Here is a 72,089-nt window from a genome sequence, read left to right on the forward strand (position 1 = left end):
ATGAGAGCAAGCCAGCAGACCTGCAAAGCATTCTGGTACAGTCTGTGAGCAGGGTGCCTGTCCCTGTACACAAGGTGTCCTCTCAGCAGCCTCTGAATGCTGCACGCCCTGCAAAGTAGGTCAGTGCTTCCTTAGTGGTCTGCAAGTGGGTGGGGGAGGTGCCATAATGGGCGTGAGGGCATGTTGAGTGTCGATACCAATATCGGGTGGATGAGGGGCGCATGTGCCTGGGGACGGTAGGCTGTGCCCTGATGTTTGGTGCTGAGCAAAATGGAGGCTCCTTGCCATCAACAGAGAGCTGGGTATCTGCCGTGACTCCCCACACCAAGAAATTTCAGCATCTGGCGTGTTTGGTGCATTTGGCAAGGTAGCAAGCTGAATATTCATGAGGCAAGTTGTGGTGTTAACTGTGTAGTATAACATCCCTTAATGAGCTACTCCTCTGCCAATCAAAAAACCTGCCACCTCTTGTCAAATGCATCAAAGATGAAATGGGTGGCTCCCAACATCAAGATAGGTTTCAGCAGACTTCTCACTCAAGTTTGCCACATATCTCACTCATGCCCAAGTCACTCAGGGCAACTGAGTGAGCCTGCCTTTTGTATTTAAATAGAAAATGACTGAGGATAATTCAATAAAAAACCAAAAAAAAAGACACAAAGATGTTGGAAAGATTTTGGCACTTCCTTTTGCTACTTATATCCAACTTCCTTTCGCAAGCCTTTTCAGTACATCCTGCCATTTCACCTTAATTATTAACTGCTAACCTTTCTACTACTCCCAATCCTTTGTCAGCATTGACTTCCATAAACACATGCGAAGCATTCAAGTATTCTACGTTTGCCCTGTGCCTTAATAATGAAACTTTCCTGTTCATTTGTACAAGGTCAACTCAGCTCTTTGTGTTACAACCAGAATATGACATTACAATTTGGTGGCAACAATAAAACAAAACTTTTATCAGATAACAGGAGCAGTGATGCCCACTCGCATGCAAGCCTAAAAGGTGACTGATAGCAGAGATAATGGGAACTGCAGATGCTGGAGAATCCAAGACAACAAAATGTGAGGCTGGATGAACACAGCAGGCCAAGCAGCATCTCAGGAGCACAAAAGCTGACGTTTCGGGCCTTGACCCTTCATCAGAGAGCAAATGATGAAGATGATCAGATGATCAGCAGATGATCAGACCCTCTGATGAAGGGTCAAGGCCCGAAACATCAGCTTTTGTGCTCCTGAGATGCTGCTTGGCCTGCTGTGTTCATCCAGCCTCACATTTTGTTGTCCAGGTGACTGATAGCAGTTAGCGTCCAACGGTGAAGTACCAAGATAAGTCAGTGCACCCCCAAAAGCAGGAAAAAGAGACCGCTGTTCTCGATCCCTCAACACAAAGATCTGCCATGTTGAAAGAGACAGCCAAGACTAGCAGCAGAGAAAAACCTGCAATGACAAACCAGCCACTGGACTAAGCATTGCGGGGAAGTGACTGTAGGCTGCATGAGCCATGCATTCTGTTTTGAACCATTTAACCCACTCCTTGACCTTGCAAGGGCTCCAACTAGTCAACCATCAGTGGTTCTGCCAGAGAAGATATAAAGCACAAACAGCATCATGGAAGCAAGAGGGGGAACTGCACGAGAAAAGTGCCAGCTGCCTTTTTACACACCGCTCAAAATAGCACAGAGAAACATTGCATTTTGGAACAGGCTCTGCCCAAATCCCAAAAAACTATGGTCACAGTCAGAGTGCTCCTCATTACTCACAGAAACGTGTGTTAAGAATAAGTAAGATTCATGTTTGAAAAGGCCAGCATTCCCAACAAAATTGGGCTCTTGGAGAAGTTATCAACCAGGAGTGTGGAGGGTGGCAGATGTCCACCTTCAATCTTAACTGCTTTAAGTTAGACAAGGGCCTCGGTTGCTGCATTGTGAGAGTACATGGCTGGGTGAACATTGATGACCAGTGTTGCCTTCAAAGTTGGGCGTGTACACAGCCACGCTGATGTTCCATGCACAGCGACCAACATTAGCCACACCCATCTCATCATTGCCTTCTGACTCCAGAAGTTGCTGTAGCATACAGGCCTCGGAGGCCAGTAAGAAAATTAGAGGGAACACTGTTGACAACCATCACACATTCAACACTTCACCTCTGGATGATTGAACCTTATGGTAAATGTTTTAATGTAAGGCAATATTACAACACCAGACTTACAAATTGGTGCAATACTGTATGATTTCTAAGATTAACCATACTTGATCCTCAACAGAAGCCTGTCCAGCCCTTGGCCTCATGTAAGACAACACATTTTTTTTTACTTTTGGACGGTGGACTGAAAATTGTACACTACTTTTTAAAAGAGCAGAATGTACAAGGAGTTGTGATCAACTTGGAGAAATGGGCGAAGCTAGCTGATGCATGTGGAACAATTCTACTTTTTTGAGAACATTGAGCCAGATGACCTTTCACCATTTATTGTGGGGTCAAAAATGTTCAGCAAAGTAACAACTCTCTTGATTCCTCAGGCTGCAGCCTAACACATGCAGCCTGTGAGATAAATGCACGCAGACCAACAAGCAAACACCTAAAGTTATCTGAATCAATAACTCTCTGACCGCTGTCACAATAAAGCAGCTCCAATTCTCTATCAGAAGAGCTGGAAAACTACATTCAGAAATGTTGAAAGCAATAAGTCTAAAACCCAAATGGAAAAGAAAGACAAGAAAATGTGAGGCTGGATGAACACAGCAGGCCAAGCAGCATCTCAGGAGCACAAAAGCTGACGTTTCGGGCCTAGACCCTTCATCAGAGAGGGGGATGGGGAGAGGGAACTGGAATAAATAGGGAGAGAGGGGGAGGCGGACCGAAGATGGAGAGTAAAGAAGATAGGTGGAGAGAGTGTAGGTGGGGAGGTAGGGAGGGGATAGGTCAGTCCAGGGAAGACGGACAGGTCAAGGAGGTGGGATGAGGTTAGTAGGTAGCTGGGGGTGCGGCTTGGGGTGGGAGGAAGGGATGGGTGAGAGGAAGAACCGGTTAGGGAGGCAGAGACAGGTTGGGCTGGTTTTGGGATGCAGTGGGTGGGGGGGAAGAGCTGGGCTGGTTGTGTGGTGCAGTGGGGGGAGGGGACGAACTGGGCTGGTTTAGGGATGCAGTAGGAGAAGGGGAGATTTTGAAACTGGTGAAGTCCACATTGATACCATATGGCTGCAGGGTTCCCAGGCGGAATATGAGTTGCTGTTCCTGCAACCTTCGGGTGACATCATTGTGGCAGTGCAGGAGGCCCATGATGGACATGTCATCTAGAGAATGGGAGGGGGAGTGGAAATGGTTTGCGACTGGGAGGTGCAGTTGTTTGTTGCGGACTGAGCGGAGGTGTTCTGCAAAGCGGTCCCCAAGCCTCCACTTGGTTTCCCCAATGTAGAGGAAGCCGCACCGGGTACAGTGGATGCAGTATACCACATTGGCAGATGTGCAGGTGAACCTCTGCTTAATGTGGAATGTCATCTTGGGGCCTGGGATGGGGGTGAGGGAGGAGGTGTGGGGACAAGTGTAGCATTTCCTGCGGTTGCAGGGGAAGGTGCCGGGTGTGGTGGGGTAGGAGGGCAGTGTGGAGCGAACAAGGGAGTCACGGAGAGAGTGGTCTCTCCGGAAAGCTGACAGGGGAGGGGATGGAAAAATGTCTTGGGTGGTGGGGTCGGACTGTAAATGGCGGAAGTGTCGGAGGATAATGCGTTGTATCCGGAGGTTGGTAGGGTGGTGTGTGAGAACGAGGGGGATCCTCTTGGGGCGGTTGTGGCGGGGGCGGGGTGTGAGGGATGTGTTGCGGGAAATACGGGAGATGCGGTCAAGGGCGTTCTCGATCACTGTGGGGGGAAAGTTGCGGTCCTTGAAGAACTTGGACATCTGGGATGTGCGGGAGTGGAATGTCTTATCGTGGGAGCAGATGCGGCAGAGGCGGAGGAATTGGGAATAGGGGATGGAATTTTTGCAGGAGGGTGGGTGGGAGGAGGTGTATTCCAGGTAGCTGTGGGAGTCGGTGGGCTTGAAATGGACATCAGTTACAAGCTGGTTGCCTGAGATGGAGACTGAGAGGTCCAGGAAGGTGAGGGATGTGCTGGAGATGGCCCAGGTGAACTGAAGGTTGGGATGGAAGGTGTTGGTGAAGTGGATGAACTGTTCGAGCTCCTCTGGGGAGCAAGAGGCGGTGCCGATACAGTCATCAATGTACCGGAGGAAGAGGTGGGGTTTGGGGCCTGTGTAGGTGCGGAAGAGGGACTGTTCCACGTAACCTACAAAGAGGCAGGCATAGCTGGAGCCCATGCGGGTGCCCATGGCCACCCCCTTAGTCTGTAGGAAGTGGGAGGAATCGAAAGAGACGTTGTTGACTGTGAGGACGAGTTCTAGGCGGATGAGAGTGTCGGTGGAGGGGGACTGGTCGGGCCTGCGGGACAGGAAGAAGCGGAGGGCCTTGAGGCCATCTCCATGCGGAATGCAGGTGTACTGGGACTGGATGTCCATGGTGAATATGAGGTGTTGGGGGCCAGGGAATTGGAAGCCCTGGAGGAGGTGGAGGGCGTGGGTGGTGTCACGGACGTAGGTGGGGAGTTCCTGGACCAAAGGGGAGAAAATGGAGTCCAGATAGGTGGAGATGAGTTCGGTGGGGCAGGAGCAGGCTGAGACGATGGGTCGACCAGGGCAGGCAGGTTTGTGGATTTTGGGAAGAAGATAGAAACGGGCCGTGAGGGGTTGGGGAACAATGAGGTTTGAGGCTGTGGGTGGGAGGTCCCCTGTGGTGATGAGGTCGTGAATGGTGTTGGAGATGATGGTTTGGTGCTCGGGTGTGGGGTCATGATCGAGGAGGCGGTAGGAGGTGGTGTCGGAGAGTTGGCGTCTGGCCTCGGCGATGTAGAGGTCAGTGCGCCATACTACCACTGCGCCACCCTTGTCTGCGGGTTTGATGGTGAGGTTGGGGTTGGAGCGGAGGGCTGCCCGTTCTGCGGGGGAGAGGTTGGAGTGGAAGAGAGGGGTGGAGAGGTTGAGGCGGTTAATGTCTTGACGGCAGTTGGAGATGAAGAGGTCGAGGGAGGGTAGGAGGCCTGGGGGTGGTGTCCAGGAGGAGGACTTGTGTTGGAAGCGGGTGAAGGGGTCAGTGGAAGGAGGGTTGGGTTCCCGGTTAAAGAAGTAGGCATGGAGGCGAAGACGGCGGAAAAACTGCTCTATGTCCAACCGTGACTGGTATTCGTTGATGTGTGGTTGTCGGGGGACAAAGGTGAGCCCCTTGCTAAGGACTGACCGTTCTTTACTCTCCATCTTCGGTCCGCCTCCCCCTCTCTCCCTATTTATTCCAGTTCCCTCTCCCCATCCCCCTCTCTGATGAAGGGTCTAGGCCCGAAACGTCAGCTTTTGTGCTCCTGAGATGCTGCTTGGCCTGCTGTGTTCATCCAGCCCCACATTTTATTATCTTGGAATTCTCCAGCATCTGCAGTTCCCATTATCTCTGGAAAAGAAAGACAGTGGGTCATAATAATCAGCGAGTGAGCTCAAGGTTAGTCATCACTGCGAAAATAATCATGATCATAATCATAACTGAAGAACTAACCCATTCACTTTTTTTGTGCTTTGAACTGGTAATACAAGAGAATGATCCCTGGCTTTTTCTTCTCCACACAGCAGTTGTGTTTTGCCTGTTTCTGTTTATGTGCCCATTTTTGTGTCTGAACAGTTTTACAGTCATAAATTAGAAGTTTATTTTCCATATTATCTGCCATTGGTCAAGAAAATCAGTTTGGTCACAGTAGATGGTTATTTTCCATTTAATGACCAAAGCTTGGTGTGTATTTCTTCTAAATTAAATCAGACAGTCAAGAAAACTGTGAATTGTGGAAATTGTGGTGACTCCAAGGAGCAATGGGGCTTGATATCAGCACATGCTCCCAAATAAGCTGTGACTTTCATCCTTAAATTATGTGAAGTTGTCAGCTAGAAGACTCTCCAACTGAATTTAGACATCAGCTTCCCTGCCTCTTTACACGCCCATTGAAGTTCATTACTGCATATGGCACCTTACTCAAGGCAAATGTCGTTCAGGCCCAGAATGTTTATACATTGGCTTAAGAACAAGATCGAAGAGAAGACTGAGGTCTTGCTCAGCAGAATATTGTTTCGAACCTCGTGCAGCTGAGTATATTGCCAGACCCCAACCCAAAATCATCCATTGGATTTTTTTATTAATTAGTTCATGGATGGGAGCATTGCAGGTTAAGCCTGCCTAAAAAAAATAAAAATTTTAATTAGTTCATGGATGTGAGCTTTGCAGGTTAAGCCTTGGTGACTGTCTGGGTGGAGTTTGCACTTTCTCTCCATGTCTGCATGGGTTTCCTGCCAGTGTTCCTGTCTCCTCCCACAGTCCAAAGACAGAGTCATAGAGTCATGCAGAAACAGGCCCTTTGATCCAACTCGTTTAACAAGCCAGGCATCCCAATCTGACCTAGTCCCATTTGCCAGCATTTGGCCCATAACCGTTTCAACCCTTCCTATTCGTATATCCATCCAGGTGCCTTTTAAATGTTATTATTGTACCCACCTTCACCACTTCCTCTGGCAGCTTGTTCCATACTTCACCACGGTCTATGTGAAAAAGCTACCCCTCTGGTCCTTTTCAAATCTTACCCCTCTCACCTTAAGTCTCTGCCCTCTAGTTTTGGACTCCTCCACACGAGGAAAAAGATCTTAGCATTTCACCTTATCCATGATTTTGTAAACCTCTATAACATCACCTCTCAGTCTCCAATTCTCCAGGGAGAAACAATCCCAGCCTAATCAGCCTCTCCCTATAGATCAAACCACCTTCCGACCCAACCACATACTTGTAAATCTACTCTGTACCCTCTCAAGGTGACCAGAATTTTACACAGTATTCTAAAAGTGGCCTTACCAATGTCTTGTTCAATCACAACACGATGTCCCAACTCCTATACTCAATGTTCTGACCAATGAGGGAAAGCATGCCAAACACCTCCTTCATCACCCTGTTTACCTATGACTTCACTTTCAAAGAACTATGTACCTGCACGCCTAGATCTTATCTTTAGGATAGCAATGAATGTTGCTATTTACAGATTGCTATTGTTTCCTGTGCTGAGAACACAAGTTTTTCTTTCCCACAATCTTTTAATTTCTGTAAAACACATACTGCAAATCTTGTTAGAGCTTTCGTCAGCCATTTGGGCAGCCCTAATAGTTCCCCTTATTGGCCCATGGCCAGATAATTGCCATCGGGCACGACTTATTTGTATTTGTTTCTACCTTTCTGCTCAAGGTTTTGAATCAGAAATGGTCTATATTTGTTGTGCTGTCTTTAATTTCCTGTCAATCCTCTCAGGCTGCAGGAGTGCAGGTGCTGCATTCAAATATAAAAATTCTTTAAAAAGTCTTTAGGTTTAACATCTTGTTGCTTGATGATTTCTTGCACTTCTTTAGTAGGCTTGATCCAGTCTTCCTACATTATGATGGTGCGGTCAGATTATTCTTGTTGCTTCTCCTTTAGTATATGTAGAAAATGTGCATGCGACAGTCGAACTTCTCTTCCAGACTCTAATAATTGCTGTAAGCAATACTGAAACATTGTAATAGCAAAGTGGAAAGATGGATGGTAACAACTGAGATCAGTATTCCCTGGATCAAGGATGTTCCCAGGGATCCCAGCCACCTTGTTGCACAACTCCATACGTGTGAGAGTGGGGGTTATCAAGCTTGATTACTTCATTATGAATGAGATCACTTCAATCAGTAATTTCCTTGGAGTTGTCTGGAATGTATGTGCAACACCCCTTGCCAATGAGGGCTCATGGACATCCTTTCCCGGATGTAACCAGTCAATTGCCATTCTGTTCTGTAGTGCAGTGGTTCATATGCTGACCATTTTAGCATTAATCTTATCGAGGGCCTGAGATGTGTCATTTGCTACCTATTCTAAAATAGTTGCCATATTAAGAGATTCTCTAGCTAGCTTAGCTACACTGTCCCAGGGAAACACAATGGCAAAGAACCTTTCTGTTTCTGTAATGGTACGTTTGTGCTGTCTCTGTGATCCCTCCAGGAGGGGTGATGTCTGACAAACAAGTGGCACCATGTAACCAAGGTAATGTGACCCTGTCCAAGATGGCGGTCACCATGCATATGCTTTGTGTCCACACACCAAAGTAAATGCCATTGTATGGGATATGTACTCACGAAACCAGTCACAATTAAAAGTTCCTGCTGATGTGAGGTTTGTGAAATTAAGTTTAGGTGTGGGCAACGTGACATTAAAATTTTGAATGCAACTACTATGACCGGCAGACCAACTCCTTGGCTAGGGCCAAACAAGAAAAGTAGAAGAAATCAGTCTTGAAATGTCGGTAATGGTAACAAATGGTGTCATATGGGAGGTACTAAATTGGGGTTAGTACCAACATTCAACATCAGAAAAGCTGTACCCTGTTGATTCCCACTTATCTCGGGTACCATTAATGTCCACCCTTTGTAAACGAGTCTCTGACAATTTGTTAGCCATGCAAATTCCAGCCATTAGGGGCTTGTTTTGGTGAGCGATCATTCTGCCACTTCATAAAGGGAATAGGTCTCAGGAATACTGCCCTTTGAATGTAAGGGAATGTGTGAACAAACGCAGCAACTGGAAGTGCTAGTACGTTTGGCATAAGGATATGTCATGTATATAAATGGTTAGCACTAGTTTCGAGAGGAGCCCACAGATGGTTAGCATTTTCATGCTCACGCTTATATCAGTGTTACAATTACCACCTCCCAATCTTGTCACAATCTGTTTTTTGAGGTCTTCCAAGTTTGTTGATTATTTGTGAAATTCTGATATAATGTTACTAGACAGCATCCGGGATCTGTAAGAGAGAGAGAGAGGGAGAGGGAGAGCATACCAGACTTGCTAGTGGCTGATAGTTCTCATATACTTTTAACTCAACAGGTTGTCTCCATTCATCAATTCCATTTTCATTAACAAGCATGCTCCTGTTACCTGTTAATATTACCTCATGAGGCCCATCCCAGGGATAATGCTTCCTTGCCTGCGATTATTTTCAACAGGGCCTTTGATCCTGGGGCTGGCATTCCCGTTTGCCTGGTGCATCTCTCAGACTCACGGCCCTTGTCAAGTTGCTGCTCTCATGCTAGCCCATAAAGTACGAGTGAATGCTTACAGAGGGATTTCATGTAATCCCAGACTTGTTCCTTGCTATTAGTGAGTTCTGCTCCCCCAGTGATCAGATCCTAGGAGAGTTTCATTCCCTGTCCTGTCATGAGTCCAAAGGGTGTTAGTCCAGTGGCCCTCAGGGGTGTTGCTCTCTGGGCCATTAAAATGGCCAGTAAGGATAGGGTCCATTTAACTCCTTCTCTTACCAGTGTGTTAGTCAAGCCATTTTTCAGAGTTCTATTCATTCTCTCTACCATATTTGAACTTTGTGGGTGGGAGGGGATATGATACTTCTGTGTTATTCCCAAGAGTTTGCATGCCTCTCTCAAATATCTACCTGTAAGATGAATGGGTCCCTTGGTCTGAATCAAATTGTGGGGCAACTCCCCATCTGGGTATTATTTCTGTGGCAAATATCCTTTCTAATTTGGTTGATGTACAGTCTCTTGTGGGGAAAGCCTCTGCCCATCTGGTGAACTGGGTCAACCATGACCTGGCACAATTTATTAATTCTGACTTTGTAGAAGTGGTCCTATAAAGTCCATTTGAATGTGTTCCTATGCTCCCCATGGATGGAGCTGTGGCTCATTTCGATTTTAATTCCCTGCCCTGGCATGCAGTAGATGTCCGACAAAATTTAGCTGTCTCTTCCCATTCCCTTCCGCAACCAGCAATTGGATATCAGTTATAACATTGTATTCCTCCCTACATGTGCTAGCCCATGGTAAACATTGCATAGAATCTGTTGACAGAATGTGAGAGCTACCACTTTACCTTCCTTCCTCTAAACATCATCTGTTCCTAACACTGACCCATTTTTAATCCATTCTGTATTTTCATCTATACTGGCTGCTGCTTGTGAACTTTGAACTTAAAATGCTCTGTTTGTCATCTTTGGTTTCTTGCTTTTTTCACAGAGAAAGACCTCATTGTTCTGTCAGGGGTTCTCGATTCCTCCACTTTGCTTATGTGCCTCAAACCTGCGTTTGGCCAAATCTTCTACTGATTTCCCTTTTTTTCTGAGTGACCCAGGACACTTTTGTCCAATTTGGAGTAGGTTTGTCCAGTGCTCAGGCACAAGGTCACCATGAACTGTTTCCATTTCTGGGTTAGTGTTTGTCCTGCTATTGCTGCGATCCAAGTGCGGTCTTTAAAGGGTGTAGCTACACTTTCCCACGCTGCCCTGGGGATTTTAGCTTTTGTTAGAACTTGTAGGTCATCAAGAGTCAGTCTGCGTCCCTCGGCGAGCTTTTCCAGTTTTTCCCAAAATTCTACATTGCCTGAGTTTCTCATGGGCTTTGGGAGGGCATATAATAGTGCCTGGCTCTCCCCTGGGGTCAGGGTGGCTTCTACCCTTAACTCCATCATTCTCCCTTGGAGATTTGTGTAGTATTTACAGGGGTTGGCCAGTGCCCTGTCCATGCCCGTCATCATCATGGTGTTCATGCATTGCTTGTTCAGTGTCGCAATCATTCGATGCATCGTCACAATTGCCCTCATCTCTTGCACACTGCCAAGAGTCTTCAGGCATTTCTGACTTGGGTGGAGCGAATGGCTGAGATGGGAACTTGACTCCTTTCAGAGTGTGTTTATCTTGTTCACTCCTCGCAGTTACTACAGCCATCTTAATTTTATTTTCTCTGTCTGAGCAGATTTCTGTTTAAACAGAGCTGCTGAGATAATTAACCTTTTCCGTGCCTTGTCCTTTCTCTGGCCTAACCACCAAGCCTTCTTTTCTAACTTCTTTTTTTCACTTTTCCAAACATGTTGGGTCCTTAATCAATGTTTAACTTTCAAACACTATCTGCAGGATTGATCTATCTGGTCCTGAGTGAGTGTCCACTTTTATTTGGCATTCCCTCAGATTCCCTCCTGTTGATATTTATTTATGTTTGAGTCAGCTCTGTTGCCTCTCTTATTCCTATTTATTAGCACAGGAGAAGGAGATAAGTCATGGCTTTTTAACTTGATTTATTTTATTTCAATTAATTTTAATCAGCTATGATCAATTCCAAGAAGTAAATCTTTACCATCCCTGAAGATACAAGTTCTACGTCAACACGTTGTAGCAGGTTTTTTCCTCTGTACATGCCAGTGACTGGTTCCTTAAAGTGACATCGCATTAACCCTACATGTTCCAAACTAACATAAACACACATGCTGCAATTTCAAATCATCACACGTTCCCAAAATACAAACTAGACTCAAATCAATCTCCAGATCCCAGGCTCCAGAGAACAAAAACACACAATAGGTTAACATTGTACTCAGAAGCTGATCTCTGTCTTTTTTTATCACAGCTGCTTTCTGTCTATCTCTCGAGGCCCTTCCACCTCGATATTTTTATACACTGTCCTTTCAGCCCTGAGGTTTCTTACCCCGGTATGTTTTATGCTCCCGAGGCAATCACATTACCTCTCCTGAGCTTATCTTTTGAACACAGACCTTTGTTTTCTTTGCATGCCACCCTAATTACCACACCGTTAAACTCTGCTTTTCACCGTACTTGCTCCAGTTAAAAAGCTCTTTTGTGCTCTGACTTACAGAAGTGCTTATACACTGAGTGTCATGCTACCCAAGGGATGGTGAATCAAAACACACACCCAGTCCGCAGTCCGTAATATGTAGGTGTCAGGCAGACCACCCTGCTCACAATACCAAACAGTCGGAGCGACCTTCAAGAGGTAAGAAATTCTCAGGAGACAAGCAGATGTGTGGTAATTTATTCAAGCATCCACCAGGATAATGCAGAGAAAGGCCAAAGACCACTCCCTCACTATCCTTCAGACTCTCTGAAGCCTTGTCAATGAGCCCATCTCACTTCCCAGCCTCTGAAACTACTCTTCCTGACTCCACGCATCTCATCTACCATCTCCTGAGACTACAAATGGAAAGGTATTATTTTGTGAGATATGTTGCAATGGGGAGGGCTTCAGAAGACATTAAATGAAGTTCTACAGCAGGTGGGACTTGTTCAAGATTGTGAGGTTACACCTCCACAGAGCTGGGGTCAATGTAACTTGTGGGCAATTTAATTAGCCCTTGGGGACTGGAAGATGAATTAATGCAGCAGAATGTAGAACGCTAAGATGTAGTGTTAAAAATGAGGATCCGGGTGCACATTGTACTGGGAGAGAAAGTTAGACAGAAGACAGAAATAGGTGAGATCATAGTAACTACGATGACACCTAATTATAAGTACATCTATGTCAATGCACATAGTTTGTTTATAAGATTAATGAGCCGTAGAACTGTGGAAACATGATGTGGTGTGGAAACATGATGTGGTGTCCCCAACTGAGAACTGGCTCAAAAAGGAATGAATTGATCCTCAATTTTCCTGGGTACAATATCCTATCTGTAACTTTGATCAAGATATGATTGATCTTCGTCTCAACCCAGTTTAGCATCCAGTTCCAGAATCCTTTGATTCACTTAGTGTGCAGAAGTCAATCAATTTTATCCCGAATATCACATAAAGACTGCATACATAAAGTATCTTTCGCAGCTATCGGACAGCTCTAAGTGTTTTGCAGCCAATGAATGATTTTGCAGAGTACTGACCATATTAATATAGGAAATATTGAAACTGGTTTACAAACACTGAAATACCTCAAACTCTGTAAGACTCATTAGTCTGCTTTTGTGATGTTGACTTACAAATAAGAAATGCCAGGAGTCTGTAGAGAGCTCCCCTCATCAGCTTTGAAATAATGCCATTGGATCTGACATGACCAGCTGAGGGGCCAGATAGTGTTACAACCAGACCCCAGGTAAGATACCCCATGTAATTCTGTTCAGCTCAGGATACCACAAATTGTCAGGGTTCTACGTGAGGAGAGATGGGCAGAAGGAAATGACTTATGTCATTTCAGTGCTGCCATGATAATGGGACATTGAAGTGTCCTACAGTTGACTTCCCTCTCTGTCCCTTCCTCAGTCAGCTCCCTGATGGAAAGTATGATTCTTTGACATGGGCCTGAAATTTAACTACAGCATTGCCCAAACTAATCCTCACATTGACAGTGAAGCAACTCACAGTAAGGTCAAAGCCTGACACTCCACTCCACTGTTGCCTTTTTAAATCTGCTGAGACTCTGTCAGCATGACTTCACAAAGTCAGAAAGGAGTGTTTACTCAGCTCAACTGGCATCTTGATAATTTAAATTTTAATAGCTTGTAGTCAAAACATGAGAGGACCCCTTGTATGGCCTTTTGTTTAGTGCAACTGAAATTGAATTGGGCCCAAACTAATCCAACACCTTCTGGAAGGTTATTATGCTCTCTCCCTCTGTCCCCATAGTTATTCTGTAAAATCCAGACCATTATTGTAGGCAGAGAACAGACAATTTTGCAATTAGCTGCTCACTACATGTAAGAAGCCCATTGGGCAGCATCAAGAGGCATCAGTAGTGTTACTTTGGAGACATTCAGGATGGGATCTTATGAAAAAACTGGCAGATAGCACAATAATCAGAGCACTGATGACAGAACTTTGCACCTTCCCAAACCCAATGGAAGTGACTAATCAAACTGACAACACACATTCCTCCTTTAGCGAAACACGCAGCCTCCTCACAGTGAGGTCCCACAAATTAGACAAACGAGTAAAATAATCTGGTTTTGGTTGTGCTGCTTGAGGAAGCAGCTGTTGAGCAGGAGTGCTTGCTGCTTCTATGTTGATTAACAAGATGACATCTTCTTTGTTCACCTACGTGACCAGTTTTATTTTGACAATTTGCTCCATTTACCATTACAATTTTATCCCTGCTTAAATAAAGTGAGCAAATCTGTGTCAAAATGTTCCTTGTTATACACAAACCTATCTATACTGCTTTGCTGACCCTTCTTATCCTGTTCAAACTTTCTTTCCTTGTATCCTTTGTCTACACTGTCATCAGTCCCTTTTTCCAAGCCATTAATTAGGTTCATAGATCATAGAATCATAGAATCCCTACAGTTTGGAAACAGGCTCTTTGGCCCAACAAGCCTACACCCTCAGGGCATCCCACCCAGCCCCATCCCCCATAACCCATCAAATCTGTGCATCCCTGAACACTACGGGCAACTTAGCATGTCCTATCCACCTAACCTGCACATCTTTGGACTGTGGGAGGAAACAGGGGCACACGGAGGAAACCCACGCAGACAGAGGGAGAATGTGCAAATGTGCAGTCACCCAAGGGTGGAAGCAAACCTGGCTCCCTGTGAGGCAGCAGCGCTAACATTCCAACATTCCAACCGGAACTCCATCAACAAACACATTGATTTGGAGCCAATATACCATCCCCTGAGAAAAAGATCAGGAAATGACATCACCAACCCAAGGAAACCTAACCAGATAAATAGAAAGCGGGACATAACACCAGTGCTTCGTTGGAGGCTCACTGATAATGTTACCTAGAATGGTGACGAAACGTCTGAAAACTAACCTTCCAGCTCAGTGTGCAAACCCACATCCAGAGCAGTGCTAACCCCTGAGCCACCATGCCACCCTGAATTGTAAATTATTGACACCCCAGCACTGATAACTGTGACACTCTGGTAATTACTGGTTGCTAATCCAGAAAACACATGTTTATGCTGGCGTTGGTTGCTGCTAGATAGCCAGTTCTCTATCCATATCAGTGCATCACCATTAACACATTATTTCCTGTTTTGTTCAATTATCTGTGATGTGGCTTCTTATCACATGCCCATACACATAATTATAGCAGAACTGGCATGAAATAGTTGACTCAAAATGCCTAAGCAAGGCTTGTTCAGGTGAAACAATGTGTTCTACTGACTATGTTGAAATGGCCAACACATCTGTGACATTTCAGTTAGATGACAAGACCATGCACCCCGACTGATAGGTAGCTGGTTGACAAGATTAGGCAGAATGACAGGACAGGGATAGCTGACTAATTAGATAGCTGGTTAAATGATCAAACTCAGCAAATTATCAAATTAAAGTAAGAGCACATGATGCGCCCTGGGGAGTGACCACACTAGAAAGGAGGGTGGAGATAAACCGCTGATGATTTCTAGCCAAGTTGTTTAGTTCTGTGTATAAAAAGCTGTAATTCTTGCTCATGAATCATGGGAGCTCAGTATTCCTGCATGACTCCCTGGAACTTTTCTCCTTGCATTTACCGGTAACTGTCTGTAATAAACCGCTTGACTCGCTTAAACAAACTCCTCCACCTCCAAGTAGTTACTGCCTCTGAGAAGGTCACTCTTACACATGGCTTTTTGGAAATCGAAGTACATGTCATTGTCTGGTTCCTCTGTAACATCTTGCTTGTTATACACTCAAAGAGCTGGAATAAATTTGTCAAACATCGTTTCCATTCAACAAAACCACACCGACCCTGCCAGAACTGTCCTGTAATTTTTTAAATGTCCTGTTCTTGTCTCTTTAACAACAGAGTCTGGGAGAGGTTAGTCTAGCTGGCTGAGAAAATCTTGCTTTTAGACTCCTTCCTTTCTCGAAACACAGATATTAATATTTCCAGCTTTCCACACATTGGGATCTTCATTAATGCCTTTTTTGAGAGTTCTTGGAGTATGACTAAATGAATATATAACTTATAACTCAGAAAACTGCAATAGTTAATGAAGGAATAACTTTCCATTTCAGAGATACGGCAGTGGTCGAAGATACAGATATTGCAGGAGGAGATGGTACAGGAGGCATTGGTGGAGACACCAGTGGGGCAGAAGAAGACTTAAAGGCTGGAATCATAACAGGTATAAGAGAGGAAACTGGTTATCATATGCAGGAGGAACCACACTTATAGCTGAGAAGGCTGAAAGAACTGGAGAGAATAAGACGAAGACTTAGTAAGTATCAGCAGAATATTGTCATGTTTCACTTATATTTTATCCCCTTAGGACATAAAATTACAGCTGGTCTGTCTGACATCTATCCCATCATGAGGGGTAACCTAATCCCTTGTGCCCATTATATCCTCTGCTCAGGAGGGGTCTGACATTAATCATGTACTCAGTACTTCTGGCTGAAGGTAGTTCAAATGCTTCACCTCTTAACATTCGCACTGGTGAGCTGGGCTCCCCCATCATTATGGGTGAAATGTACAAGTAGTCCTGTGTTGTAGCTTCGTGGATTAACATTTAATTTTTACATATGCTTAGTGTTTCTTTTGGAGCGTTTTCCGGCACAGTTCATCTAACCAAGCTTTGTCCCTGGTTTGATAACAATGATAGGGTGAGGTATACAGAGGGATGTTGTGGTTGTGTACAATCCAACTGATTGCTCACAGTATCTCATAGGTGCACAATATTGTTCAAAATCTATCCCATTTAGCACAATGGTCATGCCATTCAACATTAACAAGGGTGTCCTCAATATGAAGATGGAACTTTGTTTCCACAAGGATTGTGCATTGTCCACTCCCCTGATAGTCTCATGGATGTGCTTGCAATGGATGGATTGGTGGGGACAAGATCAACAGGATTTTGCCTCCTGTTGGTTCCCTCAGCATCCTGCTCAGGATCTAGTCCAGCAGATATGTCCTTTAGGTCTCAGCCAGCCCCTCATTAGTGATGCAGTTGAGCCAATCCTGTTTGTAGGTCTTTAAAGCTCCCATCCTGAGTACACTGTGGACCTCCAACTTTCTGTCTGCTCTTAAAGACCAAATTTCCAACAACTGGGAACCTGTAACTGTGGGAATCTGGGCATTGTTCAGGAAAGGATCTATTTGATTTAAAATAGCAATAGGCCTCACCTGGAAAGATGATTGTTTTCCACCAGACTTCCGTTTGCTTCAATTAAATTCCATGTTATGCCTCTATTAGCCAACCCCAGGATCCTGTTTATATTATTAATCACTTTCTGAACTTGCCCAAGCGACTTTATTTAAGTTGTGCACATATTATTCCTTAGATTGATGATGCCTCTTGATCAGAAATGTAATACATTTGGAGAAAATACAAGGGGAAAAGAGTGAGTGGAAGATCAAAAAGGAAGGCTCATGATGGAGTGAAGAGCATGGAAATTAAATTATAAAAAGGTTTCATGATACAGATGTAATGTAAACTGTGTGATTTATATATGCTCTTAATTTTCTTTCGGCAAGTTTGGGTTTTTAGGTTCTGGGTTTGCAAGAGACATGGGGTTTGTTCTGAAGATAATTATTAAGTTGGAAGAATTTATGTAGCCATGATGATTTCTGTTAAAGCAGTTTGTATGAGGTAGTTGTGTACTACTAATGGATTTTGTTTGCTTTAGATTGTTTTGTGACCCAGCAGAGAAAACAATGGAGCCTCACATTTTGTAGAACATGGTTTAAGGGAGGCACCCATAGCATTGAAAAACAGGTAAGATTTTCAGTCTTACTGCACATTTTTTTGTGCAGTTTTGTGAAATTTTTGGATGAAAATAGCAACACAGACCAATACTCCTCAGAAGAGAAAAATACAGTTGGCCTTAAGAGTAAAGAGACCAAAAAATGTGAGGATGAAACCGTGTCGAGTTTCCTTACTGCTGTGTATGTTTAAGCTCAGATGTATTATTGCTCCAGGTAGAAGCTATCAGCATGTTCAATCAATAGGTCAAAATCACAAGCAGCTTGAATCTATTGAGATGTTAGAGGCAGGAACTCTCTCATGAGTACTATCTGAACATTGCTGTGTGGGATAATACCAGGAGTGTGCTTTAGATGCTACAGAAAAGCTATTATTTATCTTTTCAAAGTATGAAGTAGTGTTTTGGGATTAGCGGGATTGCACTTCTACTGTGTTTAGAAAAGTCAAATTCTATATTGTCTTCATGCCTTGAGGTAACAAACTTGTAAAACAAAATCTGCAGTATTGTGTGCCTAGGTTTCAGTGAGACACCACTTTTCCATAAGTCACTTAACTAAAGTGTAATCTATTGAGCCAGGTTCCAGTCTGGGATGTGGCATATTTAAAAAAAACAGCATCCAGACCATAACTCTGGGAAAAGGGGGTTAGTAATGGATAACGTAAAAACATATGTCAGCTGAAATGTGAATGTTTGCCTCATTAATGTCACCAAGACATCTTTCTCCTTTCTCTATCTTTCCTGAAAACCTCGTACCCAGGAACATTTCGGAGCAAGCTCTGTCCTTTCTCTGAGTTGGGTGTCAGTTACTGCCCCATCATTATTTCCCTCCTCATCCCATTATTGCCGCTTTCCTGTGCTCTTTGCCTTCAATCCCTCTCCTCTCCGCAGGCTCCCTTGCCCTCTACATCCCCTTTCTCTCTCTCTTTCACTCATTTTCCTTCTGATTTGTCCCCTGTCCTTCCTCCTCTCTTCCTTGTTCCGACATAGGATTCCAACAATGCGGAAGCAGGCTATTTGACCCATCGATTACACTTTGACACTCTGAACCATGTCCCGGCCAGACCCATTCCCTACCATATCCCTCCAACCCTGCACTTCCCAAGGCTAACCCATCTAGCCTGCGCATCCCTGGGCACTATGGGGCAACTCAGCATGGCCAATCCACCTACCCTGCACATCTTTGAACCGTGGAAGGAAACTGGATCCCCCGGAGGAAACCCACCGGGAGAATGTGCAAACCCTACACAGCCACTGGAGAGTGGAATCAAGCCCAGGTCCCTGATGCTGTGAGGTAACAGTGCTAACCACTGAGCCACTGTGTGGATCAGCACATCATCCCTTCCTCCTTCCTCACGCTCCATGCTTCTCCCTTGACTCCTTCCCCTCCCTGTCCTCCCTGTCACACTTTTCCATAACCTTTCTCTGCCCACACTTCTCTCCTCACTAGACTCCTTCTCCCTTCCAGCATCACTGACTCCTGGGCCTGTCATCCCTCCTTCCAACTCCCTTCTCCTCAAGAGTTAAATAGTACTGTTAACATCACTAACTCAGGGAAACTCACATCTTTTCCAGCATGAGCTCTTTTCCACGCAGGTATCTACAAGAAAGTCACTTGCCTTTATCTGAGGAGGGATATTCACTTTTAAATTTGATTAACCGATGTTCAGCTGAAACTACTGGAAATTCTCACCAAAATAATTTAATAAATTAGTTTACGGGTTTATGAAGAAACCTGAAGGATGTAAGGAAGCATCAGAGCATTGGGAAAGGATCGACAGGAAGAATGTTTCGCATGGATTAAAATATTCAATTTTGAAACCTTGTTTCAGATTTAATTAGCAGTACTTCATTATTTTGATTTGCATCATATGATCACTGATCTTCAGTGTTCCAAATAATTAAATCATATGTTTTATTCCACAGAGGAGATCAATGTGAAGTTGCTTTTAAAAAAAAACAGAATATTGTGTTTTATATTTCTGGGACTGTTTAAGATCTGCAAAACATTTTGAGAAACGATTAACACATATTGTATCTAACGCTTTAAACAACAAAACTGTTCAGCAGTCAGACGTGTTAACTTCTTTGTTCAATACAAACTAAAAATTTAATTGCACAACCATCTTGTTAAGACTGCTCTTGAACATCCTGCATGACTTTACTGAAATGTACCAAAGTAAAGTTACGTGAGTTAAATCAAAGGGCAGAAAGTCAAAACAGCAAAGGAAGACCCATGAAAATGAGAATCATGCCCAATTTCACATCTTCCTAACAACACTGAAATGAAGTAACGTACTTAGAACAAACTGGTTTTTCGGTTCCTGTAACGGACCTTGATGTAGTTATTACAGATGTGGGAATTTTGACAGATCTTCTCTTACTCTCTCCCTCTCTTTGAGCTGACTAACATGAGTCTTTGTCCAATTGCCACTCTCTCAAGTGGCTTTTGTCCCAACAATTCCATGCTGCTTGCACAAGCCCATGTTTCCATAGAATTACAAATTGTCGTGACATAGGATGAGGCCATTCAGCCCATCATGTCTGCAAAGGTTCTATCAAATAGTGCCAATCACCTGCCTTTTTCTCATATCCCTGTGCACCATTTCTGTTCAAAAGAAAATCCAATGCCCTTGCGGATGCTTCAAATGAGCCTGCCTCCACCACTATTCCAGGCAGTGCATTCCATACCCTCACACCTTGCAGTGCATTCCATACCCTAATTCCTTGCAGTGCATTCCTTATCCCACCTCCTTGCAGTGCATTCTATACCCTAACTCCTTGCTGTGTGAAAACATTTTTCTCACATCTCCCTTGTTTCATTTGCACAGCCCCTTAAGTCTACACCCTCTCGTTTTTTTTTCTATCATAAGCAAGCATAACATCTCCCTATCTACTCCCGTTCATGATTTTGAAAGTCTCCATTAAATCTGCTTGCAGCCTTCTTCCCTCTCTCTCTCTCTCTCTCTCTCTCTCACTCTCTCTCTCTCTCTCACACACACACACACACACACACACACACACAGACATACACACACACGCACACACTCTCTCTCTTCGATCTCTCCTTTCACTAAAGTTTCTCATTCCTGGAACTACTCTTGTAAATCGCTGCTTAACTCTTTCAAAAGTTTTCTTCATCTGTGCTATAATGTGACACACAATACACTCCAAAAGACATCTAGTAAGTGACTTGTACAGGGTCAACATCACCTTCTCGCTTTTATACTCTATACCCTCTGTTCTATCAGACAATCTCATGTCCAAATGTTAAAAAGACACGTTGGAAATGAAATCATACAACTATAGGATGCTTTGAGCACAAAAGAAGACATTTATCTTTCCCTGGATGTGCTGGTTCTGCAAAAACACTTTGCCATGCCTTTGGAGGCAGTTCAAAGACAGTTTGCAATGTTGATTCTCGTTGCAGAGGGTTTGTTTTGTGAGGCCTGGTTGAGTGGAAAGGGTCTGCACTCATTGAAATTCAGAATTATGTGAGGTGACTGTATTGAAACATAAGAGATTCCAAGGGATCTTGACAGGGCAGATGTGGAGAGGTGTCCATGGATACTTTTTCTGCAATGTTAAATGAGAATTTGCATTCCCTCTCAAGAGTTTTCTTTTCAAATGTAAAGCCTGCACTCATTCATCACAGGGGAGTATGTCAACTGCATATGGATAATGGCAATTTCTGCAAAGTGCCCTATCATACAGTGAGACAGAAACAAGTTTCTTTTCAGAAATAGGGAACTGGTAAATAGTTAAGCTTACTTTAGGGACAAGCATCCAGGAAGATGAGGCTTGTGAAAACGGCAGTACAATTTTTAAATAAATTTAAAAAAGAATTGCACAGGGATCGTGCAAACCCTTTATAATCCACCTTTGTTAAGTTTCCGTGCACTGTTAAAGTGCATGCACGACTATCAATTACGGGAATTTCAAGCCAGCAGTCTCCTGTAGGGAGCAGTTAGAATCAGACTGGTGTCCCTGACGCCGTGAGGTCGCACTGCTAATGGCTGTGCCACTGTGTGGACATGTCATCAATCTGGTGGCCAATTGCATTCACCTTGTAAGGGTGAAGAAGGTCCTTAAAGCACTAGTGGGAATGGGCTGCGTCAGGCCAGAACCAACATTCCCTGCAAACTGCATGGCTGTACCGGGGCGGCGGGGGGGGGGGGGGGGGGGGTGGTGGTGGGGGGTGGTGGTTTGGGATGTACACACAATGTGCTGGTGCATTGGCTTCCATGCCTGCAGTGACATTGCTCGCAGATGCACAGAGCGGAAAAAAATAGTTGTACAGGAAACATGAACTAACTCTCTCCTGCAGTGCTCATGAAATAGCGTAGAACCTTATGGGATTTGTTCAGGGTTCCAAACTGAATAGTCTACAACAAGATGTATCCATTTCTGATGAAGGCTCTAGGGCCGAAACATCAGCTTTTGTGCTCCTAAGATGCCGCTTAGCCTGCTGTGTTCATCCAGCTCGACACTTTGTTATCTCAGATTCTCTAGCATCTGCAGTTCCCATTATCTCTAGGTCCGAAATGGCAGCTTTCCTGCTCCTCTGATGCTGCTTTGCCCATCCAGGTTCTACACCTGGTTATTTACAAAAGGGTGTGCTCTGTTTCCAAACTGACAGGAATCTGTTCCCATGATAACAAAGTGTGAAGCTGGATGAACACAGCAGGCCAAGCAACGTCTTAGGAGCACAAAAGCTGACGTTTCAGGCCTAGACCCTTCATCAGAAAAAGGGGATGGGGAGAGGGTTCTGAAATAAATAGGGAGAGAGTGGGAGATGGATCGAAGGTGGATAGAGGAGAAGATGGGTGGAGAGGAGACAGGCAAGTTAAAGAGGCGGGGATGGAGGTGAGTCGAGGTGATATAGGTGGGGAAGTAGGGAGGGGATAGGCCAGACCGGGGATGACGGACAGGCTAAGGGGGCGGGATGAGGTTAGGAGGTAGGGAATGGAGGTGCGCCTTGAGGTGAAAGGAGGGGATAGGTGAGAGGAAGAATGGGTTCGGGAGGCGGGGATGAGCTGGGCTGGTTTTGGGATGAAGTGGGGGAGGTGAAATTTTGAAGCAAGTGAAGTCCACATTGATACTATTAGGCTGCAGGGTTCTGAAGCAGAATATGAGTTGCTGTTCCTGCAACCTTCAGGTGGCATCATTGTGACACTGCAGGAGGCCCAGGATGAACATGTCGTCTAAAGAATGGGAGGGGGAGTTGAATTGGTTCACGACTGGGAGGTGAAGTTGTATGTTGTGAACCGAGAGTAGATGTTCTGCAAAGCGATCCCCAAGCCTACGTTTGGTTTCTCCAATGTAGAGGAAGCCACAATGGGTACAGCGGATACAGTATACCACATTGGCAGATGTGTAGGTGAACATCAGCTTGACATGGAAAGTCATCTTGCGGCCTGGCATGTGGGTGAGGGAGGAGGTGTGGGGGCAAGCGTAGCACTTCCTGCGGTTGCAGGGGAAGGTGCCGGGTGTGGTGGGGTTGGAGGGGAGTGTGGAGCGGACAAGGGACTCCCTGAGAGAGTGGTCTCTCCAGAAAGCAGACAAGGTTGGGGATGGAAAAATGTCGTGGGTGGTGGGGTCGGATTGTAGATGGCGGAAGCGTCGGAGGATGATGCGTTGTATCCGGAGGTTGGTGGGGTGGTATGTGAGGACAAGGGGGAATCTCTTCTGGCAGTTATTGCGGGGACGGGGTGTGAGGGATAAGTTGCAGGAAATGCGGGAGACACGGTCAAGGGCATTCTCAACCACTTCAGGGGGGATGTTGCGGTTCTTGAAGAATGAAGACATCTGGGATGTATGGGAGCAGAATGCCTCATCCTCGGAGCAGATGCGGCTGAGGCGAAGGAATTGGGAATAGCGGATGGAATTTTTGCAGGAAGGTGGGTGGGAGGAGGTGTATTCCAGGTAGCTGTGGGAGTCAGTGGGCTATCGGTTTCGAGGTGGTTGCCTGAGATGGAGACAGACAGGTCCAGGAAGGTGAGAAAGGTGTTGGACAAGGCCCAGGTGAACTCGAGGTTGAGGTGGAAGGTGTTGGTGAAGTGGATGAACTGTTCAAGCTCCTCTGGGGAGCATGAGGGTGGCGCCAATACAGTCATCAATGTACCGGAGGAAGAGGTGGGGTTTAGGGCCAGTGTAGGAGCAGAAGAGGGATTGTTCCACGTAACCTACAAAGAGGCAGGCATAGCTTGGGCCCATGCGGGTACCCATGGCCACCCCCTTTGTCTGTAGGAAGTGGGAGGAATCAAAAGCGAAGTTGTTGAAGGTGAGGACGAGTTCGGCCAGGCGGATGAGGGTGTTGGTGGACGGGGACTGATCGGGCCTGCAGAACAGGAAGAAGGGGAGGGCGTGTAGGCCATCTGCATGAGGAATGCAGGCGTATAGGGACTGGGCGTCCATGGTGAAAATGAGGTGTTGGGGACCGGGGAATTGGAAGTTCTGGAGGACGAGGAGGCTGTGGGTGGTGTCAGGATATAGGTGGGGAGTTCCTGGACCAAGGGGAAGAAAGTAGAGTCAAGATAAGTGGAGAAGAGTTCGGTGGAGCAGGAGCAGGCAGAGACAATGGTTCGGTTGAGTTGGTTGATTTCTCGATAGCAGTTGGAGATGAAGAGGCTGAGGGAGGGTAGGAGGCCTGGGGGTGGTGTCCAAGAGGAGGGTGGTGTTGGAGGCGGGCGAAGGGGTCATTGGAGAGAGGGTTAGGCTCCCAGTTAGAGAGGTAAGCATGGTGGCGAAGGCAGCGGAAAAACTGCTTGATGTCCAAACGCGTCTGGTATTCGTTGACATGATTTGCCACTAGATGGTGACATTGCCACAGAAAGCTTGCTCTGAGTTTTGAAAACAGATTTCTAATCAAATACCGTAAGAAAATGCAACATCTCTAACTAAATCTTCAGATCTATATTGTTCGAACAAGATTTGGACCCACAGCAAACTCCTTGGATAGATCAGAGGAGTTTATTGAGAGCAAAATATGACTTAGTACAGTACAGAATAATATATAATGCAACGTAATACAAATGAATGCAAATGGGGTAAATCCACAAGATTCATTTGGGGAATCCCCTATAGCAAGTAGTAAGAAATATAACCTTTTTCCTCACTTGGTTTTTAAAAGGCATTTGATAAGTTGCCACATAGAACTGGACAACACGATGTTGTGCTGAACATGCGCCAAATTAAACTAATCCCTTCTGTCCACACTTGTTCGAAATTCTTCCATTCTTGCATTTTCTTGTGTTTATCTGTAAATCCCTTAAACATGCCTAGTATCTGCCTCCAGCACCAACCCTGGCAGCGCAGTCCAGGCTCCTGCCAGTCTCTGTGTAAAAAACTTGTCCCTACCACCTCCTTTGAACTTTCCCTTTCTCACCTACAAAGCACGCCCTGGGGTATTACAGCATGGCTCATAGGGTAAGGGATTAAAATATTAGCACGGATAAAGGATTAGTTGCCCAATAGGAACAGAGAGTAGGGATAAAAGGGATTAAATAGGATAAAGGGATAAATTTCTCAAATTGGCAAACACCATGGGGATGCAGTACTGCGACCTCAGCTATTTATAAACTTTATCACTGATTTGGATGAGGAGGTTGAATGAACGGGAACCAAATTTGCCAATGACACCAAGATAGGCAAGAAAGTAACATGTCAAGAGGAGGTAGTGAATCTGTAGAGGTCTGCAGACAGGTGTAGGGAGTGGACAAAATTTGTCAGATGGAAAGTAAAGTGGGCAAATGTGAACTTTGCCATTTTGCCGGTAAAATAGAAAAGCACTAAAGTATTTAAATAAAGATATTAGAAATTGCTTATACAGAGGGTTCAGGGTGCTCTGATACATGATTCATATCAGTTAGCATATACACGTGGAAGAAGTGATTAGGTAGGCCTAATGTTGTTTTTATTGCAAAGGGAATAGATTATCAAAGTAGGGAACTAAACAGGGCATTGGTGAGACCACGTCTGGAGGACCATGTACAGTTCTGGTCTCCTTATTTGACAGCGATGTGTCGAGAAGCAGCTCAGAGATGGTTCACTAAACACAACCCAGGATGAAAGGGTTTTCTTCTAAAGAAATACTGAACAGATTGAGTCAATACCCAAAGAAGTTTGGAAGAGGGAGAAATGATCTCATTAAAACATAAAAGATCCTGAGTAGTTTTGACAGAGTGGATATCTGGAGATTGCTTCCAGTCGTGGCTGGGAGAAAATCTGGTGGAAATATTTTAATGTGACGTGCCCCTTTTCAGACAGAGATGAAGGGATTTTTTTTTTCTCTCAGGCAGATCACTGATACATAAATCTCTTTACTTGGATGTAGTCAAAACTGAGTCTACATTGTCAACACCAAATTCATTCAAAGCTGAGTTTCACAAATGTTTGATCAACGAGAAAGTCAAGTGTTAAAGGGAGATGAAAGGAATATGGAGACGTGATTACAACCAGATCAGTTATGATCTGAGATAATGGGAACTGCAGATGCTGGAGAATTCCAAGATAATAAAATGTGAGGCTGGATGAACACAGCAGGCCAAGCAGCATCTCAGGAGCACAAAAGCTGACGTTTCGGGCCTAGACCCTTCATCAGAGAGGGGGATGGGGAGAGGGAACTGGAATAAATAGGGAGAGAGGGGGAGGCGGACTGAAGATGGAGAGTAAAGAAGATAGGTGGAGAGAGTATAGGTGGGGAGGTAGGGAGGGGATAGGTCAGTCCAGGGAAGACGGACAGGTCAAGGAGGTGGGATGAGGTTAGTAGGTAGCTGGGGATGCGGCTTGGGGTGGGAGGAAGGGATGGGTGAGAGGAAGAACAGGTTAGGGAGGCAGAGACAGGTTGGACTGGTTTTGGGATGCAGTGGGTGGGGGGGAAGAGCTGGGCTGGTTGTGTGGTGCAGTGGGGGGAGGGGACGAACTGGGCTGGTTTAGGGATGCAGTAGGTGAAGGGGAGATTTTGAAACTGGTGAAGTCCACATTGATACCATATGGCTGCAGGGTTCCCAGGCGGAATATGAGTTGCTGTTCCTGCAACCTTCGGGTGGCATCATTGTGGCAGTGCAGGAGGCCCATGATGGACATGTCATCTAGAGAATGGGAGGGGGAGTGGAAATGGTTTGCGACTGGGAGGTGCAGTTGTTTGTTGCGAACTGAGCGGAGGTGTTCTGCAAAGCGGTCCCCAAGCCTCCGCTTGGTTTCCCCAATGTAGAGGAAGCCGCACCGGGTACAGTGGATGCAGTTATGATCTTACTGATTGGTGGAACAGGATCAAAGATCCAAATGACCAACTTCTGCTCCCAATTCTTTTAAACCTATGTTCCTTTGATATACATCCCCACCCCTGGTAATATGGGTGCGGATGATATTAGGTTATGGAGCAATTTAAAAATGAGGAACAAATTCTATACTTGACACAGTGATGAATAATGTTGTTCAACAAGGACAGAGGTGGATCATGTCACACAGCAGTCGCTACCTCTGGAATGATTAATCAAATCCTTTGTTAAATTATTCAAGCAATCTGAGTGTTGCTGGCAAAACCAACATTTATTGGCCATCTTAACTGTCCTTGAGCAAATGGTGTAGAATTCACTTCACAATACAAAGCTCTCTATGTTGCATAGAAACACCCATTGTGAGACATGCATTAGAGACCTCATGTCTAAAAGCAAAATGAGGTTTGTCACTCAATGAGATTGCTGGATCAGCTCAGGTATTCCGGCACTGAAATAACAAACTAGGAAATAGTGGTGAGTGCTTTTTTATTGGTTGTGAACGATCTCGGATATGCCAAAAATTCTGAATGTTAACATGAAAATTTCAAATCCAGACTCCCAAAGTGAATAGCCCATGTCATGTACTGAGGGTTAGAGGTTGCTGGATCAATAGTAATTATGTTCATTGCAAACGCCATAACTTATATTTATATAATGCATCCTATGGTCTCGGGGTTCCAGATGCAATTTCCAGTGTTTGCGGTCTAGAAGAAGAGACAGGATAGATGGCAGAGAAGCATTTTGATACTGATGTGTTTAGAGCTAATGAGACTGATATAGAAATCAGAGGAACAGTTTTAACCCTGGCTTGCCCAGGAGTTGATGAGTTCTGATATAAACCAGCTTCATGTAGCAAGTGACAAGGTGGGCTTATTTTGTTGATACTCTTTGGCAATATCATATGATTGAATCAATTTGAGACATTGACACCACTTTCAAGGGATGATGCACCTGCACCCCTAGATCTCTCTGCTATACAACACCACTCCCAGAGTCTGCCATTAAACTGTAAGCCCAGCCCTGTTTTGTCGTAACTAAATGCTGAGCCTCACATTTATCCGAATTAAATTCCATCTGCCATTCCTTAGCCCCCTGACCCAGTTGATCAAGATTACCTCGTTCTCTTTGATAACATTCTTCACTGTCCACTATACCAATAACTTTGTTGTCATCTGCACACTTACTAATCATGCCTCCTATATTCTCATCAAAATCGCTCATTTAAATGATGAACGAACGTGTCCCCGCACCAATCCTGGCAGCACGCTGCTGGTCACAGGCCTCCAGTCAGAGCAACAATCCTCTGCCACCTCACTCCAACCATCAGGCCAATTTTGTATCCAACACAGAAGTTGCTGGAAAAGCTCAGCCGGTCTGTCAGCATCATTGAAGAGAAACCAGAGTTAACATTTCAGGTCCGGTGACCCTTCCCCAGGACCTGGGTCCAGTGACCCTTCCTCAGAACATCAGTCACCAGATGCTGACAATCCCTCATCAATCCTTGCCTTTTGAAATGTATGTAGATCCTGTCTCTCAGTATCCCCTCCAACAACTTACTCACTACTGACACTAGGCTCACCATTACTTCCTCATAGTTCTCTCGCTTTTCCTTACAGCCTTTCTTTAATAATGGCACAACATTAGCTACTGTGCAGTTTATGGCACCTCAACCATGCTACAAATATCTCTGCCAGGGGACCTATAATTTCTTCCCTAGTTTCTGGGATACATTTGATCAGGTCCCATGAGTTTATTTAACTCTATGCATTTTAAGACCTCTAGCACCACCTCTTCAGAAATATGGAATCTTTTTGAGACATCGCTATTAACTTCCCAAGCTCCTTAGCTTCAGCAACTTTCTCCTTGGTAAATACTGACGCGAAATATTCATTGAGGATCTCACCCATCTTCTGTAGTTCTACGCTTAGAGAAGCCTTGCTGATATTTAAGGGGCCCTATTCTCTCCCTAGTTACTCTTTTGCCCTTAATGGATTTAAAGAATCTCTTTGTACTAGCCTTTAACTTATCTGCCAAAACTATCTCATGTCCTCTTTTTGCCTTCCTGATTTCCTCCTTAAGGGTACTCCTGCACTCCCTATACTCCTTAAGGGCCTACTTAATCCCAGCTGTCCATATCTGACACATACCTCCTCCTTTCCTTGACTAGATCCTCAATAGCTCTAGTCATCCAGTGTTCCCTACTCCTGCCAGCCTTGCCTTTCAAACTAACAGGTACATGCTATTCCTGAACTCTTATTATCTCATTGTTGAAAGCCTCCCACTTGCCAGATGTCCCTCAACCTGCAAACAGCCGACTCCAATCATCTTTTGAAAGTTCCTGTCTAATACAGGAAAATTTTCCTGAACACACCTCACACATTATTCCCCGTCCAACCCCTTAACACCCTGGCAGTCCTAGTCAATGTTTGGAAAGTTAAAATCTCCTAAAAATATAATCCTATTATTCTTACAGCTACCTGCTATTTCCTTACAAATTTGCTCCTCAATGTCCCACAGACTAATGTCAGGAACATGATACAATCCCATCAAAGTTATTACCTCCTTCCTATTTCTCGGTTCCATCTGTATAGCTTCACTGAAGGGAGTCCCAGGCATATCCTCTGAAAGTACAGCATTGATGTTCTCCCTCACTAAAAACAGCACTCGCTTCCTCTCGTGCATCCCTTTCAATCCTTCCCATAGCATCAGTACCCTGGAACATTGATCTGCCAGTCCTGTCCCTCACTCAGCCATGTTTCAATAATAGCTATGATCTCGTAGTCACATGTTCCCACTCTTGCCCTAAATTCATCTGCTTTACCTGCCTGTCCTCTTGCATTAAAATAAATGTAGTTTAATTCCCTCATTCTCTGCCATGCTGTTAGCTCCAGCAAATCTCCACGACATGATATTACACTCGCTCCAGTTCAGGTGAAACCTGACCTTCTCATATAGGTCAATTCTGTACCAGAATTGCTTTTCCTTGACCAGATTCTCAATACCTCTGGTCATCCAGTGTTCCCAACTCCTGCCAGCCTTGCCTTTCAAACTAACAGGTCCATGCTATCCTTGAACTCTTGTTATCTCATTTTTGAAAGCCTCCCATTTGCCAGACATCCCTTTGCCTGCAAACAGCCTACCCCAATCATCTTTTGAAAGTTCATGACTAATACCAAATAGATTGCCCCTGCCCCAGTACAAAATTTTAACTTGTGGACAAGGTCTATCTTTTCCATAGTTATTTAAAAATAATCAAATTATAGTCAACTGTCAGAAAATCATGTTTCCACTGTTGCAAGAATGAAAAATTAGACACAATTACAATGAAAGGGTCATTCTTCACACCTTTGCCTTTGTGAAGAGCTACGGTTGGAAGAATGAAAATAAAATTCGAAAACAGAATGGCTTTGCAAATTCTTTACTCATGCAGTGAAAGTCAGCAGTCAGTTTGCACAGTAAACTCACTTAAAATCATCAGGATGAAATAGAATGAATGTTAAATTGTAACATCAGAGTAACAAACTTACAACTGCAGAGGTTTTCTGCTGCAGTTTGTGAGGCGTCAGGTGCTTGTCCCTGATGTTTTAAGAGTCAGTGGAGAATGGACAAAGGATACGGCCTTCCTGCCAAATGCACAGCAGGACTTCATTCTCCATTTGTCTGATTGTTCCCCAGAAAGTAATCCTAACAATATGGCACCAGGAATCCTAAGGAGGGACTCCAGGGATGGTTCCCATTAACCGGGAGGACAACAGATCGGGGTTTCACAAAGGAGGGAGAAGCCAATTGTAGAATCCAGAAGAGACAGGCCGTAATTGAGATGGGGGAGGCTGAAGGCTTCCTTTGGGAGGTGTGAAAGGTGACCAATGGAACTGGAGAGGGAATATGGAAGAAGCACTTCATCACTTCCTGGTCTACATGGAATCCTGTAAAACGCAAATTGTGCAGACTTGGCACCTCCTGCCTCCATTTCCCTGCTGAAATTCCTGATAAATTATTCTAGCCCTCCGTGGGACAGGGTGGAAAGGGAGGGTCTGTTGATTCACATCAAGGCCAGAGACATCCTTTGTGACCAGTTGGACAAGATTCCAATGTGCCTCACAAGTTTGAAAACTTTCATCACAGAACCACAAAAACCCAGGCCAGATCTGGGTAGATACAGGTCTGATGATAATGACAACTCAACAATTCATGTGTAAAGAATGAGATGGGAGAGCAGTTACAGTTTGTTCAAAGAAATAATGAAGATTTCACATGAGTATGTTAAGGCGTAGTCAGGAAATTTTAGCTGTTAAGAAGCAATCTACATCCTTGTTTAGTAAAAGCAATATTGAGAAATGAACTGATGTGTTGCAGAAATTCCATCTCTAGTTTCTGTTCTGTTTTGCCTTCTTTTTCCAGCTTTCTTGCAAAACTTGATAATCCTGCAACTGAAAGAAGAATCAGATAAATCTTCCTTGGTGTCTCAGCTAAACTTCAGGTCAAGCAGACAGACAGGTAAAATCATCATGAAAATTTGGTTATTACTTGAAAGGCGATTTATCCAAAGGTACAAGTAGTTGCCTCAGGGGTTTATGATGCAAGTATCTATTATTATTCAATTCTGGTAGTGCCTCCTCCCACTACCCTGAGGGGTTTTGATTGGAAAAACTCAAAATGTACCCTGAGCAGGGCAAATACTTTCCATGACAAGACTACAATAGTTCAAGAAAGTCACTTAACACAACTACCTCAAGGGTAGCTCGAGATGGGCAACAAATAATTGACACTGGAAAGACAATTGAGGCTGAAAGTTATCCCACAGAAAATGAGAGGCTTAGCATCAGGACAGATGTTACAATTGAAAGATACCACACATGTAAAACCCAGTCACTTTTGGTCTCAGCAGAGGAAGGTCAACAATACATTAGTGAGGCAGCAAGCCCTGTAGTTAAACTGCCCGACAGATTCCACCCTTGACAGTCAGATTTCACAGTCCTTGGGAATCTCCGTTGCTGGAGAGACATGAGAGTTTCTATGGAGAAGTGACAATGTCTGCGCAGCCCAGGTTGAGGTTGGAGAGGAACTAGAGTGTTTCCTAAGACCAGCCTCATTCCCGAGAAGCTCCCATTTGAAAGAGAACCCGTCTGGATCCCTCACCCTCAGCTTGGATGAGTGGAGATGGGGAGGAGAGAGCAGATCCTTTGCTGCAGTGAGATGAATCAGAGTGAGTCGGTTTGGAAGGCTCCGATGTTTTCACAGAATGACTGTCAGGTCCAGCTGATCCTCAGATTAAGTCAGTAATGAAAGATGCACAGTGTGTGTGGTGGAGTGGGTGGGGTGGAGTGGGGGTATGTAGTTCAAACAGTGGGAACTCCATGCTCGGAGGCTCATGTGCTCAGAAAGCCCATGCTTATTGTCATGTAGTAATACCGAGGGTCTAATCAAACCATACTGCAGTCATTTAAGAACAGTTTCTCACCTTGCTTTTCAATCTGAATCGGAGCCAGCACTGACTGAACTGTTTGAGGACAAGTTGAAAGGACCCTCAATGTCTGAAACATCTGTTTCATCAGGCAGGAAATATTCACACTGGTTAATCTCAATGGTTTTGAGTTCACAGTTTTCATAGTTGATCACAAATGTACACAGACGTTTTTCCTGGGAATATAAATGTTAAGGGATAAACCCATTGCAAACAAACTTATTCACAGCTTTTCATTTGAAAAACAAGTTTTGAGTGATAGTATTAATCACAGAATCACAGATGTATGACAGTGAAGATGTATCCATTCAGGCCATTGTGTCTGCACTGGCTAATTAAATGAACATCATTGAAGTGTCAGTCTCCTGCTTTATCCCCATCCCCCTGCACATTATTTTTATCCAAATAATTATCCAATGTCCTCTTGAATTTCTCAATTGAACCGTTGTCCACCACACTTCCAGACAGGACATTCCATATCCGAACCATTCTATTCTTCACTTTACCCTGGACTCTTTTGCAGATCATTTTAAACCTCTTAATATTCGCTTTAAATCACTTTGTTCCTTTAATGAGCAGGCGCAGTTTTTTCTCCATCGAGCCTACCTAGCTAGCTCATGATTTTTAAAATCTCTTTTTATATTTTGTTTCAACATTTTTCCAATGAAGATGCATCACCTCACATTTCACTGCATTGAAACTCATCTGCTACCTATCTGCCCGCTCCACCAAATTGTCAATATCTTTCTGGAGGTTCACACTGTCCTCCTCACAGCTTACAATTCTTCCACCTCCTATGCCATCTGCAAATTTTGAAATTCCACCCTGGACATCAAGATATAGATCATTAATATACATCACAAAAATTAAGGGTCCCAAATCTGACCCCTGTGGAGCTGCATTCTAAACTCAGAACATTGGTGAGGCCAGTTTTGGAGTATTGGCATTATTGGTCTCCCTTCTGGTCTCCTATGGGAAGGAGAATATTTTTAAGTTGGACAGTGTTCAGAAAAGATTTACCAGGATGTTGCCTGGACTATAGGGCTTGAATTATAAGAGAGGCTGGTTTTTTTTTCACAGGAAAGCATGAGGTTGTGGGGTGATTTTTATAACTTAGGTACATGAATAGGAAAGGTTTAGAGTGATGTGAGCCAAACGCAGACAAGTGAGACAAGTTCAGTTTGGCATGGACAAGTTGGGCCAAATGGTCTATTTCTGTGCTGTATGACTCTATGATTATCACGTACACTTTCCTCCAGCTTGAAAAATATCCACTGACAACTATTCTGATTCCTGTCACACAACTAATTTAGCATGCACGTTGCTACATACTCTTTTATTAAGATCTATAATATTTTTCACTAGTCTGTTATGATCTGTGCTATCGATGTTCCCTGTTATTAAACTTGAATCACAATGAGCCTTTACCGAGGTCTGAGGCAGACTGGATCTGTAATTGGGGAATATTACTGCAGGTTTATGAGGATGTTGCCTGGATGGAGAATTTCTTACGGGTTAAGAGTGGAAAGGCTTAGGCTATTTTCTGTGGAACAGAGTTGGCTGGGGATTGTGTGATGGGAGGGAGGCTGAATTGTACCTATCAGGAGAAGTGCTGTATGTCGCAGTTGTCTATGTTTTGATATCCTCACACACCCACTTGCTAATTTACTACTGCTCTGTGATATCCATTATCCAACCAATATCAAAATTGACCCCTCTTTCTACTGCCCTCCCCTTACGTCTCTTAGAAGAGATCGCTATATCTTTATGCCTTTGATCAAATGTTCGAAATTCTGCTGACCTGATGAAGTATGTAAAATAATGCTGTTTCTGGATAGGATGTTTCGAAAGGCTCCATTAACATTAATTGAAGGTTCTATAATGAGAGGTTTCAAGTCCATGTGAGCAAGATTAGAGGGGATCAAGGGGAATTCTTTTCCCCATGAGGGAGCTGGGAAGTGAGGTTTTTCTGCCAGAAAATACTTTTGAGGTATGATGACTCATAACAATTTAAAAATACTTGGAAGTGCACTTAAATATTATAGCTTACAATGCAATGGGCCAAGAGCTGGATGGTGGATTAGGCTGGACAGTTACATAGTGGCTATTCTGAACACAAGGATCTGAATGGCCTTCTATGTTGCACACTTCTACAATTCTACATTTCATCTCTACGGCATGGCCAGACTTTACTCCATCCCTTCCATTGCTGAAACTCTAAATGTTCGTTCACTCTCTCTGGGCTTAACGACTTCTACACACTCCTGGCTGATCTCATTATTGTGCCATCTGTGTACTTAAGGCTATCCAAAGCTTTGCTGCTTTTGTCTTCTCTTGCACCATGTCCTCTTGTGCTTCCTGACCTACTGTATTTCATGGGGAGTGGTGGGGTTTGGTGGGTGGAGAATGGGTCAGTTTGTGAAGATCCTGTTCATCTTAATACAAAGGCTTTTGAAAGGTTTATCTTTTACGAGGCTCCTTGTTCAAAGGCTAATGATGCAGGAATTTTTTTGAATTGCTTTGTATTTTCACACACTTTTCCCTCTGGAGAATAGTGGGGAATGTTAAATGGAGTGGATGACTGATTATCATTCTTTTGACCAACACGACAAAAACGAACCTTTTCTGAGAAATAAGACCTGGTGCGGGACTTGAACTTCTGACTCAGAGGCACGGATGCAGCCACTGAGCTGCAGCACCTCTCCAATGATGCTCTCACCCAAACAAACTGAATCAAGGCTTTTGAATCTGAGTTGAATATTAGCAGAGGAACTGATTTGAAATATTTGAAAAAGTTATTAGTGGTTCAAATAGCCACACAGAATGAGTGTATGTCTTGTCCTGAGAAAGTCGTCAGTGTTATATGAACCATGAGTTTTGCAGGTGACTTACAACCTCCATGTTTTCATTTGTCCAAACAAGTTTGTTCCAGCTGGGAGATGCCCTCCCACCTGCCTTGCCTGTCACGCTCACTTCAACTCAAAATAATCAGAAGCAAACGGGTAAACCCGAGCACACTGTCAGACCATCAATGTGATACTTACAGCTTGGGGCTCTGGCTCACAAATTGGGAAGAGTTGTGTGGTATCCTTTGAGCAGTTTGTTTCTTTGACATGCAGCTTCAATTTTACCATCAGGCCTTGACTTTTAAGTGTTGACTGAACAAAAGAATAGGATTAGAAGGAAAGCATCAATGCTGGATATTTGAACAATGCTTTTGTTAAGAAAACGAAATTAAACAGGAGTGACATGAGATTTTCACAGATACTGAATCAGTGGGAGCATTTATGAAATGGCCCTGGCTGTAAGCAGAGGGAAATTATAGGACCTTGTGATAACTTGTTACATCGTTCATATTTCAGACCATCCTTCCCCAAATCTGTGGAAATACGTTCTCACAAGGAAGATTTAAATTGTTTAGACATCAACAACAAAGAAAGAAATGTCTCAAGTACTGGGAGATTTAACTTGCATAATTGGAATGCAGAATATAACAATGTTTAATGTGACTCACCTTTACGTTGACCTGTTTGACCACAGCAACAAGATTGTTGACAGTTGAGTCTTCGTTCAGCTGATCAATTGCATCGTCTATTGCCTGATCTAGTGATTGTCCTGAATGAAGGAGCAAAGCAGTGAACAATCAAGACCTATCAACCACATTTTCAATCAACGTCAGAGCTCCCCACACTTGACAATTTGCTGGTTAACGTCTAATGTTGCTGCATTGTGAAGATTTTCTGACCCATTTTTCACTGTTCCAGGCATGGCATCTCAAGAGCAGTTGCCATGGACCTGCCAAAATGTTTTTGTCCCCAGGTGTACTCTAGCATCACTGGGATTTACCCAAAAGCAGGCGCTTGAGGATTTAATACAGCTCTGTTTTTGAATCTGTATACTCACCGCATTTTAATAATTTCTCAAGTTCGATCTCTGAAATAAATGGTAACTCTGAATACGACCCTTGATCCTTCGATGCCTTGTGACAAAACTTGATATAACGTCCCTATGTCATCCCTCATCTATTTAACTCAGATAGTATAGCCTTTGGAGACAAACCTAATCATTTTTGAAGGTTGCCAATCTATCTTCTTCAATTTGACACTTTTCTCAAGAACAAGTTTTCGGTTCACTTCCTCTGGCCTGATAGCTGTGGGAGAGATATCAATCACTTGGCGTTCCTTTGAATCATTCTCAAGGCCACTCATCTCTTCCAGGATAGAGACTGACACCATGTTGAGGGATGAACAATTGTTATTAGAACTGTAAAAATTTGGAATAAGAATTTAAAATAATTTTGGAGGTATATACAACAAAACATCAGTGCTTACCAGAAGAGTAGACAATCTGGACTGCAACAAGGATGAAGATAAAGGCTTTCATTCTGTCTGCGTATGAGAGTGGAGAATGTGCTTCCTTTGTTCACCTCTCTGATGCTCTACTCCCTGCACTCAGAGCTCATATAGATTTAAGCACGTAAACAAAATGGATTATTGAGCAATGATTAAATTAGATTAATTTCTGCTAATCACCTGGGAACATTACCATTCATTAAAATACCTGTTTCCTGAAACCCTGATTCCCTTTAGTTATTTTTAAAGAACATAATTTGCAACATGTGACGTGCGTTTTGAAGCTACAGTTTCATTACCCGCTCTAAAGTAATTTCTGAAGTTGAGAAACATCTCTCATGGTGAATTCAAACAAACATTTGCTGTTGATTCTCACAAAGACAGTAAGCCGCCCATGATTAATATTGGTGCAACTGCAGCTATGAGCCATTAGTGTGACTCTGACATGGGGTTGAGGTTGACATGCTAGGAGCACCTTCCTTACCCACCTTAACATACCCCATTGCTCAATCCACAATCTCTTGTGTGGTTCAAGTTGCAGATTCTGTGAACACGAACCTCTCACCTTCTGCATTTACCTGGCATCACCATACTTCCCTGTCTTAGACTTTCAGATTTCCAGCAACTGCCCCTGATCAGGTAGACAAAGGACTGTGATGCAGCAATGTGTAGACAAAGGTTGTCAGGCATCTACACAGAAATACTTTGCGCATTGTCAGGCCCATTACTGAGTCTCTTATCACAGCTGTCAAGCAGTATGCAGCCATCTGACCCCACCTTGGCAAAAAAAAGTTTCACGGTGAACCCATAGTTTGTCCTTTCCAGGTTGCAAGTGGTGGCCAATTGCATGAGAGACTTGCTGATCCGACCATGACCGATAGCAATGTCTCCATTTCCACTGCAGGTCTGGCTTATAATGTCAGAGGGTTGCAGTGAAAGCTCAGGCTGTGTCATGAAATCTCAGTTGGCAGACGTACAGATTCAGATCACATAGATTGGAGAAGCTGACACTGTTCTCCAGGGAAAATGGGAGAGATTTCGGACAGCAATTCATAATCGTGTGGGTCTGGCCAGAGTAGAAGGACACAAACAGTTCTCATTAGGAAAGAATTGTAAGCACAGATTTGAAGCTAACCTAAAACAGAAATGTGCAGAGAAATTCAACAGGTCTGGCAGCACCTGTGTAGAGAAAACAGATAGACCTTCAATCATGTGACCCTTCTTCAGAACAGATTAAAGGCAAAAGGAGCAACAGCAACTTGTTGAGCATTTTTATTTTACACAGTGGTGTCCGGGGCCTGTAAAGGAATGCACTGCCTGGGACTATGGTGAACATAGATTCAACCAAGGCATTGGAAAAGGAATCGCATCTTTGTGTAAAACTTGCAGGCCCATGGGTCAAAGCTGGAGGAATGGGGCTTCTGTAAAAGGTCAGTATGGCCAGAGTGGGCAGAAGAGTCTCCTTCTTCACTGTATAATCCCTATGATTTAAGATGCTCTATGACCAGATAGTTAGTAAAATGATTTGAATATTATTTTGGATGAAGTTGGGATGAAAGGATTTTTTGTACCTTATATTTCAGGATTTTGGCCAAGATGATGCTATAATAAACAGTAAAAAAGTGGTGATAAAGGAAAACGGTTAAAGTGAAGTTCTGTGCTGCTAAAAGTGGGGTCAAAAGATACTCTCATGGACAGACCATCGATCTGTGAATATGCCAGCTGACTCCCCTCTTCCTCTTCCTGTTTCTCCTCCTTCTCCTCATTCCCCATTGAAGAGCTTATAGTGGAGGAAAATTACCTCAGGATAGAATGTAGCTACAGACATACTGTAGCAGAAACAACCTAAATTCACCAATATCAGAACTAAAACATCAATGAAGAGTTCTCAAAAATTGTTTCCCTTTTATGTATTAGAGAGTCATAGTCTCATAGTCACAGAGCACCCTTTGGTCCAACCAGTCCATGCTGACCATAATTCCAAAATAATCTAATCCAATCTGCCTGTTCTAGGTCATTACACCTCCAAATCTTTTTAATATACTTATTCAAATGTCTTTTTAAAATTGTGACTGCACCCGCATCCATCGCTTCTGGTGGTAGTACATTCCATGCATTAACGTCTTTTTTTGTAAATAAATGGCCCCTTGTGTCTTTTTTAAATCTTTCTCCATTAACCGTAAAAATATGTCCCCTGGTCTTGAAATCCCCCACCCTCTGGAAATGCCACTTGCCATGCACCTTATCTATGTTCCTCATTATTTTATAAACCTCTATAAGGTCAGCCCTTAACCTCCTACGGTCCAATGTAAAAACGTTCTTGAGAAATAAAGTTTAAAACTGCAACCATTCAATAGTTGAGTGAGAATTTTTATCATAAGAAGCAATTCTGTACTACATTGAAGTATTAGTGCTATGTCATTGATTATATGATAATTAAAAATAGTCAATTTGCTTACATAGAGTCAAAGAGCCATAGAGTCATACAGCATGGACAAAGACCCATTGGTCCAACTCATTCATGCTGACCAGATTTCCCAAAATATCCCTCTAAGCCTATCCTATCCATGTACCTGTCCAAATGTCTTTTAAATGTTGTTATCGTACTCGCCTGTACCACTTCCTCTCTCAGTTCGTTCCATATACACACCGCTCCTTGTGTGACAAATTTGTCCCTCAAGTGCCTTTTGAATCTTGCCCCTTTCTTCTTAAACCTTTGAGCTCAAGTTTTGGACTCCACTACCCTACAGCAAAGACCTTTGCCATTCACCTTGGCTATTCCCCTCATGATTTTATAAACCTCTGCAAGGTCATCCTTCGGCCTACTACATTCCAAAAAAAGAACTCCCAGCCAATACAGCCTCTCCTTATAGCCCAAATCCTTCAGTCCTGGTAGCATTCTTGTAATTATTTTCTGTACCCTCTCCAATTTAATAATATCCTTCTGATAGCAGACCGACCAGAACTGTATACACTACTCTGAAATGGCCTCAGCAAAGTCCTATAGAGCTGCAACAAGATGTCCCAACTCCTACTCTCAACATTCTGACCATTCAAGGCAAGCTTGCCAAATGCCTTCTTCACCATCCTGTCTACTTGTGACACCATTTTCAAAGAACTGTGTACCTGAACTGTTGGGTCTATCTGTTTGACTGATTGCCCAATGCACTATCATTAACTGAATAATTCTTGCTCTGGTTTGTCTTCCCCCAAATTGCACCACCTTGTAATTATCTAAATTAAATTCCATCTGCCACTCCTAGGTGTATTGGTTCATTGATCAAGATCCCATTATACTTTTTGATAATCTTCTTCACTGTTCACTACACCACCAATTTTAGTGTCATCCACAACTTACTAACTATCCCTCCTACATTGTCATCCAGATAATTTTTGTATATGACAAACAAGAGTATACTCAGCACTCATCCTTGTGGAACACTGCTGGTCTCAAGCCTCCAGTCTGAAAAGCAACCCTCTAATGCCTTCCTCTGTCTCCTATCATCAAACCAAATTTGTAACCAATTGGTTAACTCTCCATGGATCTCAATGATATAACTTTACTAAGCAGCACCATGCAGAACCTTGTCAAAAGCGTTTCTAAAGCCCACGTAAACAACATCTGTCGCTCTACACTCATTATCTTCATGGGTCCAGTGAGCCTTCCTCAGAACTGATGGTAGCTAGGAAAATATTAATTTATATGCAGACTATAGGGTGGGGGGAAGGAGTAAGGAGTAAATGATAAGTGGGGATAAAGCCCATCGAGAGAGAAGAACAGTTGGACAGAAAAATGAGTGGATAAAGATCTGACTAAGACGGTGAATAACTGTTAATGGAGACTGATAGTGGCTAAAAATGCATTGTGATAACAAGGCCTGGTGTGTGGGGTTTGGGATTAAGGACATAGGAGATCTTGGTATTGAGTACAAAAGGCTACAAGGTCCCCAAGTGGAAAATGAGGTGCTGTTCTTGCAGCTTGTGCTGAACTTCATTGGAGAGCTTCAGCAAACCTGAGACAGGGATGTTGGCCAGGGAACACAGTGGTGTGTTGAAGCGGCAGGCAACTGGAAGCTCAGGGCCATTTTTGCAGATGGATTGTAGATGCTCTGTGAAGTGGTCATCCAACCTACATTTTATTTCCCCAGTGTTGAGAAGACCACATTGTGAGCAGCGAATGCAGTCGACTAGATTCTGGGAAGTGTAGATAAAGCACTGCCACCCCTGGGAGGTATTGTTTGGGCCCTTGGATACTGAGGAGGGAGGAAGTAAATGGGCAGGTGTTACGCTGTCTGAGGTTGAAGGGGAAGGTGCCATGGGGTGAAATGTTGGAAGTAAAGGCGTTGAAGGGGACCATGGTGTCCCAGAGGAACTGGTCACTGTGGAAGGATGACATGGAGGGGAAAGGCATATGTGTCTGGTGGTGGCAACTCGCTGGAGGTGGTGGAAATAGCAGCTGTCGCACCAAAACAATGGGTTCTGGAGAGGAAACATTTACAATATCATCACATGAACTCTCCTAAACTGGGGAGGGCGGGGGCCATCAGCAATGTTACAGAATTAGGAATGTTGCATTAGCTGTCCTTTGCTGCTCTTGTTTTCCAGTCTTCAACAGTGGGCAGGACACTTTGAGTAGTGTCACTGTGTCATAAGATGCATGGTGAGAACATTGCACAAGTGCTTTTTCCTATGTCTGTGATTCTGTGCAATGTTGTGGGATCACTGTGGTCTGGTGTAAGGTGTGCAATATTTAAACTTAAAGCCCTGCTTCCTTCAGCAACATTAGTAAAATCTTTGGAATCTTTGTTCTAAGACAAACGCCCAAAACCTAAGTTAAAGCAAGGTGAAACAGATTTTACCACTGGCACTTGAGTAATGTGATGCAAGATCATTCCAGGGTGTTTCCAGCACCAGGTTTGAGATGCCACTCTGCGATTTTGTAATAGCCATTAGTTCATCCTCAATCTTCAATGGTTAGGGTACTGTAGCTGCTTGGAACTCGTTTCGACATTTGCTGGTCTCAGGAAGCTCTATTCTCCTTTAAGTATCCATGATGACCGTTTGAATCTGAAAACTGCGCACAAATTCTTGGAGGAAGGGTCACTGGACCAGAAACGTTAACTCTGTTTTGTCCTTCACAGATGCTGCCAGACCTGCTGAGCTTTTCCAGCAACTTCTGTTTGTTTGCACAAATTCTCAGAGTTGTGTACATAAACAATATGGAGTAGGCACAGCATCTGTTGACTTTTACCTTCTGCCTTCTGAATGTCTAAGAGCCCATGCTCTTTTAAGTGAAACAGCAATTTATTTGTGCTTTTTCCATTTATTATACTGCTTCTGCTTCTCTTAGTGTGATCTCCTGCGCACCAATTAGTTGCTAGTTTTCTGAACCCCACCACCCAGACAACAATGTGACCTTGAGCTTCTGATAGCCATCATTTTAGTTACCTGCTCCAACTCCCATTCCAAAATCTCTGTCGTCAGCTTCCTACAATCAGGACTGAATTGTACGATCTTGTGGAAAAATGTCATGTTAGTCGAGTTTCATAGAGAAACTTCCTCGTCTCCTCTCCTCTCCATTGACTACCTACCCTACCCCAATGGTGTCCCCTTTCTTGATGCTAAGCCGAAACCTGCAGTGGCTAGGACTACTTGCCACTGTCCTGATATCCTACCACTAGAGTTACCTTTGTGTGCATTTCGGAGTCAGAGGCACTTTGACCTTTTCGGGAATGTGAAAGGAAAGTCGGTACCAGGCTTCACAGACAGTGATGTTGAGGTCAGGAGTGGTGCAGAGGAAGAGTCACCCTGTTCCCCAAAGAGGGACAGAGGATAACACAACACCAGTCTGTACCAGTCTGTCCGTCTTCCCTGGACTGACCTATCCCCTCCCTACCTCCCCACCTATACTCTCCTCTCCACCTATCTTCTTTACTCTCCATCTTCGGTCCGCCTCCCCCTGTCTCCCTATTTATTCCAGTTCCTCTCCCCATCCCCCTCTCTGATGAAGGGTCTAGGCCCGGAACGTCAGCTTTTGTGCTCCTGAGATGCTGCTTGGCCTGCTGTGTTCATCCAGCCTCACATTTTATTATCTTGGAATCTCCAGCATCTGCAGTTCCCATTATCTCTCACCAGTCTGTACCAGCCTGGTCTGAGATTGCCAACCAGGTCAATGTGGTGCCCCCACAGCACTGTCTAATGCCCAGTGGTGCCATAAGAAGGTCAATTATCATTCCCGCGCTGCCAGGGTGAGTGCCACCATTTGTCCCCTGCACACTCACATTATCTCTCCTTTTGCACCCACCGATCACTAAGGCTCACGCTCTCAGTACTGTAGTTAACATCTTCTCTCAACCAGCCCAGCTACCCTTATGCAGCACACACCCCCGAAACTCCGGATCCTGTGTGGCTTCTGTGCTGCCTGTTCATTCACTTATCGTCTTCACGCACCACGCACCCCCCCCCCCCCCCCACCGTCCCCACAACCTCCTACACCAGCACTAACAGCTGTAGCACCCCCTTTCAGCTCACTCAATCCTTCCCATTCTCTCATTCCAGGAGAAAATGGATCAAAAAAGGGAAGAAAGAGCCAGGATGGGTAGTGGGATGCCTGACATCCATCTCCTTCCTCCCTATTAAGAATGTATCTGGCATTGGGACTATTCTGGCTGAAAAATCCATGTCCCCCCAACTGAGTAAGAAGCAATATTCATTTTGGACCAACTCTCACATTAACCTCGCCGTCAATGTTGTTTTCACCTGCCACAACACTCTCTCTTCATGTGCTTTGCAGGTACGAGCAGGATGACTTGGTTATGTTGACAGTGTTCAGACACACCCTCTCCCCCACCTCTCAGTTTGAAGCCAGAGATCCCTCAGAGGAAGCACTGATAAGGTTGCCTCCTGCCCCCTCCTTCAGCCCAGATACTGAAGGCTGGGTGGACACATCATCTAGACACAAGCCGGGAGCATACGCTAGTCAGACCTTCACTGCCACTTCTCTGCAGTTGGTCAAGGTTGAAATGCCCAGGTCACAGAGTCATAGAGTCATACAGCACAGAAACAGGCCCTTCAGCCCATGTCATCCATGCCAACCAAGTTTCCCACACTGAACTAGTTCCATTTGCCTGCATTTGGTCCATATCCCTCTCAGCCTTTCTTATTCATGTAACTGTTCAAAAGTCTTTCAAATGCCTCAATCACTTCCTCAGGCAACTTGTTCCAGATATGCACGAGCCTCCAAGTAAAAATACTGTCCCTCAAGTCCCCTTTCAATCTTTTCTCTCTCACCTTAAACCTATGACTTCTTGCTTTAGACTGCCCTACTCTGGGGAGGCGACTCTGGCTGTTCACCTTTATCAATGCCTCTCATGATTTTATAAAACTCAAAGAGAACACCACTCAGCCTCTTACACTCCAGCCTATCCAGCCTCTCCTTCTAATTCAAACCCTGCAGCCCTAGAAGCTTCCTGGTAAATCTTGTTTGCACTGTGTTCAGTTTAGTAAAGCCCTTCCTAAAGCAGGGTGAACAGAATTGTACGTAGTACTCCAAATGTGGCCACACCGATATTTTGTTGAGCTGTGACATGATTTTTGCAACTCCTATACTCAGTGCTACGACAAATGAAGGCAGGCATGCCATTAATTTCTTCACCACCCTGTCTACCTGCGAGGAACTACATACCTGCACATAGAGGACTCTGGAAACCAGATTACCTGCTCACTCTCAGGCGAGGACCCTGTGGATTCGTAGTCAGAGACTACAAACAAGCAGACACAAGAGAAGCAGGCAGGATTGCCAGGGCACTGGGCAAATTAGCACAACAGGAAAAAGGACCACAACAACACTGCTGGGACCCTATGTTGCCTCAGGTGTACAGTTGCCTGGCTGTATCCACAGACAGCCAGGTCCAGCAGAATCAGATTCTGCAGGACATATTCACAGACCTGCGATCCATCGCTCCAGCTTGGCACTAACAGCAAAGTGACAAAAGTCAAAGGGCCTTGGGCTCACTCTAGGTGTCCCTTCCTGACAAAGAGATGGTCCCATTAGGCAGCCTGCCGAAGGAAAACATTCTCATAGACTTCTCCAAAGCCTCCCCCTTAACTGTAGGAACTTTGTCAGGCAACACTGCTCTGCGTAATGGACCATGTCTTGTAACGGACATTGAGGTGTCAGTTGAAGCAAGAGGACTCCAGAAATCTGTCGCCTTTGCCATAAGGGGAAACAGCCAAAAATGTTTGGAAAAACAGTGCATTGATCCCATGAGTCCACATTATGGCCTACCTGGAAGGAGCTTAAGGTAGACTTAAAGTCAGAACTGACCAATACTGACTAATAGAATCAGTCATATGGAGCAGGTTAACGTGAGTCTCAGATCCAGTCAAATTAGCTCCATAGTTATTAGCTGTGGCAATCCCTGCAGAAGGATGTTGTTAAACTGGAAAGGGCGCAAGAAGATTTACAAGGATGTTACTGAGACTAAAAGGTTTGAGTTATAAGGAGAGGCTGCATAGGTTGAGATTTTATTTCCTGTGACCATTACAGGCTGAGGGGTGACCTAATAGAGGTTTATAAAATCATGACGGGCATAAATAAGGCGATAACCAAGGTCCAAGAGGGTGTTGAGTTGTCACTCGCTTGTGTTGTGAGGGTGGACTTTGCAGTCAGCTCGGGTGTAAAAGATATCGAAAGAAGATGCCCCTAGAGTTAAGCAGGAGGAAAGAGCATCCAACCAGAGAATGCTGAGAGATCGCAAGGACCATCAAATCCGTGATATATAAAGAACTGAAAAAAGGGGAGAAAAACATATCCAATGCTACCCTCGCCCTGATGGCCACCTTTGTGTGTGGCTACATCAGGCTGTGCATAGACCCTAGGCACGCAAACACCAAGTGTCACCTGTTACTGAGGTTCTACCTGTGCCCAGTGTTGCAAAGGGTAGGCTTGGCTTCATTGCCATGGAAATGCACTGAGTAGTTGAATCATTCCGTATCAACTGTCTGTTGTGGAGAAATCTGTGAAGGAAAACACCTTTGGCAACAAGCCCATCAGGAAGTGTCAGCTTGTGATGTCGTCGAGGCCCTTTCGATTTTGTCCAGTGCAGAGCCTGGGCAGACTGTCAAAGTCATTTGGCAAAATGTCTCATCACCAGAACTCTCCAACAAGCAGCAGGACAGCGCTTGGCTGGTAGTGAGAAGGGTTCTGCCTGTGAGATCCTTTCTGCATGCCCAGCCTGTTCTGTGCCACTGTATTCTGTCCTTGAAGTGGCTATGGAGGGAATGAGGCTGTCACATATCTCCTACAGGAATGCGCTCATGCAAAGATAGTCTGGAGACAAATGCATTAGCTATTGTCGAGGTTCATCCCAAGCAGTCCTGTTCTCTACGGTCTGTTCCCTGGGATGCACACCAAGACAAAAATCAACTATGCCTGCAAGACCATCAGCCTCAGTGAAATACATTCTTTGGTCTGCCCGAAACTTGCTGGTCTTCCAGTTGACCCTGAGTGAGTGTTGCAGACTGGCACATTCCAAAGGTCCAGGACTACATGCTGAGGAACACACTATAGCTTGTGGGCAGCTGTCGGTGAGGTGCAACGGGAAAAGACCACTGTGTAAGGGCCATCTGCCAAAGCATCATGGGGGTCCATCCGATAATTGGGCCCTCTGTGATGCCTCTGCTAAATGTCTCAGCTAAACTAAAGAGTTTAGTTGTAAATGCAGAGAAAGCTGAACCACAATGCTTGCTTTCTTCTTGGTAAGTAATAACACCATAGATTTGAATGGCTTCATGAACTTTGCACGTATATAAAGATTTCCATCTATGTGTAAAATATACTTTTGAAATTTAAAATAAAATCAACTCAGTTTGGTCTGCCTAAACCTTGTTGGTCTTCCAGAGCAAGGATTTGACCCTGACTGGCTGGCACATTCCAAGGGTGCAGGACCAGGTGCTGAGGGACACACTAAAGCTTGGGGCTGCTGCCACCAATGCTCACTGGGGGGATATCACCATCTCAGGTCTTCCTGCTAAAAGTGCTTGGGGTTCTATTCAGTTACTGGACCCTCCTAGTGCCTCAGATATATGTATATGTTAGTATTGTGAAAGAGATGTCTTTGGACTTTTTTGGCGATAGAGTCAAAGTGGGGAAAGACCACTGTCTCAGGTCTTGCTGCTGGAAGTAACCAGGGGTCTGTTCAGTTATCAGACCCTCCCAGTGCCTCAAATATATGTAAGTATTAGTTTTGTATGAGCGGTCTTTGTTTTTTTGGATAGAATCAAAAGCCCAACACTTTTGTTTGTTTACTTGATATGTGACTGGGCAGAACCAAACCGCTTTTGTGTCAATGTACATATACAAAGACTTCCTTATGAATAAAGTATATTTTTGAAAAAAAAGTTCTGGGAGTGAACCTTGCAGTCAGTGTGGGTGTGAAGGGTGTCATGGAAGAACCTACTGTTGAGTAACAGCTGGACCCAAATGTGACATGACAGTCGTGCTGCCATTCCTCCTTCCTCCTCCAACCAAAAAAGCAGGAAAGACAAAATTCAGAGGAGAGGAGACAGAACATCATGAGAGAAAGGTTGACAGTGAGAATTCCTGTGGGCAAAAGCACATAAGCCTAAATAGCTTCTGGAAACTGTTGTTGGTGAGTAACAGGTAAGTTTTGAGAAACTGTTATCAGAGCAGAGAGCGTCAGAAGCGAAAAAAAGTATTTGACATTGTAAGGATGAATTAAGTTAAGGGGGTAAGACATGGCAGGAGAGCTCCAAATCGTAGTCTGCTCCTCTTGCTCGATGTGGGAAGCTGGGCACACGTCCAGTGCCAGGGAGCTGCATGTGTGCAAGAAATGTCCCCAGCTGCAGCTCCTGGAAGCAAGAGTTTTTGAGCTGGGGGGGATCTGGGTGCACTGTGGGGCATTCGTGAGGTGGACTGTATCATGTTTAGCACAGATAGAGGGTGGACACACTGCAGATTCAGACTCCACAGGCAGGAAGGGTATGGGTGACCAACAGGCAGAGCAGGAGTATTAAGCAGACAGTGCACCAATCTCCTATGGTTATTCCCCTGCAAAACAGGTACACCTCTTTTGGATACCATCAAGGGGAACGGCCCCTCAGGGGATAACAGCAGCAGCCGTGTTCATGGCACCATAATTGGCTCTGCCATAGAGGGAGGGAGAGATAGGCACAGAAGTGTTATAGTTACAGGGGATTCGATTGTCAGGGGAATACATAGGCGTTTCTGTGGCTGCAGACACGAGTCCAGGATGGTGCATTGCGTCTATGGTGCTGGATCCTGGATGCCTCAGAGTGGTTGCAGGGCATTCAGTAGGGGGAGGGCAAACAGACGGTGGTCCTGTACACATTGGTTAAAAAAAGGGGATGAGGTCCTAAAAGCAGAATATAGAGAGCTAGGAAGAAAGTTGAAATGTAGGTCCTCAAAGGTAGTTATCTCAGGATTACTAGCAGTGCCACGAGCTAGAAACAGCAGGGTATATAGGATAAACACGTGGCTGAAAAGGTGGTGTGAGGGCAAGGTTTTCAGATTCATGGGGCATTGGGACTGGTTCTGTGGGAGGTGGGATCTGTACAAACTGGAAGGGTTACTCCTGGGAAGGAGTGGGACTGATTTCCATGGGAGGGTATTTGGCAGAGTGGTTGGAGACAGTTTAAACTAGTGTAACAAGGGGATGGGAACCAGAGGAATAGGGCAGTAGGTGCAGGAATTGAGGGAAAGGCGGAAACCAGGACAAACATGACTGAGAACAGACAGGGAAAGAACAGGGGAGATGGTCTGAAATATGTGTGCTTCAATGAAAGAAGTATAAAAAGCAAGGTAGATGAGCTCAAAGCGTTGGTCAGTACTTAGAACTATGACATTATTGCAATTATGGAGAATTGGCTGAAAAAGGGAGAGGACTTGCAGAATGTCCCAGGATTTGGACATTTTAGGTGTGATAAAAAGAGATGTAAAAGGTCCGGGGGAGCTGCATTACTGGTAAAGGAATATCCCACACGTACTGAGGAAGGGCACATTAGAGGACTCATGTAGTGAGGCAGTAGGGGTAGAACTCAGGGATAGGATATACTCGGGGTATACTGCAGGCCTCCCAACAGCCAGTGGGAGCTAGAAGAGAGAATAGGTAAACAGATTTTCGAGAGACGTGAGAGCAGCAGGGTTATTGTTGTGGGTGATTTTAACTTCCCCTGTATTGACTGGGACTCACTTTGTGACAGGTGCTTGGATGGAGCAGAATTTATAAGGACCATTCAGGAGGGATTCTTGACACAGTGTTTAATCAGCCCAATTGGGGAAAGGGCCATACTGGACCTAGTTTTGGGAAATGTGCCCGGCCAGGGGAGTGAAGTTTCAGTGGGGGAGTATTTTGGGTGTAGTGACCATCATACCATGAGTTTTAAGTTACTCATGGTTAGGGACAACAGCTGGCCTCGGGTGAAGGTGTTAAACTGGGAGAAGGCGATCTGCAATCAAGCAAGAACTGGAGAGTGTTGGTTGGAGGTGGCTATTTGAGGATAAAACCACATTGCTCATGCGGGAGTATTTCAAACAGCAGTTGATAAGAGTTTAGGAGCAGCACGTTCCTGTGAGAATGAAGGGCAAGTAAGGCAAGTTCTGTCAACCTTGGATGACCAGGGATGTTATGACATTGGTCAGAAAGAGAAAGAAACCATATGTAAGGTGTAGGAGGATGGGAACTGACAAAACCTTTGAAGTATATAAGGTAAACAGGAAAAATCTTGTGAGGAAATAAAAGGGCTAACGAATGTCATGAAAAGTCACTAGCAAACAGGATAAAGGACAATCCCAAGGCTTTTTATACAAATATAAAAAGCAAGAGGGTCGCCAGGCAAAAAGTTGGCCCATTAAGGACAAAGGAGCAAATGTATGTGTGGTGTCAGAAGAGGTAGGTGAGGTCTTAATGAATACTTTGTATTGGTTTTCACCAAAGAGGAAGAATTAGTGAAAAATAACATTTCTAAGCCAAGTTGCTATTAAAAAGGAAGAGGTGTTGTATATCTGCAAAAGTATTAAGGTGGACAAGTCTCCAGGTCTTGATGGATCTATCCCAGAATATTGAGGGAGGTAAGAGAACAAATTGCTGCAGCATTGAAAGTCATCTCTGTATCCTCTTTGGCCACATGTAAGGTCCCAGAGGACTGGAGAATAGCTTATGTTGTCCCATTGTTTAAAAAGGAACAGGGACAATCCAAGTCTCACGTCAGTGGTAGGGGAATTATTGCAAAAGATTCTCAGGGACAAGATCTATTAAGCATTTAGAAGCAAATAGACTAATTAGTGATAAACAGCATGGTTAATTCCGGGTGGGGGTGGGATGCGTTTGTGCCTCACTAACTTGATCGAACTTTTTGAGGAGGTGATGAAGATAATTGATGTGGGAAAAGCACTTGATATTATCTATATGGACTTCAGTAAAGCCTTTGACAAAGTACAAAAGGTGGAGTCACATGGTATCAGGAGTGATCTGGAAAGATGGACACAGAGCTGGCTTAGTCATAGGAGACGGAGGGTAGTGGTGGATGCATGCTCCTTGGAATGGAGGGCTGTGATTAGTGATGTTTCATAGGGATCAGTGCTGGGAATTCTGCTGCGTGTGATCTACATAAATGATTTGGAGGATGATGCAGCTAGTCTAATTAGTAAGTTTGCAGATGATACAAAAGTTGGTGGAGTTACAGGCAGTGAGGACGGTTGTCAGAGGAAACAACAGGATATAGATCAATTAGAAGCATGGGCAGAAAAATGGCAGATGGAGTTTAATCTGGGCAAATGTCAGGCACATTTGGGAATTTTGGAAGGTCAAGTACAGGTGGAAATTACACACTGAATGGTAGAACCCTTAGGAGTATTGATCAGCAAGGAGATCTGAGTGTGCAGGTCCACAGATCACTGAAGGTAGCAGCACAGGTAGATAAAGTTGAACAAAAGGCCTATGCTTGCCCTCATTGGAGGGGGTATTAAGTATAAGGATAGACAAGTTGTTCTGCTGTTTTATAAAACTTTAATTAGGCCACACTTCGAATATTGTGTACAAATCCTTACCCCACTACCAGAAGGATGTGGATGCTTCAGAGAAGGTACAGAAAAGGTTTACCAGGATGTTGCTGAATATGGGGTATTTTAGCTATGAAGAAAGGTTGGATAGACTGGCTTCGTTTTGGTTTTGGTGTTTATAAGGTTGTGAATGGCACGGATAGAGCGGAGAGTATGAGGCTTTTTCACGGGGTGGAGGGGTCAACTACTAGGGGACACAGGTTCAAGGTGCAAGGGCGGAAATTTAAAAGAGATGTGCGAGGCAAGTTTTTCACACAAAGGGTGGTGAGTGCCTGAAACGCATTGCCAGAGGAGGTGGTGGAAGCAGACACACAGCAGCATTCAAGAAGCACCTGGACAAATACATGAATAGGAAGAGATTAGAGGGATACAGATCCTGTAAGTGAGGGCAGTTTTAGTATGGAAGGACAAAATATGTCAGAGCAAGTTTGGAGGGCCAAAGGGCCTGTTCCTGTTCTGTATTCTTCTTTGTTCTTTGTTGTCTTTTCCCAGGTTAGTGGAGTCCAAAACTAAAAGGCACAGGCATGATGTGAGAGGGAAAGATTTAAAAGGAACCTGAAGGGCAGCTTTTTCACACAGAGAATAGTCTGGATACGGAACAAGCTACCAGAGGAAGTGGTAGAGGTGAGTACAATTGCTTTGGAAAGATACACGGATAGAATAGGCTTTGAAGAATATGGGTCAAACACAGGCAAATGGGACTAGTTCAGTTTTGGAAACCTGACCAGCGTGGACAAGTCGCAGCAAAGGGCATGTTTCTGTGCTGTATGACTTCAAGACTCTCTAGTAAAAGATAACATCACCACTGTCCCACCAGACCATACGACTGCTCTCGCAAGAGAGAGAGAAACACAACTGGTGTAGATTTAACCTGAAGTCTAATAAGTCTCAGGTGAGGGGAGAGGTTGAGTACTAGTGTACATCATGGTAACATCCAGACAGTATACCCCATTGACTGATATCTTGGCCAATTTTCCCAACTGAAATTATTTGGCAACACAGTTAAAAAACTGATTTTACTTGCTTTCAATTTTCAATTTTTAATTCCACTGTAATTTTACATTTTGATGTAATTCTATCATTTGATACTACAATGCAAACCACCTAATGATAACCCATACCTATTCACATATGTTACATGTGTCTAGAAATAGAGCACAACCTTGTTCAATTCTGCTTTCAACACGTTTCTTAACACTTGTCCACTTACTATGCTCATGGTCTGGCTACTGATGTGTGGTCCTCATAAAAGCTCAGAAGCAGCTTTAAATCTTCTCCTTCTATATAATTGATGGCAAAGTCCCAGAGATCCTTGGAGCTGTTCTCCCATATAATCTTACCAGTAGTGTCTCTGTTTATATCTCGGAAACCACTGGCAGAATCCAGTTGTTCCTAATGGATAGGGAGAATACTGGGAGAATCACTGGTGGTTGAGAAGGCAGGGCCTCCTCAGCCAGTGTAGGAATTGAGCATATGCTGATGACATTTTTCTGAATCACATGCAAACCATCTAGCTAACTGAGCAGTGCAGCTCCCCCTTCTACATCCAACATACATCATCAAGAGGGTTGGCCTCCAGCAGGGTATCTTTACTTAATGCAGCAATGCTTATTTCATTCCTCATAACATAAGAACAATTTCAATTTTGTAACTTAAGAATCTGATTATTCTGACTTCCACATTTGACTGGTCTTTTACATAGTTTTAGAAACATTCACTTACAAAGATCTTGTGAAGTTAGACAAATATCATTCATTTTCTTTCTGAATGATGCCATCATTTCATATCTAAATTCTTCTAATGTCAATATCATTTCCATGCCTGAGTTACCTTGCTGTATACCTGTACCTTTCTTCAGTTTCTTGATAGGTTTCATCTGTCATCAATTTTTTTATTAACTTTGCACTTGCACCTTGTCATACATTATTTTTCAACAATCTAGAAGTGTAACAGAGAAAAGTAAAGCGAAAATGTTAAACATTGCTGTTGATCCTTCAGCAAAATGTTTCAGCATTTAAAAGCAAAAGTTGCCTGTAATGGACGATTTTCAGCGACTGGCCCAACTCTGTTTCCCAGCTTTCCAAGAGATGTGAAAACCTAACATACACACGCTGAGTGACACACAGCAGACCACACACTGAGTATGCATCTACAAAGTTTAGATTTATAAACATACCAACATGATTTGGAATAACTACATCCAAATGTGCACTATACATTACTTACCGATCCTAATCCCAGAGAACAAGTTTGATTCAATAGAAACTGATCTGATATGACAAGGATCTTCTCCATTGAAGCTGTCTTTCTGTATTATTGAACTATTCAAGAAATTGTTACAACGCAGATTTAGGCAGGGTTATTTTTTTAAAGACAATCCTTGCCAAGAATGTGATTTTTGTGGTTTTTGAGAAAAGTGTTTCCAGTCTAGTCGAGGGCACAATGCAAAATACGGAAGTGAAAAAGTAGCAGGTGACAGCACAACACTGCACTGCACAGAATTCTCAATGACTTATATGATACTGAGTTAATGTAAGGAAGGCAGCAGTGTACTGGCATTTGAAAGATTTTACTTATTATGGGAGCAGACTAAATTATTAAAAGTCGATTTGTGAGACATCTCCCAACTCAGATGGATTCAGGTCAAACCTTACAGAAGATGTGCATTTTCCTACTTACGTCGTCATGAATAATGGGTTGCATAAAGGGAAAAGGAACGAAAAGGAGAAAAGGAAGCTAATAGGGAGAGAAAAGAATGATTGAGAAAGTTTGAATTAATGGTCAGAGGAGTGTGTAAATGGGAAATTGGAATGAACAGAGAAAGAGAAATTGTATAAAGGTAAGAGAAGCACATAAAATGGAAACATAAAGAGCATAAGACCATAAGAAATAGAAACAGGAGTAAGCCATTTGGCCCCTTGAGCTTGGGCTATAATTTAATAAGATCACAGTTGATTTGACCTTTCTCATGGTATACTTTCCTGCTCTTTTCCCATAGTTCTTGATTCCTCTACTCATCAAGAAATCTGTTTATACCAGCCCTAACTATATACTAGGACTCTGCCATCACAGCTCTATATGGCAAGGAGTTCCAAATACTTGCAATCTCATTCATCCTCATCTCAGTCTTAAATTGATGGCCCTTTATTCTGAAATTATGCCTACTGGTCTTACTCTCCCATGATGGGAAACATCCTGTCAGCATTTACCCTGTGAAGCCCATTAAGAATCCAGGGAAAGTAGATGGAAATGCAGAAAGGGAAGATGAAAAGAAAGGCATGTGAAAAATGTAAGAGAGATGAAGAAGGGGGTAAGAGGTAAATGGAGTTGTTGGCAGAGTGCAAGTAAACAACAGAGAGAAATGAAAAGTCTTACAGACAGAAGGGAAGGAGGGAGAGATAGGACGGAATCACAACAGATGTCACTCGCACAGAATTTCTTCTTTGCTTGATTGTTTTATTCTATGTATGATTAATTCTGAAGTTCATCAACACATCTCTTCCAACCCCAAGGGAATAAAAGAAAGTAAAGAGGATAAATATCACAGCCAACTATTTCCTCTAATTTAAGTGAATTAAGCAGACTGTAATAGAATGGATAATAGGCTATTGTTGTGACTCTGGAATTTAAAAGACAGGCTGTGGTCAGTAAAACATGGTAGTGCATCATGAGTTCTTAATGCATGCTGTGTCATCTAGAATACAGTGCATACGTACTCCATCTCATAAATGACCAGCCCAGGCTGAGGTTAAAGATGTCACAAGAAAAGAATTCATACCAGTTGTGCGATTTTGTTCCACTCTTGCTGATGTTGTGCCTTGGAGGAGAAATGTGCCCAGGCTCCTGAGAGAGTCAAATCAAACCAAATCAAGTCTATGAGTACTACTGACTTCCTCGATTGTGAGGGAAAGTCACGGGATCCGAAATGTTAACTCCGATCCCTCTTTACGAGGCATTTACAAGGTACAAATGTTACTTGCGACTTATCAGTCCAAGACTGGATATTTTCCAGATCTTGTTGCATTTCAACATGGACTGCTTCAATATCTGATGCCTCAAGGATAGCACTAAACATTGTGCAAGCATTGGCAAACATCCAACTTCTTATTTAGATTAAAATATTTATCTATTTATTGTCACATACATCTAAAAAGATATCGCAAAAAAGTGTTTTGTCACCACAATAAAGTGCCATTTGAGATATAAGAGAAGGAAATAATATAAATAGGATTCATTATCGGTTTCAGAATCCGAGGTGTTGTGAATAGTGCTGAGCATTGAGCAATCATTAGCAAAGATCCCCACTTCTGACTTTTTCATGGAGGAAAGACGAAGCAGTTGAAGACGGTTGGGTGGAGGAACTCTGAGGAACTCCTACAGAGATGTCCTGGAGCTGAGATGACTGACCTCCAACAGCCACTACCATCTTCCTCCGTGTCAGGTATTACTTCAACCAGCATAGAGTTTTCCCCCTGCTACCCATCGATTCTGGCTTCACCTGGGAGCATTATCATTGATGCCACACTCGGTTGAAACTGGTCTTGACTTGTGCTCAAGGACAGTCACTCTCACCTCGCCTCTGGAATTCAGCCCTTTAGTCCATATTTGGACCAAGGCTGTAATGCGGTCAGGAAGTGAGTGGAGCTGGTTGGAACCCAAACTGGACGTCACCAAGCAGGTTATTGCTGAGCAGATACTACTTGATAGCACTGTTCGTAACATCTTCCCTCACCTTACTGATGCTCGAAAGTAGGCTGATGAGGCAGTAATTGGCTGGGTCAGATTTGTCCTGCTTTTGTGTAAAGGTCCTACCTGGGCAATTTGTTGGGTAGGTGCTAGTATTGTGGCTGTCATGGAGAAGCTTGACAGCGATGGGGGGAGGTGGTTGGTGGGGGGTGTAGAAAGTTCTAGAACACAAATCTTCAGTACTATTGCTAAATGTTGTTCGGGACCATCGCCTTTGCAGTATCTAATGTCTCCAATGGTTTCTTGATATCACATGGAGCAAAACGAATTGACTAAAGACTTAATTAGAGACAAAGAAAAACTCCAGATGGAATCCAAGTTAGACAAACAGGAGGCTGGAAAAACTCAGCAAGGTGGGCAGCATCTGTAGGAGGAGAAGTCAACATTTCGGGTATTACCCTTCAGCAGGGCTGGATGTGGGGGTAGGGGGAGCTGGAGGTAAAGAGGGGGTGGGGTAGCAGAATGGCGGTGATAGGTAGACATCTGTAGTAGGTTTGAACTAGCTGGTTGATGGTGGGTTGAATCCAGTTGGGAGCTGGAATGGAAGGGAGAAGGTGGTAGGTGGAATAGAAGGGAGGAAGCTGAGCTGGAGATGGAGCTGGGGGATGGGTAGGAAGGTTGTTTGAAATTGGGGAACTCAATGTTAAGTCCTCCCAGGCTGTAGGGTGCCCAGGTGGAAGATAAGATGTTGTTCCTCAAATTTGCATTCCAAGTGACTGTGATGTTAGAGGAGACCGACAATGGACATATCAGAGGAGAAGTTTTGGGTTAAAGTTGAAATGGGCAGTGACCGGGAGATTAGGCGGGCCATTTTGGGTCAGGCGAAGATGCTCAGTGAAATGGTCACCTAGTGTACATTTGACCTCACTGATGTAGAGAAGACCACATCGGGAGCACTGGATGCAATTGACTAGATTGGAGGAGATGCACGTGAAGTTCTGACTCACTTGGAAGGGCTGTTTAGGACCATGGATGGAGGTGAGGGGGGTGGTGTGTGGGCAGGTGTTGCATCTTTTATAGTTACAGGGGAAGTTGCCAGGCGAGTTGGAGCGGTTGGTGGGGAGTGTGGTGTGAAATAAGGAGTGGCGAAGGAAGTGGTCCTTGTGGAAGGCAGAGAGGGGTGGGGATTGGAAGATGTTCTGGGTGACGGGGTCTAATTGGAATTTGGCATAAGCGTTTCAGGATAATACATTGGGTGTAGAGGCTGGCGGAGTGGAAAGACAGCACAAGGTGACCCTATCTTTATTATGTTTGGGAGAGTGGTATAGAGCTGAGGAGTGGGGCATGGAGGAGGCACTGTGTAGTGTTGTCTCGATGACAGGGGGTGGAAAGGAACATTGTTTGAAATAGGAGGACATCCAGGATGCTTGGGAGTGGAATGTCTCCTCGTCAAAGCAGATGCAACGGAGCGGAAGGAATTGGAAAAACCGGTTGGAGCTTTTGCAGGATTCAGGGTGGGAGGACGTGTAGTCCAGGTAGCTATGGGAATCAGTGGATTTGCAGTAAGTTTCAGCCTGTAAATCGTTGCCAGAAATGGAAAGAGAGAGGTCAAGAAAGTGGATGAAAGTGTCTAAGATAGATTTGATCGTGGGGTGGAAGTTGTTAGCAAGGTCGATGAACTGCTCCAGTTCTTAATGCTGGAGGCCACTGGAGGAGGCCAAGATTATTCATCTGCTTGACACTTCCAGGAGAAGATTGCTGCAAATGCTTCAGCCTTATCTTTTGCACTAATGTGTTGGGCTATTCCATCATTGAGGATGAGGTTATTTGTGGAGCTTCCTCCTTCTTTGGTAAGCTGTTTAATTGCCCACTACCATTCACAATGCCTGAGGTGTCTGAGGAGAGTTGCACATCACGGAGATGCCTGTGATCCTGCGTGGATTTAAAACACAGCTACAAACATTGTTTCGGTGCTTCCGCCGGGAGCCTCCAAAATGTTCGCCTTCTTCTTCAACCGAAGATTTCCTGCCACCATGGTTGACAGGGCCCCCCTGTCCTAACTTAACACACCACCAGCACCCACATTCAAAGGATCATTAGCTGCTATTTGTATCATCTTCAGCAGAATGCCACCACCATACACTCCCCTTACTTCCCTAGTTAGCCTTCTGCAGGGGCTGTTCTGTCTGGGACACCCTGATCTACTCCTCCTTCTCTCCTAACATGTTCCCACAGCCTGATGGCACCTGCCCCTGAAACCACAGAGGGTGTAATACCTGTCCATTTACTTCCTCCCTCCTCACCACCCAGGGCTCCAAACACACCATCCAGCTGAAGTAGTGTTTCACTCAATCTAGTCTGCTGTGTTCACTGCTCACAATGTGGTCTCCTCTAAACCAGGGGAACAAAGTGTAGACTGGGTGACTGCTTTGCAGAACACCCATGTTCTGTCTTCAAAAATGACCTTATTTGCCTACAACTTCAACACAACACCATATTCCCTGGCTAACATCCTGGTCTCAGACTTGTTACAGTGCTCCATCGAAGCTCAGTACAAACTGGAAGAACAGCACCTGATTTTCAGCTTGGGAACTTTACCACCTTCTGGGCTCATTATCAACTTCAACAATCTTCAGACCTTGAGAACCTTCTCCCATGTCCTTACCCCAACCCTCACACCGCAAGCCTCGACATCACATGGATGCTACCAAGCACAACCCGTTGTCAGCCATTAATTGTCCCCATTGGCAGCTGTTCATTCTCCCAGACTGAGCTTTCACTGTTGCTTTGTCTGCTCAACTCTTGTTTCGCTCTCTCTGGGTTTCATCTCCACCTATTGTTTACTACCCCCTAATCCCTACCCCATCTTCAGCATCTATACCAACCTTTTTCCTGGCTATAATTGATTTTCAAGGAAGGACATTGGTCCTGAATATTAACTCTGCTTTCTCTCCACAGATGCTGTCAGACATGTTGAATTTTCCCAGAAATTTCTGTTTTTCTTTCTGGCCTCCCGCCCTTATTGGACCAAGCAGGTAGCCATTACCATTAGTCCTAACAGCTTAGCCATTACAACCTGGGGGCATAGTGCCAAGGCAATTTAATGATCCATGATGAACCAAAGTCCCTTTATAACCAAAATTAAATTGAACCAATAATATTTCTGGACATGGGGTGGTGGTTTTGGGTGCGTTGGGGGAGTGCGTGGGATTATCTCACCTCATACACTATTTCAATGAAGTTCAACTATGGCTGTGGCTACTATGGGGATGAATCTCTGATATTTCTCCGATAATTTTTTTTCTCCAGTATAGAATCTTACCTCATGCAGCAGAGGCCCTCTTGTTTTCAGCAGTGGGTGTGTGGACAGAAAGCGAGCCAGGAAGGAAGTGATATATTTGGGCAATGGCTAAATCTGAAGCACTGCACATGTAGTGCCTCCCGCACATCCTCCTCCTCTAACAAAAAAAATGTGTCTGTGTGGAGAGTCGGTAAGGTAAGGCTTTTTTAAAAATTCTTCTGGAAACCAAGAGGAGAGGGAATGGAACCTAGGGCAGTTGCATGCTCCTCTTGCAGGATGCGGGAGGTAAGGGTCACTGCTGGTGTCCCCTCTGAGTTCACCTGCGAGAACTCCAACTCCAGCTCCTCAAAAACCGCGTTAGAGAACTGGAGCTGGAGCTGTATGAACTTCGGATCATTCGGGAGGCTGGGGGGGTGATAGAGAGGAGTTAAAGGGAGGTGGTCACCCCCAAAGTACAGGAAAATGGTACCTGGGTGGCTGTCAGGAAGGGGAAAGGGGATAGGCGGATAGTGCAGGGATGTCCTGTGGCCGTTCCCCTGAATAATAAGTATATTGTTTTGGATACTACTGGGGGGGAATGACCTACCAGGGAAGACCAAAGCAGACAGGTCTCGGGCACTGAGCCCAGCCCCGTGGCACAGAAGGGAAGGGGGGACAATAGGAGAGCAATTGTAGTGGGGGATTTGATAGTAAGAGGCACAGACAGGTGGTTCTGTGGACGCGAATGAGATGAACGGATAGTATGTTGACTCCCAGGTGCCAGGGTCTGTGACGTCTCAAATTGGGTCTGCAAGATCCATAAGGGGGATGGTGAGCAATGAACAGTCATGGTACACATTGGTACCAATGACCTAAGTAGAAAACGGGCTGAGAATGTGAAAAACGAGTACAGGGAGTTAGGTTGGAAGCTGAAGTCCAGGACAAACAGGGTGGTTATCTCTGGATTACTACCAGTGCCACATGATAATGAGTTAAGAAATAGGGAGAGAGTGCAGCTAAATATGTGGCTACAGGGCTGGTGTAGGAGGGAGGGCTTCCATTATGTGGATAATTGGAGCACATTCTGGGGAAGGTGGGACCTGTATAGTAAGGATGGGTTGTACCTGAACCAGAAGGGCACAAATATCCTGGGAGGGAGGTTTGCTTGAGATGTGCGGGATGGTTTAAACTAGATTGGCGGGGGGTAGGGAGCCGGATTTATAAATTAGTGGATGAGGTATTCAGCCTTCCAACAGACAGACAGGGAGTGAGGTTGTTTATAATGCGGTCAGTGAACGTAATTGTGGACACAGAGGTGGTTTGAGGTGTGTATACTTCAATGCTAGAAGTATCAGAAATAAGGCGAATGAAGTTAGAGCATGGGTCAGTACTTGGAACTACGATGTTGTGGCCATTACAGAAACTTGGGTAACTCAGGGACAGGAATGGCCGTTGGATGTTCCGGGATTTAGATGCTTTAGAAGAAATAGGGAGGATGGAAAAAGAGGCAGGGGAGTGGCATTGCTAGTCAGTCTGGTATAGCAGCTACTGAAAGGCAGTTTGAGAATGATATGTCTACAGAGTCCATTAGGTTGAGGTCCAGAGCAAGAAAGGAGCAGTCACTTTGTTGGGGTTTTTTACAGCCCCCCCTAATAGTTACAGAGAAGTAGGAGGAGCGGATTGGGACGCAGATACTGGAAAGGTGCAGAAGTCACAGGGTTGTAGTCTTGGGTAACTTCAATTTTCCAAATATTGATTGGAAACATTTTAGTTGTAATAGTTTAGATGGAACAGATTTTGTCCAGTGTGTTCAGGAAGGATTCCTGACGCAGTGTATAGGTAGACCAACGTGAGGAGAGACCACTTTGGATTTGGTGCTTAGCAATGAACTGGGCCAAGTGCTCGGCCTGTTGCTAGGAGAACATTTTGGCGGTAGCGATCATAACTCTGTTATTTTTATAATAGTCATGGAAAAGGTACACTCGGCAGGGAAAGGTTTATAATTGGGGGAAGGGTAATTACAATTTTGTTAGGCAAGAACTGGGTAACATAAATTGGGAACAAATGCTGTCAGGGAAGACCACTATTGAAATGTGAAGATTATTTAAAGAATGGATACTGCATGTGTTCGATATGTTTATCGCTAGCAGCAGGGAAGATGCAGTTGAGAGAGGGAACTTTGGTTCTCAAGTGAGGTTGAAGGTCTGGTTAAGAGGAAGAAGGATGCTTATGTAAAGTTTAGGAAACAAGGATCAGAAAAGGCTCTTGAGGGATACAAGTTATCCAGGAAGGAGCTGAAGAAAGGGCTTAGGAGAGCTATAAAGGGGCATGAGAAAACCTTGGCAAATAGATCAAGGAAAACTCCAAGGCTTTTTACATGTATGTGAGGAATAAGAGAATGACCAGAGAAAGGATATGGCTGATCAAGGATTGTAAAGGGAATTTGTGCACGGAGCCTAAAGAGATAGGAGAGGTCCTTAAAGGATACTTTTCTTCGGTATTCTTAACTGAGAGGGACCTAGTTGCAGGGGAGAACAGTGTGAAACAGGTTTGTCGGCTAGAGGAGGTCAATGTTAGGAAGGAAGATGTGCTAGGAACTTTGAGGAAATTGAAGATGGATAAGTCCTCCAGGCCTGATGGGATTTATCCAGGGATTCTATGGGAAGTGAGGGTACAGTGCTGGAAGATTGGAGAGAGGCAAACCTCATTCCCTTGTTCAAAAAAGGGAATAGGGATAACCCCGGAAATTACTTGCCAGTTAGCCTTACATCAGTGGTGGGCAAATTATTGGAAAGGGCTCTGAGAGATAGGATTTATGGTCACTTGGAAAGGCACAGTTTGATTCATGATAGTCAGCATGGAATTGTGAGGGGTAGATCATGCCTCACAAACTTTATTGAATGCTTTGAAGAGGTGACCATACACATGGATGAAGGTAGAGCAGTGGATGTGGTATACATGGATTTAAGTAAGGCATTTGATAAAGTTTCCCATGGTAGGCTCATGCAGAAGATGAGGAGGATTGGGATAGGGGGAAATGTGGCAGATTGGATTCAGAATTGGCTGACCCTTAGAGACAAAGGGTAGTAGTGGACGGAAAATATTCAGTTGGAGCTCAGTTACAAGTGGTGTACCGCAAGGATCTGTCCTGGGTCCTTTTCTATTTGTGATTTTTGTAAATGATTTGGATGAAGGAGTAAGTTCACCTACGATACGGAGGTGGGTCGCATTGTGGACGGCTGTTCTATGTTACAAAGGGACATTGATAGGATGCAGAGCTGGGCTGAGAAGTGGCAGATGGTATTTAACCCTGAAAAGTGTGAGGTGATTCATTTTGGAAGGCAAACTTGAAAGCAGAATACAGCATTAACGGAAAGATTCTTGGCAGTGTGGAGGAGCAGAGGGATCTTGGGGTTCATGTCCACAACTCCCTGAAAGCTGCCACCCAGATGGATAGAGTTGTTAAGAAGGCGTATGTTGTGTTAGCTTTCATTAATAGAGGGATCGAGTTCCAGAGCCGTGAAGCTATGCTGCAGCTATACAGAAGCCTCGTTCGACCACATCTGAAGTATCGTGTCCAGCTCTGGTCACATCATTACTGGAAAGGTGTGGAGGTGTTGGTAAAGGAGCAAGGGAGATTTACCGGATGTTGCCCGGAATGGAGGGAAGGTCGTATGAGGAAAGGTTGAGAGAGCTAGGGCATTTCTCTTTAGAACGACGAAGGATGAGAGGTTACTCGATCAAGGTGTACAAAATGATCAGAGGTATAGATAGAGTAGACAGCCAGAGACTTTTTCCGAGGGTGGAGGTAGCTATTACGAGGGACATAGTTCTAACATGGGTGGAGGTAGATATAGGGGAGACAAAGGAGGTAGGTTTCTTACTCAGCGAGTGGTCAGGGCGTGGAGTGCATTGCCGGAGAGGGTGGTGGAGTTGGCCTCATTAGGGGCATTTAAGCAGCTATTAGATAGGCGTATGGATGATAGTATAAGGTAGGGGTGGGGGTTAGATAGACCTTAGGATTAGGGTAAAAGTTTGGCACAACGTCATGGGCCAAAGGGCCTGGACTGTTCTATGTTCTATGTTCTATATTCTATTTCCAAACTGGAGGTTTATTCTTTTACTCATACAGATGACAGACCTGAAATTCCTTCAGGCAGCAGGGTTTCACCACATTCAATTTCCACACATCTCTAAAAATCTAATCTTTCCCAGCTTTCAGTCTTATTTTTCACTTTTTGTCTCCTTTGTGTGCTGTTACAACCTCCCACCTCCAGTGTCTTACATGCGTATTGTCCAACTGTCAGAGAAATCTCACAGTGTTTTCACTAAGAGCCCTGTGTCTTTATTTTCTACAACTGTGCAAATCAGCAGTGACTCAGCCAGTCACATCCCATCAACTGATCTTCTGGGCCTTGGATTAGTCCCTGTGGTGAACCCAGCCCCTGTGCATCCATCTTGAGATAGCTTGTTATTGGACATGTTCTCAAAGTGAGTCTTGGGGTGATTTCGCAGATTTTCAGTGCTGATGACAGTTTTGGGAGGCGCTGTATACAAGAATCAGGTGACCTACTGGGAGCCTGGATTGGAAAATCTGCCAACATTTGGTAACCAAGGAAGTAGAGCACTTAATAATTGTTCAATGCTTTTCATTTGACTTTTTGACCACCAAAAGAAGGTGCATTACAGATGAGGTTTCAAAAGAGAGCTGGATTTGAAAGTGAAGAAGTTAGAGGGTGACAAAGATAGGGCGGGAGAGTGTGGGTCAAATCGCCTCCTTCTATACTGTAAAATTCAGAACTCAAATGGCTTCACTCAGCCACTTTTTTAAAACTCTCATCCAGGTTCTCAGGTGTAAATTGCTGAGACTGACTTCAAAGGTTATCTGCAACGCCCAATAAGGGAAGGTAGCCTGTTTCCCTGCCCAGTACTTTTGGCACAACCGCTCATAGAACTGCATCCTTGTCGCATGCTGTCGGTGGCATTTTTAAGGATTCTTAACCATAATTAATCCACTCAAACCACTTCAAGTTCCTGCTACAGTCAAAACGAACCATGTATTTAAAAGATATAAAGTGTGGAGCTGGATGAACACAGCAGGCCAAGCAGGACCCTCTCCCCCTCCCCCTTTTCTGATGAAGGGTTGAGGCCCAAAACGTCATCTTTTGTGCACCTAAGATGCTGCTTGGCCTGCTGTGTTTATCCAGCTCCACACCTTGTTATCTCGGATTCTCCAGCATCTGCAGTGCCCTTTATCTCTTTAAAAGATAGAAGTTGGCTTCAAATTGGGCTGATTAGTTTTAAATCATGCTCAAAAGGTGTAAACTTGAGTTCCCTGTTGAAACATATAGTTATTCAACAGTGTGTCTGGTGCTGGGCTGCAGACTACTTTCAAATATTTAGTAGGCAGCATTAAATGTTTGTGGAGTTTGCATCACAATAGCCCATTGTGTGAATCACACATTACAATTGCCAAGCTTGATTTCAGGAGTAATTGAATTGCTGACACAAGAACATTAAACACTACTGTTCAACAGTCCCTAATGAGCTTTTTAAAAATCTGAGCATGTGGTGTAATGACCTACAACAAGTGTATTGTGTCATCAGTAAGACAGGTATGCAAACTTCCTTGTGACATCTTTAAGAGCAGTGTGGGCTGATGAGCCTCTTTGGATGTTGTAAGTAAAGACAGGTCTTAGATGGCACAGTGTGTATTAACAATTTATGGTGCAATTTCATATGATGGTGACTAACCTCTGCATTTTAAATTCTGGGCAAAATACTGACACAATTTAACACTACCAGCATGACTCTAGCAAAATTAACCTGAAAGATATGAAAATTTCCTTATGTCAGTTTAAGATCAGTATGGACTGATAATCACATAAACTATAAGTAAACACACTTAATGGATGACGCAGTGTAGATTAACAACCTGTGATGCATTTTCATATTTAGTTGATGAACTCCTGTTCTTTAAATTCCAGAGACACAACAAAAGCAATTTAACCATTCTATTTTATTTACATATGAAGCACCATGAATTCACCATGTTGTAGGTGGGTAAACCCATACCCCCTTCTTGTAATGCTCCAATCTCAAAGGTTCAGTCTGAACATGCCTCAATTGGGAAATGGTCAAACTTCACAACATTTGAAAACAAAATTATTGTAACATTGATATATTTACAAATGTTGGTGACTTGCTGCACTTTTAGGCGAAATCAGCATTTACAAACATCAATACTCTGCAGGCAAAAGCAGAAATTGCTGGAAAAGCTCAGCAGGTCTGGCAGCATCTGTGAAGAGAACTCATGAGTTAATGTTTCAGATACAGCGGCGCTTACTCAGAACTGCATCTTTCTTTGGTTTAAATAGGAATCATACTCACAAATCACTGAGAACTCTTATGCTGTGAAATACTGGGTTATTGCCTGTCACATTTTTTACCTCTTCATTTCAGCTGAAACCCTGAACATTGCCAGCAAGCACAATTATTTAGAACCTCAAAAATCACATTCTTGACCAAGATTGTTATGAAAACCCAGAATCAAATTTTGGTCAACAGCATGATGTTTGAGCTTCTCGTAATATTATCGCTGGCCTCTTAATCCAGAGACCCAGGTAATGTCCTGGGGACTCAGGTTTGAAGCTCGCTGTGGCAGATGGTGGAACTGGAAGTGAATAAACATCTGGAATTAAGAGTCTAATGGTGACCATGAAGCCATTGTCAATTGCTGGAAAAACCCATCTGGTTCACTAATGTCCTTGGGGGAAGGAAACTGCCATCCTGACCTGGTCTGGCTGACATGTGACTCCTGACCCACAACAATGTAATTGCCTCTGAGCTGCCCTCTGGGCAATTAGGGATGGGCACTAAATTCTGACCTAGCCAGTGCGCCCCTCAACCCATGAATGAATACAAAAAATAACAATTTCATGAATGCCCATTAGGAGGTGACGGCAGTTTCAATGGGTTGAATTAAATCAGTTACACTCTAATTGAAATGTTGTAAATAGTGTATGCAAGGAATATTTAAACACAAGAAGCTGGAACCTTCCAGATGAGGCAATCTCCAATAGATTGACACACCGCTCATTCTTTTCGGATCGGTCCTCCGATCAGGGATCCTTCAGAAATGCAGGACCATACTTCCATTCTGACAGATTGCTCATAAACAAAAACAGGCAGGGAAAAGCAAACCAAGTCCACTATCTCTCAGCAGTCAGCTGCCGGAGTTTGAAACTCAAAGCTTCAGTATAACAGATAGTCATTTTTGACAGCTGCCATCAAATGGTCAGTAAGGTAGGCATGAGGTCAGGATGCCATGGAGATAAGCTGCCATGAGTTAGTGTGCCATGTGGGTCAGGTGGCAGATCAGCTGGGTGCCAGGGCAAAAGGTGGCAAGGGGCCAAGTAATGAAAAAGTGTTTAGGGTGCTCAAGCAAAACAGGGCAGGGCTCATACAGTGTGGAGCTGGATGAACACAGCAGGCCAAGCAGCATCTTAGGAGCACCAAAGCTGACGTTTCGGGCCAAGACCCTTCCAAGCCCGAAACATCAGCTTTTGTGCTCCTAAGATACTGCTTGGCCTGCTGTGTTCAGCCAGCTTCATACTTTATTATCTTGGATTCTCCAGCATCTGCAGTTACCATTATCTCAGGACTCATGTAGTTAATGGTAGGGCCCTGGGCAGTGTTGCTGAACAAAGAGAATGAGGAGTGCAGGTTCGTATTTCCTTGAAAATACAGGTAGACAGGGTGGTGAAGAAGGCATTTAGCACATTTGCTTTCATTGGACAGTGCACTGAGTAAAGAAGTTGGAACGTCATTCTATGGCTGCACAGAATACTGGTGAGGCCACTTCAGAATACTGCATTCAATTCTGGTCTCCCTGCTATTGGAAAGATGTTGCTAAAACTGAAAAGGTTTAGAAAAGATTTACAAGGATGTTCCCAAGTTTGGAGGCCTTGAGCTATAGAGAGACACTGAATAGGCATGAGTTTTTTTACTTTGGAGCATCAGAGGCTGAGGGGTGACATTACAGGGGTTTATAAAATCATGAGGGGCATGGATAGGTTTTTTTCTCCCCCAGGGTAAGGCAGTCCAAAACTAGAGGAAATAAGTTCAAGGTGAGACGGGAAAAATTTAAAAAGGACCTGCCAGGCAAGTTTTTCATGCAGAGGGTTGTGCATGTATGTAACAAGCTGCTAGAGGTGGTGTTGGAGGTTGGTACAAATACAATGTTTGAAAGAACATAGAACATAAGAACTAGGAGCAGGAGTAGGCAATCTGGCCCCTCGAGCCTTCCCTGCCATTTAATATGATCATGGCTGACCTTTTTGAGACTCAGCCCCACTTACCCGCCCACTCACCATAATCCTTAATTCCTTTACTGTTCAAAAATTTATCTGGCCTTGCCTTAAAAACATTCAGTGAGGTAGCTCCAACCGCTTCACTGGACAGGGAATTCCACAGATTCACAACCCTTTGGGAGAAGAAGTTCCTCCTGACCTCAGTCCTACATGTGCTTCCCTTTATTTTGAGGCTATGCCCTCTCATCCTAGTTTCACCTGCTAGCAGAAACAACCTCCCTGCCTCCACCTTATCTATTCCCTTCATAATCTTATATGTTTCTATAAGATCTCCCTTCATTCGTCTGAACTCCGATGAGTATAATCCCAGCCTACTCAGTCTCTCCTCATAATCCAACCCTCTCAACTCTGGAATCAACCGAATGAATCTCCTCTGCATCCCCTCCAGCGCTAGTAGATTCCTTCTCAAGTAAGGAGACCAAAACTGCACACAGTACTCCAGGTGTGGCCTCACCAGGACACTATAGAGCTGCAGCATAGCTTCCCTGTTTTTAAACTCCATCCCTCTAGCAATAGCAGACAAAATTCCATTTGCCTTTTTAATTACCTGCTGTACCTGCAATCTTACTTTCAGCGATTCATGCACAAGGACACCCAAGTCCCTCTGCACAGCAGCTCACTGCAATTTTTTACCATTTAAAACATAGTCCATTTTCCTGTTATTCCTACCAAAATGGATAACCTCACACTTATCAACATTGTACTCCGTCTGCCACACCTTTGCCCACTCACTTAGACTATCTATATCCCTCTGCAGACTTTCAGTGTCTTCTGCACACTTTGCTCTACCACTCGTCTTAGTGTCATCTGAAAATTTTGATACACCACACTTAGTCCCCAACTCCAAATCATCTATGTAAATTGTAAACAATTGAGGTCCTAACACTGACCCCTGAGGCACACTACTAGCCACTGACTGCCAGCCAGAAAAACAACCATTTACCCCTGCTCTTTGCTTTCTACTGGTCAACCAATCCTCTATCCATGCCAATACATTACCTGTAATACCGTGGAACTTTATCTTATGTAGCAGCCTTTGGTGTGGCACCTGGTTAAATGCCTTCTGGAATCTAGATACACCACATCCACAGGTTCCCCATTGTCCACCATGCAAGTGATGTCCTCAAAGAATTCCACCAAGTTAGTTAAACATGACGTACCCTTCATGAACCCATGCTGGGTGTTTCCAGTGGGACAATTTATATCCAGATGTCTTGCTATTTCTTCCTTAATGATTAATGCAAGCATTTTCCCCACTACTGAAGTTAACCTAACTGGCCTTTTTTTTGTCTACTTCCTTTTTTAAACAGTGGCGTTACATTGGCTGTTTTCCAACCTGCAGGAACCACCCCAGAGTACAGTGAATTTTGGTAAATAATTACTTTTAAATTTGTGATTTCCCCCATCACCTCTTTTATTACCCTGGGATGCATTTCATCAGGTCTGGGAGACTTGTTTACCTTTAGCCCCATTAGCTTGCCCAGCACTGCCTCCTTAGTGATAATGATAGTTTCTAGGTCCTCACCTGCTAAAACCTTCTTGCCATTAGTTTGTTATTTATGTCTTCCACTGTGAAGACCGACGCAAAATAACTGTTTAATGTTCAGCTATCTGGATGGGTACATGAGTAGGAAAGGTTTACAGGGATATAGGCCAACAGCTGGCAAATGGGACTAGGTCAGTTTAGGAATCTGGACAGCATTGGAAAGTTGGGCTGAAGGGTCTGTTTCCATGTCATACAGCTCTATGACTCTAACTCGGAAGCTCAGATCTGTTTGTTTAAATAGCCATTCCTATATTCACAGAAGCTATAGGTATGTCCTTGGCATCTACACCAGCTATTGTTATATTTTGGTCCTTCAGACCTAACACACTTTGGAATTTCTACTCAGTGATAATGGGAACTGCAGATGCTGGAGAATCCAAGATAACAAAGTGTGGAGCTGGATGAACACAGCAGGCCAAGCAGCATCTTAGGAGCACAAAAGCTGACGTTTCGGGCCTAGACCCTTCTTCAGAGAGGGGGATGGGGAGAGCGTTCTGAAATAAATAGGGAGAGAGGGGGAGGCAGACCAAAGATGGATAGAGGAGAAGGTAGGTGGAGAGGAGAGTATAGATGGGGAGGTAGGGAGGGGATAGGTCAGTCCAGGGAGGATGGACAGGTCAAGGGGGCGGGATGAGGTTAGTAGGTAGAAAATGGAGGTGTGGCTTGAGGTGGGAGGAGGGGATAGTTGAGTGGAAGAACAGATTAGGGAGGTGGGGATGAGCTGGGCAGGTTTTGGAATGCAGTGGGGAGAGGGGAGATTTTGAAGCTGGTGAAATCCACATTGATGCCATCGGGCTGAAGGGTTCCTAAGTGGAATATGAGTTGCTGTTCCTGCAACCTTCAGGTGGCATCATTATGGCACTGCAGGAGGCGCAGGATGGACATGTCATCTAAGGAATGGGAGGGGGAGTTGAAATGGTTCGCAACTGGGAGGTGCAGTTGTTTATTGCGAACCGAACGTAGGTGTTCTGCAAAGCAGTCCCCAAGCCTCCGCTTGGTTTCCCCAATGTAGAGGAAGCCACACCAGGTACAGCGGATACAGTATACTGCTTGAGAACGCTGCAGCCCAATGGTATCGATGTCGATTTCACCAGTTTCAAAATCTCCCCTCCCCCCACTGCATTCCAAAACCAGTCCAGCTCGTCCCTGCATGCCTAATTTGTTCTTCCTCTCACCTATCCCCTCCTCCCACCTCAAGCCGCACCTCCATTTCCTACCTACTAACCTCATCCCGCCTCCTTGACCTGTCCGTCCTGCCCGGACTGACCTATCCCCTCCCTAACTCCCCACCTATACTCTCCTCTCCACCTATCTTCTTTTCTCTCCATCTTCGGTCCGCCTCCCCCTGTCTCCCTATTTATTTCAGAACCCGCTCCCCATCCCCCTTTTCTGATGAAGGGTCTAGGCCCGAAACATCAGCTTTTGTGCTCCTAAGATACTGCTTGGCCTGGTGTCTTCATTCAGCTCCACACTTTGTTATCTTGGAATTTCTACTTTCAGATTTTCCTTCTTTGAAAAGCTGGGATGTATAAATATTGGCTGTTATAGTCACCCTTGTGGCTGTATCACCCATTGGTACGCCCATGGCCCAGCATCTTACCTGACTCATAACATTCCCTTCCACCTGTTTTTGTTTTGTTGGGATTTGCCCAATTTCACTTGCTTGAAGTGGAAATATTTTACATTCTCAGCTAACGGTGTTCATATCACAAATACCATTGCAGGGAAACAAGTATTGTATGGCCCCTTATACAACAGTTCAAATGTTCAGACATAAGTGCAATTCCTCACTAACATTCGCTTCCCTATGTTCCATTCCTGTGGTTTGTGTGATCCTAATTTATTTTGTAAATGCAATATTTCCTGCCAAAATTCCCTACAACTGTCCTGTAGAGCTCCTGTAACCGCTTCTTCAGTTCTCATGTGAACCTACTTCAAGTTGCTTCTCTTTCCTGTCTCTCAGTGATAACACATAACGACAAGTATACAGATGTTCTTATACACCTCCCTGTCATCAACCCATGAGGTGAATACCCTTAATATTCATCAAACCCAGGGTTAACACATCATTCAATTACCCCTTTAGTTCATTCTGTTGTTTCATCTTTCTGCAATGTCTAAGGAGTTTAGTATACAGTAAATTTCAGAATCCTCAGCAGCACCAACACACAGAGGGATCGAGGCACACAGATCCATAGCTCCCTGAAAATGGTCAAAGTGGCATATGGCATGCTCTTCTTTATTGGTGAGGGCATAGAGTATAAAAAGTGGCAAGTTGGGTCACATTTTGAATATTGTATACAGTACTGTTCGCTACATTACCAAAAAGATGTTGAAACTTTGGAAATGTCACAGAAAATGTTTACCAGGATGTTGCCTGGATTGAAGGACTTTAGCTGTGAGGACAGATACAACATATTGGGTTTGGTTACACTTGAATGTTGAAGGCTGAGGTGCAACTGATAGAAGTTTACAACATTATGAAAGTCATGGATAGAATGGATGGTCAGAGTCTTTTTCTCAGGGTAGAAATATCAATTATTAGGGGACATAGGTTTAAGGTAAAAGGGGAAGGTTTAAAGGAGATGTGAGAGGCAAGTTTTTTTACACAAAGGCTGGTAAGTGCCTGGAATGCGCTGGCAGAGAAGGCAGTAGAAGCCGATACTAGAGCAATGTTTAAGAAGCACCTTAACAGATGCATGATTGGGCAGGCAATAGAGGGATGCAGACCTTGCCGAGGCAAGAGGTTTTGAGTTCAGTGAGGCATCAGGTCGATGCAGGCTTAATGGGCCGAGTGACCTGAACCTGTGCTGTAGTGTTCTTTGTTCGTTTGTCCTAAACATGTCAGAATTTGAAGAGATGTCATCACAAACTTAGTAATGAAAGATTCAAACTTTTTCTTTTCTCTAACAATGTCCTTACTAGACATTCATATTCAGTGAAATATCATTTCTATCTTAGATAACAAAGTGTGAGGCTGGATGAACGCAGTAGGCCAAGCAGGATCTCAGGAGCACAAAAGCTGACGTTTCGGGCCTAGACCCTTCATCAGCGAGCATTCCTATCTTCATTCTTTACTTTTCTCTCAACTTTTTTGAATTTGCTGATCTGATGTGGGAGTGACTGGCATCTTTTCCCCAGTAGTAGTTGCCCTTGAAAAGGCGGTGGTGTATTGCCTTCCTCAAACACTGCAGTCTATGTGCAGTTGTTAGACTTACAATGTCAGTTGGAAGGCGTAGAAGCATTTTTCCCGACCAGGAACAAAAACTTAGGAGGCGGGCAAGATTCAGGCAAGTGTAAGAAACTGGTTTATGCAGGGAGAGAGCGAAAGGATCTTCCCTGAATCTGGCTTTGAAAGTCAGGTCAATGACACAGCCTCTGCTTTTATAAAGAAATCCAGCATTTTTATACGTTTTGTGTTACAATAATCAAACATAACATATTCACTGTCCTTCTCATTAATTCAAACACACAATCCCCTGAGATGCCTC

Source organism: Stegostoma tigrinum, chromosome 7 (genome assembly GCF_030684315.1).
Source record: "Stegostoma tigrinum isolate sSteTig4 chromosome 7, sSteTig4.hap1, whole genome shotgun sequence".
Taxonomy (NCBI): Eukaryota; Metazoa; Chordata; class Chondrichthyes; order Orectolobiformes; family Stegostomatidae; genus Stegostoma; species Stegostoma tigrinum.